Source organism: Melozone crissalis, unplaced genomic scaffold, assembly GCF_028551555.1.
Source record: "Melozone crissalis strain CALT ecotype California unplaced genomic scaffold, PUWL_Pcris_2 ptg000361l_1, whole genome shotgun sequence".
Classification (NCBI taxonomy): domain Eukaryota; kingdom Metazoa; phylum Chordata; class Aves; order Passeriformes; family Passerellidae; genus Melozone; species Melozone crissalis.
In genome coordinates, this window is record NW_026536104.1 from 120,532 (window position 1) to 192,620 (window position 72,089).

The 72,089-nt window shown below is 43.8% G+C and overlaps 2 protein-coding genes and 1 pseudogene across 2 annotated transcripts; 2 read left to right on the forward strand and 1 right to left on the reverse strand.

Annotated features, from left to right (window-relative positions):
• The first annotated feature begins 10,985 nt into the window (after nucleotides 1-10,985).
• On the forward strand, nucleotides 10,986-12,141 carry LOC128949969 (bifunctional heparan sulfate N-deacetylase/N-sulfotransferase 3-like). Its single transcript, XM_054294860.1, has one exon. It carries the CDS (start codon nucleotides 11,128-11,130, stop codon nucleotides 12,139-12,141), a length of 1,014 nt encoding a protein of 337 aa, XP_054150835.1. The 5' UTR covers nucleotides 10,986-11,127.
• Nucleotides 12,142-21,145: 9,004 nt separating this feature from the next.
• Nucleotides 21,146-36,413, reverse strand: LOC128949970 (leucine-rich repeat LGI family member 4-like). The gene is made up of 7 exons (XM_054294861.1): nucleotides 36,310-36,413; nucleotides 33,713-33,861; nucleotides 29,889-30,004; nucleotides 29,694-29,741; nucleotides 26,924-27,424; nucleotides 22,167-22,192; nucleotides 21,146-21,149 (listed from the first exon to the last, which is right to left on the reverse strand). The coding sequence occupies exons 1-7, from the start codon at nucleotides 36,411-36,413 to the stop codon at nucleotides 21,146-21,148; spliced, it is 948 nt and encodes a 315-aa protein (XP_054150836.1).
• Nucleotides 36,414-37,136: 723 nt separating this feature from the next.
• On the forward strand, nucleotides 37,137-46,796 carry LOC128949971 (general transcription factor IIH subunit 2-like; annotated as a pseudogene).
• Nucleotides 46,797-72,089: the final 25,293 nt, after the last annotated feature.

Below are 72,089 nucleotides of genomic sequence, written 5' to 3' on the forward strand. Positions count from 1 at the left end.
GAGCTGCACACCAAAACACAACAAAAAATCTTAAAACCTAAGGTATCAGAATTTTAGCAATGTTTCCTTCATAATTGTGGCCATTATTAGAATTTACTTCAAAGAAGTCTGACATACTATGTCCTATTGCTTTAATATAAGCTCTGTATTAGAAAATATGTTTTTCTCTGTGTTACATGGCATTTGCAGCAGCAAAAGCAGTTGCATAACATTGTAAAAGCACAAAGAGGTACAGCACGTATGCCACTGTGGGCAAAGTGAAAGGATTTTTGACCTACACTCGGACAATCTAAAGAAAAATTACTATGATAAAAGACCTTGGGAAATCTGAACCAGCAATGAACAATGAGTAGAGAACAAAATGCCTGCACAACAGTCTAATGGGGAAACCTCTCAAACTTTCTCTGGGGAATTGGAACCCTTGGGTGTGGGTAATGTTTCTCTGCAATGCTTGTACACTGATGTGTGCAGCATGGGGAACAAACCAGAATCAGAAGTCAGTGTGCAGCTGCAGGGCTGTGACCTTGCTGGGATTGAGAGGATATGGTGGCAGGGCTGACAGGACTGGAGTGCTGCAGCTCTGTAGGAAGGGTGGTACAGGAAGGCAACGAGGCAGGGCTGCCCTCCTTGTGATGGGGAGCAGCAGGAATGCACGGAGTTCTGCTTTGGGATGGCTCAGGAGTCACAAGAGACATGAAGGGGGAAGATTAGTGGGCAGACCAATACAGTCTGCTCTTTTAGTTGGTATCTGCTACAGACCCACGATCAGAAAACAAAAGTAGATGGGGTCTTCCTCTAACAACTGGAAGAAGCCTCACATTCACAGACACTGGGGAAAGTCTCACAGGGGGCGCTTAAACCACATGATGCCTGCAGCTGGTAGAAGTAGAGAGGGATTTTTAGAAAAATGCAGAAAAACGTTTTCATATTTGATGCATATTTAGAAAAATTCCTTACCTTTTGTATTGTTAATCTGTTTCCACTTGGCTGAGTTACTAGAGTTTTATAAATATCATTTTTTCAAGCAAGTATTTTTTTTATAGAAAGTGCTTTTTACAAATTATCACTTGAAGTTTTATCGGTACTGTACGCACGCAATTAGCTGAAACTGAATAGAACCTTCGATGATCTGATTCAAAGAATGAAAAGTAGGGAGTGTCCCTAGATTTTCAAATAAATCTATTAATTTTGCTTTTATCTGGAATTATTTCAGCTAGATTTATGATTCCACTTGCAGATATAACGACCTGAAATTACTAGTAAAGAAGATTTCCCTGTAATCTTAAGAGTCAGCTGCAATTTCATTTCTTTTTTTTTTTTCTGCTGCCTAAACAGAATAAACAAAAGCCTGTCTTTGGTCCTCCCTCCTCAGAAGGTAACGTAATTTGCCATCTCTGGAAAAGGAAAAAGTGTCACTGAAAGCATCTGCCAGAGCTGCCCAGGGCCTCTTGCAAAGCCTGGAAGCTCTTTGCTCTCCCTATGGCAGGCATCTGTCTCCAGTTCAAGGCAACATTCTGCCCCTCCACTGCAGTCTAGGTGCCTGCAGAGAGCAGGGGAGGGACGCGGCAGGGACTCCTTCCCAACTCAGAGCAGAGTCACAGGGCAGAAAGAGCTGAGGATGTGGAAGTAAATGAACATTTAGTATGTGCTTAATTGCACAGTTCTCACAAAATCTCAGAAAAAGATCCTTTGAGAGCCTTGTTGTCTTTTTCCTTGCACATGTATTCCTGCACCCCAATTGCTAGCAACTCATGTCCTGGGAAAGAATACTATTTTGCAAGTGACTTCTTAGCTGTTAAAAGAAAATAGTAGAACAGATGATGCTGTTTCACCCCAGCAGTGAACAAACTGGTAACACAGGTCAATTTAATTTCACTGCAAGTAATAGTATGATTTAGCCATTTTTTTTTGTTATGAAACCCTGTATGTCAGCTTGAACTTAATTTTCATGATTGAAGTGTAGTTTTTGAAATGCTTTTGTAAAAGTGTTCTGTTCTTCACTGAGATGCTCAAGTCTACCAATCAGTGAAATTTGAAGCACTTGATAAAATTGCAAAGCTCCTGTTAGTCTAGTATAGGCTGTTAGTAGTATAGGCTCCTTTTTGATGGCCAACTTGATCTTCCAATCACTTCAGAGTATGAAGTCCTCAGTGAAGAACTGAGCTTGAACATTCTACATTAGAAGTAGTTGTACTTTTTGGCCAACATACTCTTAGGGTTAGATTAAAATTTAGTGTTAAACTATGATTTTAAGAAGCTTATCACTAATGAAAGCCAGCTAAGACTTGGACACATAAAAGGCTTTATAAAGGAGATTTGTAATTCCCAAATTCACATGAAAAATAATCACGTTAGTTTAAAAAGTTATGCTATTGCATTCATTAATAATTCATTTATTGTTAAAAGTTAAACTTTACACACAATGGCTAGTGAAAATTCACTGTCAGTACTTTAGCTAAGAGTGCCTTTAAAAGAAAAGTCCTGGGATAAGGTTACTTAGGTGGTAGAACCCAAGTAACCTAATCTGTCAGTCTCAGAAGAGGAAGTTTTGGATGAATGGATCAAGCACAGGACAGTTTTGAGACACCATTGGTTCAATTTTGGCTGAAACTTAGAAGAAGGTTCTGACTATCAGCACAATCAGGCTTTGAAACAATTTTCAACAAGAAGAATGGGAACAAGCAATCTAATGACATTCAGATACTACTGGGATGGCTACACAAAACAACTGTAAGATACCACTGCCTGCGGTGGCCTGGAACAGATGTCTTCCTGTTCTCTGTTTTCTGTATAGTTTTACTGCCCCTCCTTAGAGGGCAGTAAAATTCTTTTACTAGGAATTTACATTGATGTAAAGCAAATCCAAGCAAAATTTTCATTTGCTGCTCAGCAAAGAGCTGAATGAAATATCACAATCTATATATTTGTGATATAGTGAAAACAATTTAATACCTCTTTTGCATTAGCCTCCATGAAAAGATCAACTGCAAGCAGACACAATTAACACCAGCAAAAAGGGATAAGGTCTCGCTATGTAAAAAGAATAGCAAAGGTTACATAGTGCTGAAATAACATAGATGTTCTCAGATCATCCATGCTAATAAACTTAATTCATCTTAGGGGACTTAACTGATTAAAATAGACTCAGAGGGCTTAGTGGTCTTTGAAAAATTATGGAGGATAGATGAAATGCTGGAGGACTGAAAAAGAGCAAATGGATTGCTGTTTTTAAAAAAGGGAAAACTTACAGTTTGGTCTGCTTTATTTCACTCTCTCTCTGATAAATCCAACACTGTTCAAAAATAAAATGGAGGTGTATTATCACATTGGCAGATGTCACACACTTGGTGAGACTGTAAATATCTTGAGGAGTGGGATTAAAATTCAGTTAGGTCTCACATAGATTGAATGGTGGTCTGGGGAAGAAAAATGACTTTGCAGTAGGGACAGGGGAAAGTGTTACACACAGGCAGATATACCCAACTGCACAAGTATGGAAGGGGATCAATTAATTACACAGTAATTATTCAGAGAAAGATCTCAGGGCTAAAGTGGAAAGTGATGAGTCAGGAGTGAATATGACAACAACCTTACACTGTGAAAAAGGCAAGTGAGAGAACTGGCATATATGAACAACAGTACAAGTGACAAGACAGCAAGCACATAAATAAAAGAGGATAAATAAATATATTTATATAAATAAAACTTGTACTGTTTTGTAGTCTAGAAGACAGTAAAATTTGGGGTATTTAGTGTGTCATGAGAATAAAAGGGAGTAAAAGAGGAGAAAGTAAATAACAGTATTCCTGAATTAAGAGCTGTAAATTCTCCTGATGTTTGGAAAAGCAACATTCAGGTGGCTGTAGCTTTTTTCCTTTAAGTTTTTGCCTTGAGTTAGTCACAGAGAGGAAGGTTTGGACAGACAAGCGTCAGTGATGGAGTTAATCCGATGTATTGAACTGTCAGCCATTAGGTGAGCTAACAATCACTGGGCAATTGTGAGGTAAATTAGCTAGATCAAGAGGGCACTTGTAAAATTTATTCATTTTATTTCCCATTTGTGAAAGCTAATGCAGTTCACACAGGGAATCGTAACTCCTTCACCTGTAGTAAGGGAGCAGTTCCATCTTCAGAGCGAGGGAAGCAGGGTGTCAGTGGGACTAACTGTGTTTAACATAGGGTTAGAAAATTCAATAAAGAAAAGCAGCGAGGCTGCAAACACATTAACTGGCATTCTCTCAAGATTTTAACCCTACATTGTCTTGACAAAATGTAATTGACCTCACGGAATTTCCACCCCTGTGTGCTACCTTTAGAGCGGCTCAGAAATCGGCCATACCTGAAGCTGCACCGACAGCGAGAGATTTGGCGGGAGGGTGTAAGTTAAACTTCGCCTCAGCGCGACTGCAGGAGGGGCTTCCTAAATTGGTTTTGGAGGAGAAAAAAGAATTTTTTTTTTTTTTTTACTCATACTTTATTTAAGACAGGGACTAAGAATCCCACAAGTGAGGCGGCGGCGGCCCCCGTGTGGGAGGGGGGCGCCGCAGGTGCCGTGAGGGGCGGGCGCCTTGGGCCGCTGCGTGCGGGCGCAGCCTGAGGGCGCGGGGCCGCAGCCGCCCCCGGCCCGGCCGAGCCCCGGAGGAGGGCGGGCGATGTGGGAGGCGGCGCGGCGGCGAAGCCGCTCAGCTCCGCGCCCGCCGGCTCCGTGCCCCCGGCAAAGTTGTGCCCGAGCCGCCCGCAGGCTCCCGCTCCAATGCAGGCACCGCCCGGGCCGGGAGCGCGGCGGGACGGGGCGGCTGCCGCCACAGCCTCCCGCTGCCGAGGCGGCGTTTGCGGGGTTGTTCTGTGGGCTTTCTTGGGGTTTGGGTTTGTTTTTCTTGTTTCCCGGCGCACTGAGCATCTGCCTGGCGCGGTCCCCGCAGCAGCCCTTCAGGGGCTGGGCTTTTCCCGTTCGCTCTCCTCGCGGAGCTGTTCAGCGGGATGCTGTTGCCCTCTAGTGTCTGCGGGAATTGGTTATGGCTCTGTTGGGGCACAAAATTAGTCAGCCTAGTGCAGTAATTATTCATAACTTAGGGTGGTTGTAGCTGCTTGGATTCCCCAAATCCTGTCAGAAATTCATGTGTGCTGCTGCTCGGTTCAGCTGTCATGTGCAGCCCTCGGGAAATGGCAGAAAACTTGTATATTACTCAATTCGATGCCTGATACGCTGGATAATTGCTTCAGGTTTTGGTGTGGTGGGGTTTTCTCTTCCTAATGGAATGGCAAGTGAAAGAAAGAGGGTTTCTCTCACTGTCAGCATCCCCAGTCAGGTGTCATGGAAGAAATGGTTCTGAACTCTGCCTTATTATTAACTCTTTACACTTGGCAGTTGTGGGAGAAGGGAGAGGGGAAGTAATGGTATGGTCATGGACCAGACGGTGTGCTGGACATTTATCTCAGAGACCTTGAGCAAATCATTTACTCTTTAGATAGTGATGTTTTTGCAATTGCTGAAAAGTAACAGCGTTTATCTCAGAAAAATTGTGTGATGTCAAGAGCTTTAAGATATTTCTATACAAAGTGTTGTATGAAGGCAGAGTAATTTGAAGACTAAACTAAACTTTTGTGTTCTGTTGAAGTCTTTACAACCTTCTTTTAAACTATTTTAAACGTTGTATATTTAATATTTATAAATATTTTTCCTTGACAAACTGTAATGCTTGAATCCCTATCCTGTAAGGGTCTCTAGTACTGCATTAAGCAATGCAGCATGGAGCTTAGGATACCACAGGTACAGTAGAAACTACAAACTGCTTACCTGAAGGACTTGAAAAAGAATTTCTATCCATCAGAATTGCTGTGCTGCCTGAACCGTTCCCTTTTTTTCTAACAGCTGTGAGGGAGTGTAAACCTTTCAATAATCACACATTCCAGGGTTTGTTATGTGATACTAAAGGGTTTCAAAGGCTTCCCTTGACAGCTCATGTCTCATATCACCTTTTTACGAGTTGAAAATCTTTTTGATATGCAGTTGTAAGGTCTCATTCTCAGCCTGGATTTACTCATTTGAGCTGTTAATGCTTGAATATTTTAGTCAGTGGAGTAATGTTGTAAGTAGGGGTACTCAGAGGTTATTTTGGTGTTTTCATAACTGATTTAAAAGTCTGAGCCTTGCTCTTTACCCCAGGTTTGGTTGTGTTCGGTTGTGCTTTGCTGCTTCCTACCATATCCTTTGTATATCCAAAGATTTCCGATTTAGTAACACTAAAATGATTTCAGAATATTTCCTGTGAAGTTGTATTTCATAGTGAGTGGCCAGAGCAGACCTTTATGTTTAGAGCAGTTACGCAGCATTCTAATCAGTAGAGATTTAAATGTCTGTAGTAATATGCTAAACAATATGCCTCCTTTTTTTCTGCTCTTTGTTTAAAGCATTTAAAACTCATTTTCCATGTAATGCATCCCCAGCATGTCACCAGCACTGTGGTAGTGTCCAGGCTGGTAAAGAACAGAATGGGAATATAGTGATGGGGATTATTAGAAGAAAGTTATTAAAAATATGTCTCTAGATAAATGTAGTATACCTCAATAATACTGATGACTACTCAGTCCAGAACTTTTTAGTAGTTCTTGATGAAAAGGGTTTTTGTTACCCTTTAAGAGTATGTTTTTTACCTTTAAGTATGACCCAACTTTATTGTTTCTAATCAAGGGTCGCAGTAAACAGTTGCCCTAGCACAGGCCTGAGGTAAGACTAAACCAGTGTTTTCTTACTGGGCTTTGATAAATTTGATCTGATAAATTGAGAACAATTTCTTGCTTATTTATGGGTATTTTAGTTGAGCCCATTGTTTTAATCTTGATATTAGGACAGCAGAAAAAAGTTGCTTGTCATTTTAAAAATTGTGTTGATACTCATGATTCAACTTTATCAGACATTTTTTAAGATTGTGTGCAGTTTTATGTGCCTGTGCAGTTTCTGGATTGAGAACCTCTGTGAAGAATTTAGTAGGCTGCATTTCCAACCTGCATTGTCTTGTGGAAGAGTTTCCATGAGGGTTATCAGGGGGAAATGATTTACAGAAGCCAAGAGTTTGGTCATTTATGCTTAGCAGTGAAACAACAAACTAAAGAAAGCTGCAAGTGGTAGGAACTCGCTTATGGTGTCCTTTGGGTCTTTGGGGTTCCTCACAGTATTTGTTCTATCATCAGTGCTACTTTGGTAGTGAATTTAAAAACCCTGAAACCGCAAACAGAACAAGTTATAAACCCCCCAAACCAATCCAAATTGAAGATCCCTATTCAAATGCATCTGTTTCATGCTGGCTGCCTGCAGATGCCTGTAATTGTGACTGCCCAGCAGTATGTTCGGAATGGTAAATCTGCTGCTTAACAAGGTGATATTTCTTTCCTGTACCAGCGAGATTTTCACATGAGCAGGTTCTGGGCTGCAGAAACCATTTCTGCAGCAGATGACAAGAGCATTGAGCCTTTCTGTCTGTGTTCATAACAAAATGCAAAACTTGCTTCCATGACTCAGCTTTCTCTCAGCAAGATCTTCTCCATAGAGAGTCTGTAAGTTAAAAACCAAATTCTGAATATTCAAAGATGCTAATTTTCACCTTAAGAGATCATTTTGATACCTCCTGCTTTGAGCAGTAGAGGTAAAAGGTCCTGGTCTGAATTTTAACACAGTGGCATGAAAATGTAAAATAGGAGATGAAATGCAGGTTCTTCTAAAGAAATAAAGTTCTAGATAGAAAAACAAACAGGCAAATTTTATTGCTTCAAACCATGGCAAAATACCACACAAGTTATTTTATAGGTAAAATTTATTGCAACATCAGCATTACAGAACTTTGGATTTATTTAAATCTGATTCCTGTTTTCAGGTGATTTGAAGTGGTTTGGGGTACAGGTGGGACCATATTCCTCTGTCACTGAATTCCACATGACTGTAGAAATCAAAAAGAGCTGAGACTGCTGATGCAGGCAGCTCTATCTATGGTCAGCTCTATCTATGGGTGTTTTTCATTGAAACAATGCTAACAAGCTTGAACACTTGTGAAGACTTTCTAGACTCTGTTTTTTTTTTTTTTAATTTAAGCCTTTTTCTTATACTTAGATATTTTTTATTGATGTTGATGTTATCATGACTTCTCCTTTCTTTGGTAAATATTGCATTCTTTGGTCATGAAAGGAAGACTCCTCAAGCACTCCTCTTCTGAAATGCTGCTTCTCACAGCTTACTCACTGTAGGTGCATTGAGAATTGCACTTTTTGTCTGGTTGTACTGTAGGAAATGAGAGCAAGCAGGGAGCATCTTCCCTGAAGCCACTTCTAGAGATGTGGTAAAGGTCACTGTCATGATCTCCATAGGTCCCCCAGTGTGTGGTGTGGTGAATCCCAAGGATGTCACTGTCAAGGGGGTGCGTTGTGAGTTGTTTTAGCATGCTGCTGTAATACAGCACTAGAGTATCCAGCAAGGATTATTGCTCAGGGGAAAATGCTGCTGTCCCTCGAGGAAAGCAACTGTACCTGGTCAAGACTTTGAGACTGTTGATATTGCAAAATGCATGTTCTCTTTGACATTTTTGTTTTCTTCTTTCTGTGTTCTTTGGAACTCCTGCCATGCAAACCAGTCCTTAAGCAAGTGAAAATTACCTAAGCCTCAAGCTGATACTAGAGAGTGTGAGAGTGTGCATTTAAACCTCGTTCCTTGCTCTGTTGCATCCCAATTGCTGCCTGCCTTCAGCAGGGAGTGTGCCAAGTCTGGCTGTGTCCTGTGCCTCAGAGAATTCCTCACTCCTCACAGTCGAACCTCACATCTGTCTTGGCAGGTCCAGCCACTCCTCCTTACAGCTGCACTCTGTAGCCCCAGGGGGCACCTGCAATTAGGAGCCAGGATACAATGACAGGGCTTTTCTTGAAGAAAACACGGGTGTCTGGGCTGGCTCCAGATTTTCCTCTCTAAGGAATGGCATTAGGAACCGTGTCCTTGCTGCAAATGTTTCTTGGGTTGCAACCCTTGTGAAATATCCTGTTCAAACAGCTCTGTCTCATCAGCCCTTCCTTGCTATGAGCTTAGGTCAGTGTCAATTCTCATTTTTTCTGTACATAGACCAGCCAGATCTGTGGTTATCAAAGAGAAATAGGTGTGTGTACAGCTTTTCTACAGAATGCAGTCAGTGTTAAGTTTAGGCACTAAAATTATGTGTTTCTTGGCGTTCAGGCAGCTGAATTGGAAATGCGAAATGAAGAGAACCCTTCGTGTGTGTAATGAAAAATCATCTGTCTGGAAACCTCTCTCTGGTGTTAACTCATTCAGGATAAAGCTTCTCTTTGTCACCTGACTTGTTACCATGTTAAATAGCTCTGTTATGCCATCCAGACTGATATTCGTGAAGCTAGTGTGGCAAGGATTGGACGTTGCAGTTATTAAGAATGTTGAGTTCTTCTGAAGGTTCCTTCATATCGTTACTTGCTCTTTATACATAAGATAAAACCCAGGAAGTTGGAGTTATGTTATTTTGGTCTAACACTAATTAGTGAGCCTGGGTGAAAGGCAGGTCTCCTGCCCAAAAGCTTTGAGCAGGACTTTGTGCTGCTGCAGGGAAGGTTCAAGGCTGAATTTAAGGCTTCCCAGAAGAGGAGGGGTTGATAAACAGTTATCTGTGAGTAGAAGGTGAGGAGACTAAAATCCATCTAAAGCAGAATCTATCCAGACAGAAGGAATCTTGCTCTGAATCTTAACTATGAATGAGACAGCTCTCGGCACTTGCTGGTCATGCTGAATTTTGCAGTTTTGATGAATAGAATGACTTGGAGTTTTTCTCCCTTCATCTGATTTTTCTCGTTTATTATTACTTTATGCTCATCATGACACTAGGAAGATCTGTCTTCAGGGTTTAATTAAATTTCTGGACGTTACATGGGTATTGTTAAGTATATAACTTTTTTTAGCCTTTTTGAAAATCTGGAGTGAAAGACCAATTTGCTTACAATGTAGGATTAAAAAAAAACCCAACCAGGAATGGAAGGATTAACCTCTCAGTATGGAAATGACCACATCAATGCCACACTTTATCCTAATCCCATTTCCAAACGGGCCTGGGTGCAAACTACACTGAAGTTACAGTGGCATGTTCTAGATCTTGACACACTAAATATTTTTCAAAATCTGCTTTGAATCTTTGTTTATGACTTATGATCATTATTTTATGCTTGTCACACCAGCCAGTTGTTTTACTAGGGAGTTTTGACAGCAGTTGTACTGCTGGTTTGAAAAATTGCTCTTTCCTTAAGTACAAGATAGAACATAAGTATATCCTTAGGTGATCTGCATGTTAGGTTCAACTTTTGATTTATTAATTTCTCTTCTCAAATGTAAGAGCTTGATTGTTTTATGGGTTTTTTTAATACAAAGAAATGCTTCTAACAGCTTACAAATCCACAGTCCAGAAAAATGCTTTGTTTTCCTCTAATGTTGCAGGAAGCAAGTTTTGCTTAAAAAAATTCCTCTAATAGATGTAATACAGAGTGTATCAGTACATGTTTGTACAGCAGTTAAGATGTGCATGTTCTTGCTTCTTTGAAAAACTAATACAAGATAGAATTTGTTGAATCATGTTGCCCCAGCTTTTTACAGGTTATAAATTTTCTTCAGTACTTTGGTTGTTAGCAGTTGTCTACTTGGAGTTAACTTTTATCTTTAGGTTAAAAGAATTTCTAAAACACTGTAAATACTTTCCTTTTATGTCTTGCTTTTCAGTGCCTCTGCCTGCTTTATTTGATCCTCTGAGTTGAGGAACCTGTGAGATTTAGAGACCTTCAAATGCACATGGCAAGTAGTGGGAGCAGAAAAAAATGTTATTGCAAAATGTTGAGCCATTGGTCTCCAAACCTCTGGCTGGCAGTGATTTCTTTGCTCCCCATTAGTTTAAGCAGGTGATTCTTCACAAGGTGGTGTCTCATTTAAATCTCTGATTTTCTTTTCTTCTAGACTGTACCTTCAGTAAAGCTCTGTGGAAGATAGATGTGTGTGCTGCAATGGTGACATAAATATTTCAGAGGACTGGAACAAGTTGTTGGGAATCTGTGTTTGTTTTTCATGCTGCTGTTGAGAGCTGTCTAAGGCAAGTAAACACCATGAGTTTTATCCTGAAACTTCACAGACATTTTCAAAGAACAGTAATTTTGCTGGCCACTTTTTGTATGGTGAGCATAGTTATTTCTGCCTACTACTCGTATAATGGCTACAAACAGGAAAATGAACTCCCTGAAACCTCTTCAGAAGTGGAATGTGGTGATGCTCAACTGTTGCCTTACAAGCTGATGGAGGCGAAGACCACGAGGCCTGTTGATCCCCTGAGGACAGATCTTGTAGTGCTGGTGTTTGTGGAAAGCCAGTACTCAGCATTAGGCCAAGATATCGTAACCATTCTGGAATCTAGCAGGTTTCAGTTTCACACTGAGGTTGCATCTGGGAAAGGTGACCTCCCAGTGCTTATAGACAAGAACAAAGGCAAGTACGCTCTCATAGTGTATGAGAATATCCTTAAGTACGTGAACATGGACTCGTGGAACAGAGGCCTTCTAGATAAGTACTGCATAGAGTATGGTGTGGGTGTGATCGCATTTCACAAAGGCAGTGAGAACAGCTTGCAGAGCTTTCAGTGGAAGGGTTTTCCTTTCCATGTCCACAGCAATCTGGGTATTAAGGACTGTTGCATTAACCCTCATTCCCCACTGCTCCATGTGACTAAACCTTCTAAGCTTGAGAAGAGGCCCTTGCTTGGAAATGACTGGGCTGTTTTCCAGATTAATCACACAACTTATCAACCAGTGATATTTGCAAAAGTAAAGACGCCAGAAAACCTTTCTCTACCTGCTGCTCTCTATGCCACAGTAATTCATGACTTGGGGCTCCACGATGGGATTCAACGAGTCCTTTTCGGCAATAACTTGAATTTTTGGCTGCACAAGCTGATTTTCATAGATGCCATCTCTTTCCTCTCTGGAAAGAAGCTCACACTGTCCTTGGATAGGTACATTCTGGTTGACATAGACGATATCTTCGTTGGCAAGGATGGAACAAGGATGAACACCAACGATGTGCAGGTAAAGTATGTGCACAAAATAATGGTCATTACAGCAACGTGATTTTTTTAATCTGAAAGTGGGTAGTTGTTCATACTTGGAACTTCAGGGCTCCACCCTGGAGCTGTTCATATTTAATGCACGTGTTGAGAGTTTTACAAGCAGGAGGTAAATGCAGTCAGCAACAATAAATGTCAGCATAAACTTTGAAGAGTGGACAGGGTTACTGGCTGTTTGAAATAGTTTGGGATGTCAGGAGTTGCTTGCAGCATTTCACCTCTTCATCTCTGTTTTATGGCACTTGCTTGCAAGGAGGGTTTGTGTTATTCATGGTCTTAAATGCTCATTCTGTCACTAAATGACTTGACAATTTCCATTTTTATGTTTAGAGTTGTGCATTCCTGAAGGTCCTTTTCCACTCTCTTGTGCTGTTCAAGTGAGGTGATAGTTGTTGGTCAGTAGCGCTAACATCTTAACATTATTTCTTCCTGTAAGTATTTCTGCTGTGCTTTTTGGGGGGAGTGTTGTCCCAAATCAGGTAGTAGGTGGTCGCCTTTCTTAACTTGGTCTAGAAGCCAATAATCTGTATCATAGTGATTGTTGCCCTATTTGTGCTAAAAATAAGGGAGAATGTTTTCTTAGAACTTGGTTAGTGGAATGAGGAACTGCAAGAAGGAAAGACGAGGACAGCACCGCGTGCAGTGGGTTATTTTTGTTTCATTTTTAACCATGTTTTTGGGTTTTTTCAGTGTTACTATACATGTCAAGCTACAGCAGCTCTGCATACAGTGCTTCCTTAAACAAAAGGCTCGACCCTGCAGTTCAACTTTTAATTTGCTTTAAAATTGCGGCATACGCTCTTTTCCGAAACATCCTCTGTACATGCAATTGTAAATGAGATTTGCCTCCTTGTTGAGTTGGTGCTTTCCTTAGGCAAACAAATCAGGTGGGAGAGAACAGAAATCAAGGTGAAGCTTCCTAAATGGTTTTCCTGTGGAGAGTACAATGGCAGCGTTTGAATTAGATAAGGGAGCATGCTTGGAGAGTCTGCTAAATGCAAACTCAGGTTGCAGGAAAAGGGTCAGATCTGACAAACATCTCTGGCAGAGCGTGTGTTGTTCTCCAGCAGCACCACTTTCTGGTAACAAAGTGAGTGAAACAAAGCCTGAATAAATCCATCACTGTGTTGTGCAGCAGCAGTCGGAGACAGGATGTTTTGTATTGTTTCTCTTTGTAAGTGACACCTTAGGGTTGTCATTTTAAAATAAGTTAGGGTATTAAATTGCCAGAGTTATATACCAGAAACAGGAGACTATTGAGACAAATTTGATTACAGCAGGTACAGAAGGATAAACCATATTGTTTGGGAAAATAATTTGCAGTATGTCAGAAAGCAATCTTGCCAAAATAAAACTGTCAAGTTAAATAGAAGTTATATCAAAGTGGAAATAACTTTTAAGTAGGATAATTTCTTTTATACAGGACTGTGTTCTGAAACAATGGAACCTAAAAAAAGCGTTCCCTTCGGATTCTTCATCTACTTGTAGTTAAAATGTTGTATTAAACATGTTGTTAGGGCTGTCAGATGCAATGCATCTTCATTACTATTAATATCAAAGGAGTTATCCTTGGTGGCACAATGACGTGTGGAAGGAATGAAACAAAATCAATTTGCAGTAGTTGGAAATACATGATTGTAAAGTGTATTTGCAGATAAATGACATCTCATTAAACAGGAGTTTTACTGAGTTTTGCTGCAGTGACTGTGATGGAGAATTGGGTGCTACTAGTGTGAAAAGAGGTTCTAAATGTAGACTTTGTATCCTTTCAGTACTCGAGATTTGCTCATTTCCACCAAGCTTACATTTTAACTACTGGCACTACAGAATTAAGGAGGATTGTCTTTTGTGATTTAATTTTGTTTGACATATCTCCTTGATAATATTTTCTGGGTATACTCAACAGCTGCTAGGGCTGTGAGCTGGGGGAGAGTCAGGTGAGTGTTTCTACCAGTATTCTATTAATGCTAATCAATCTGAAACTTCAGGAGTCTCCCAAGAGCCACAAGACCTCTAGGGTTGGTTCTGGCTGCTCTGTGGATAGGATGGAGTTCAGAAACTGGATGGTTAATGCAGAACCAGTAGCAAAACTCAGGTGGTCATCTGCTCTAAACCCCCTGCTCAAGCTGGGCCATGGCCAGGTGCCTTTTGAGTGCACCTGGAGAGAGGTGAGATCTCTCTCCAAGGAGAGAGATCCTGACTGCATGTAAGATCATGGTTTCAAAGGAATTTCTTCTTTAGATAACTAAAATAGATTTCCAGAGTGGCCAGGATAATTAATATGTGAGGGCTTAACCCATTAAAGCTTAACTCCTCTCTCCTTTAAACTATGTGAATTGGAGTTAAGTACATAAAAAAATTACTATTATAAGGTTTAGTGGTAATATTTTAGCAGTGTTATATATTGAGCTCATAAGAAGTCAGATTAAAAGCAGGCTTTCCAAAATGAGTGTCTTCTGTACCTCTAAAGAGGAGGCAAAGTGGTGCTACTTCAGCCGGAGTACCTGTAGTGTCAGGAACACAAGTGTAAAGAGTCCTTCTGAAAATGTTTTACAAACTTCGTTTATCCACCTAAATTCTGTTGTAAATGCTTTGTTTTGTTAAACAGCAGATTAAGTTTATTCTAGTTTCACCACAGCTTCTTCAATTACAAACAAAACAAGGAGGACCCCAACAACTTGAAACAGTGGTTGAGATTCTTTGAATAAGTACCTGTGAGAGACTTGCCAGTCTGTGTGTAACAGCTGGGCTGATGGAACACAGTTCTTCGATGTGAGATAAGGAGTAGCTGTCACTGTGCATCAACAATTACCATCCATCCTTATATTTATGTACTTTATCTTCCTCTGGTAAAATAGAGATAATGGAAGAGAATGTTTCCATGGTCTAATTGCCTCCCACTTTGAAAATAAGCTTGGTAATAATCAACTCAACATTCATTTTTCAGTGGTTTTTTCTCTCCTATTGTCTGTCTGGCAGGAGGGACCATTAGGCTGTGACAATGTTGTATTTTATTTTCCTTGTTTCTTTTAGAAAGACTTAAGAGCATGTGCCATGCAAATAATTCATTTAAATGGACATACAGAGAGAAATCTATCTAGATATCCACAGAATAAGTTTATCTTAATAGACCGTGATTGTCCTGGCTGACAGTCTACTAATTTAATATCTTCTTTTGTTAGAGTTACTCTTGGTGAAATTTTTATTACTGTAAAGCATTGAGATTTTTCAAGGGAGAAGCAGATGATGAAAGAGGGGAAATTAAATGTGGGTTTTTCTCCTGATGACAGTTAATCTGTGCTGGTGATCTAGGCCATGCACCTTTCCACCTTTCCCTTCAGTTCCCCAGTATGTGCACTTGCTGGAGTTCCTTGAAAGTTAATCACGTTTTTCAAATGAAAAATTAGAACACTACCAAATTATTTTGTCCTAATAATTAGCTGTTTGAGCTCCTCTTGACTGCCTGGTCCTTTGTGTGCTTTTCAAAAGAAACTGAATTGAAGTCAGGATGGGGATCTCTTCAGGTAAGCCTAACCTTTTTCTCTACCTGTAGTTATTCTTTATAATTGCCAAGGAAAAATCTTCATATTAACCATATCCATTATTGGAAGGGGCTGATAGATCCTTATGTATCATTCTGGTTTGGGAGTGCCTGGGCGGTGCATCTGTTGGTGTACGTGTGCATGGCAGTGGGCAGTACAAGGCTCAGGCTGCAGTCTCCCAGCACTAGCACTGGAGAAAAGAGCTGTGATAAACGTTGTTCTGCTAATGGAGAGGGTGCAGCCAAAAGGAATCAGTTCCTAGCCCTTCAGTCTCCATCCAGTCTCTCATCTCGCCTGCATGTTGAGGTTTATAAGGCAGACTCCTCTAATGGAGCTACTCCTGTAAATTCCCACAGTAGACATAAACACAGAAAAACAGCTGATCTTCAGGGAGGCCCTGGTTAAGTGAATTGCACCTTAAAAGTATGTGGCCTTGTTCATAAATTGTTTCCAGAGTGCCTGCCATCAAATATAAACATTTGTATTTGGTTGGATCAGTCCTCTTCCATTTTCCATAGCCAGTGCTGTCGCTTCTTTGTTGCTTTCTTAGTCACATTGGTGGCCTAACCTTTTGTTTCATATAGTTCTGTTTAATAACAGATTTCCCCACTAAGAGCTAATTGTATATTCCCTGTATTAAATTCATCCACATTACTCACCACTGCTTAAATTATTGCAGTTTTTTAAAACCCATTAAGTATCTTTTCACCCTCTGCAGCATGCATGGAAAGGAACCAGAACTTCCCAAGGCAAAGCAGACCACTTGGCTGTAAATTTTAAAAGTGCAGTCATTCGGCTGTTCAGCTTTTTGTGCACAAGAATGACCTAAATATTTTCCTTGGAACAGAATTTTCTCTATATATTGTGTTAAGGCAGAAGGACTAAAAGGTTCAGGCAGAAAGCTTGAATTGTCAAGACAAAGGATGGTCCCTGTCACAGGAGGAAGTCTAACTCTCTAAGTTGATTGCTTCTTTATCTGTAGGATCACGTAGAAGGTTATCAGAAAGAAATGACAGATGTGTCATCACATGTGTCAGCTGCAGAACCACTGAGCCATAAATCTTTGCTTCGGGGACGTTAAAAAATCTTTTTAATCACATCTTTAAATTACATGAGACATTAATGATGATGAACTTCTGTTGTGCTAAATCATTCTGGGTTCCCAGTTGGTTAGCTGTAATACCTGTATACCATTGTGGAATGTGTCTGCTGTGTGTGTGCATACCTTCTTCCTTAATTTGACCTGAAGCTCCTAAGCTGTTTCTTACTCACTTGTTGGAAATAGCAGGTAAAAAGTGCATTCAGTTCTTCAGAAGTGCCAAGGAGAAGGAAAATGACTGACTGGGATATCTCTGTGGCTGTCTGATGCCCTAGCGAGACTGGTTTACTTGAGCATATTGTGTCAGCTGTAGTAGTGTGGAATATTGCACACTGTGAGACAGTAGAGAGATAGAATTAAAAAAAAAGTTCTAAAAATTGTCTTACATATTTTATGGGCTGCTACCAGCATATAGTACATTCTACCAGTCAGTCTCCATAACATCTAACTTCTAAAAGCAGTTTGGTTTATGTGCCAGCCTCTGTGAATTTTAGTCTAGTAAGATGAACACAACTGCTGCTCAATAGAGCCCAGCTCTTTCTGTTAAAATCATACTGATGTTTGAAGTTGAAAGCATGATAAAAATCCTCTCCCAAAGCAAGAGGACTGCAGAGGGGTCACAGGGATGCAGGTGTGCTGGTTCTGCTCTGACTGTGACACTTCTACGGCTGCCAGAGCAATGCTGGTAATTCCTCGTGCACCTCTTCCTCCTGTTCTGCACCTGTGTGAGCTGGACACCTCCAAATCCATGGAATAAGCTTGGTGCTGAGTTTAATTTAGCAGTTTACCCATGGTAAAAATCATGCATGCAGTTTTGGGATTGCAGCCCTCATTCCTGTAAATTCGGTGGTTTCCATTAGTTCTGCTTTTGATGAAATTCTTGTTTGTTTCATCAGGTATTTTGTGTTTGGTTTTCTTTGAAAAATGAATTTCTGTATTTTTTCCCCTCTGTTTAGTTTTGCAGTACTGGAGTAACTGAATCTGATGGAGTTTTTTTGTTTGGTTTGGTTTTTAATTGTAATGCTCTGACGCTGTACATGAAAACCTAAAAATGTTTAATGCAGACCTGAGTCTTGAGACAGCAATATGTCAAGGATTGCACCATCTCCTGCTGTTATAAATTCAGTGGCAGGTAGCTAAGAGAAGAAAAATGAATTTGAGTTGCAGTTTTTTATTGTCAGAGAGACTGCAGAAAGTGTTTCTTGGCATAGTAAATCCCATGAGGTCTTTGAGGGCAAAGAGGCTGATTTGCTTCAAGCTCTTGTACCCCAGCACCTGATCTGACTATTAGTTATACACTCCTTGGTTTCTTCAGGATAGAACCAAAGGAAATCGTGGCTTCTGTAGATCTGCTGGTGCTTTACCAAGTAAGATGGTGTGCAGTGTGGGTTCAGTCATTTGCATCTTTCCAGAAAATCAGAGTAATTTGTTTTGATTTCTAAATTCCCCATATTTCTCTGTGGTGGTGAGCACTTTGCTATCCATAGGCTTAATGTGACAATGGTGTTTTCCTGTTCTCAATGGAGTTTTCAGATTCAAGAGCTCTTTTAAATGAAACTTAAGGAATGACACTCACCTGAGATCAAGTGATCTAACTGAATACTTGGTAATGCTGTTTCTGGTTTTTCCCTTGACTTGCTATATTATGTAGAGATATATTTACTCTTGAGCATAAGGCTTCCTGTGCAAAGAAATCCATAAGAAAAGCTTTTGTCCACCCAGTGTGCCAGCCTGCACTGAGGTAATTCTTGCTTCACAGCCACACGGTTAGCAAAGTCTGTCTTCCTCTGTGTACTGAAAAATACACACTTTAGGAATGCAGGTGAGTATTTTCATGGGCATGTGAAAAATATAAAAATGCAGGTGATTCTGCAGACTTTGAGTGTTGTCAGCATAACGTAAACTCTGCAGTGGTTGGGTTGATCCATCTGGCCATGGAAACACGAGCTGCTGTCCTGTCAGTCCCTCTCTTTCCTTGGATTGTGAGTTCTGTTGGTCAGAGGCTCTTCTTGTTCAGCGAGCACCTCAATAATACAAACAATAATAATGCATTACAGCTTCCTGCAGAGCTGCCCTGATTCAGCAGCAGTGTACGAGTGGCTGCTGCAAGATTTATTCTGGGCTTTTTCAGTGACAAGTTAGCCATCCGCTTCCTGCTGCTAACAGAACAGAATAAAACTTTCACGGCCAACAAATAAAAACCAAACTGCAGACAGATCTAGAAATCAAAGCCATTAACTGTAAAACATGATAGCAAAAGTGAGCCTTCCTCCCTCCTGCTCTTCAGTCACATCAGGGGGCGCAGTCTGGCGAGGAGACAGAAACGAGAGTGGAAGTCCTAATCCAGTGGGACTCCTAATTCATTTGTTTCCTTCACAGTACAGCAGCATGGGAAGTGGCCTTGCTTCTCCTGTTCAGCCTGGAAGGGCAGTGCAATGACATGACTGATTCTAGGTGACCATGCTTACAAAACCACGTGAAGGAAAAGCAGTTGGTTGGCAGTTTATGTGTAGCCCCTCATGGAATAACAATTCCCTATCTATTTCCAATTCCAGTTTATTTTCTGTGCACAGACCATAAAAACCTTACGACCAATTTTTAGAAGTAGTTACTCTTTAGGAGATTCCTTCTTTCACTTTGCAGTTCTGGAGATGAATTACTGTTGCTCCTTAAAGTGTAGCTTCATATCTGAGATAAGTAATAAATTAAATTTAAAACCACTTTATATTGCAGAAATTATACTGCAATCCATTTGAAAATAGAAACAGTGGTGAGGAGAAATAAAAAAGCCTGTGACTGTGCAGAAGAATACTCCTCAAATCCATTCCAACACAGGTCAGTAAATCCACATGACAAAGGCTCTCCAGAGGAGACAGGTTTGATTTGGTTTAGAAATACTGGTTGCATTTTTGTGGAACTGATAAGCCACAGCTCTTCCTGAAGTTCCCGTTATTTGCCTTTTAGTGTTAGCTATCCTAGGAATAAGCCAGGTGTCTCTTCTCCATTTTAAAGTGGACTTGGACTAAAGATACCTCTGAGTTGTCTTCAATAGAGTGCTAATGGCACTCAAAAGGAGGCTGAAAATCAATTCTGCATTTCTGTAAAAAATGTTATTTTATGCTGCAAGATGTTCCTCTTATCCCTTGTCCTTTCCCACTGCCATTGTTAAAGGTAACAGAAATGTTGAAAATGGTAATCCTGAGACTCTCCTAAAACAAGATGAACACTAAAATGTATCTAAGTTTGTAATGTAAGCTGAATTTAAGTTCAAACAGACTATGAAAAATATTTTACATCAGTAGTGAAGTACTTCATCTTACTGACTGAGGAGATTGCTAGCAAGATTGTGCTCAGTTCTTCACTACTAGATTAGAAATATTTGGAGAGTGCTTAGAGACCAGAATAGTCAGGAAACATCTGAGGAAAAAAATGAAAAAATAAAGGCTAAAGAATGCAGTAAGTAATGATGACCAAAGCAGAAAGCAATAGGCTGCAGATGTCTGCAGGGTACAAACAGTGAGGATGGATAAAAATATTTAATGTAAGGCACAGAGATATTTAAGTGTAGGCTGAATAGCCAATAAAAGCAGCAGAACAGAGGCTAATATCCAAAAGGAAGTTGAAGGATTATGTAAGTCTTTAAAAATTAGATTTGGAAAAAGAGTATGAAATATGCTATTGCAAGGAATATAATATTGGCAGGGATTTGTATTAAGATATGTTCTCAATCTCGTGCAGTAAATCAAATGCAGTGCTCAGTTGGATTCCTGTGTGTTGGTTTGAGGCTGCAAGTGTAGACTTTGCCAGCTGGGATTTTTATCTAGGCATATCTAGCCTTTGTAATCTTGTTTTTTAAGAATGCAAGCACTCATGAAAGCAGGTAAGGTGTGCATTAACACTTCTAACAAAATCATCCCCCCCTTTTTTCACAGAAGTCTTGGGATTTTCTGCAGTTACATCCTTTAGACTTGCTGCTATGTGGAAGCCAATAAAATTGTCAAAGTTCTTATTAACTTGAAATAAGTTTTTATGTTATTTCTGTGTTGGCTGCATATAGTCAGGGAAGTATGGTTTGAGAAAAGAGATGTGTTTGTTATTTTGTGGAAACTTTCTTTTGGTATTTTTTTTTCATACCAATGCTGATGTAGCTGGGGAATTTCATTCAACAGCTTTAGAACCACTCATAAAGAGAAGGAGAAAACCATAAATTGTGACCCTTGACTGGTGAGCAAGCTGAACATTGAATTCCCATCTGTATCTTACCTGGCACTTCAGACAGAGTGAGATAATGAAAATTTTTTTGTTAAAGATAGTTTTTTTCTGTCAGTAAAGATGAAACAGAAAAAGAGCTTTTGGTTTTTCTTAGCTCATCTGAAACATAGGGACAGAGGTAGATAGCTGTTTTTATTCACAAAGAGTATTAGAAGCAGAGGAATCTTTTTGGCTCTATTAGGAAAAAAAAGGTTGGGTTGGAGCCCTCCCAATGCATCACCTGGATGTGGGTGGGGTCATGAGATCAGTGGTGGGACCATGGGGTGGTTGGTGGGACCATGGGGTGGTTGGATTGGATTGGATTGGTTTGGGTTGGGTTGGAGCCCTCCCAGCGCATCACCTGGGCACCAGGGGGGACCATGAGATGGCGGTGGGGTCATGGGGTGGGTGGTGGAACAATGGGATGGGTGGTGGGACCATGGGATGGCTGGTGGAACGATGGGATGGGTGGTGGGACAATGGGGTCATGAGACCAGTGGTGGGACCATGGGGTGGGTTCATTGGGTTGGGTTGGGTTGGGTCAGGTTGGGTTGGAATGCCCCCAGGGCATCACCTGGACATGGTAGAGTCAGTGGTGGGACCATGGGATGGATGATGGGTCATGGGATGGTGGTGGGACCATGGCATGGTTGGGTTGGGTTAGGTTGGGTTGAGTTGAGTTGGGTTGGTTGGGTTTGGTTGGGTTGGAGCCCTCCCAGCGCATCGCCTGGGTGTGGTGGGGGGGTCATGAGATGGTGGTGGGGTCATGAGATGGTGGTGGGGTCAGGGGATCAGTGGTGGGGTCAGGGGATCAGTGGTGGGGTCAGGGGATGGGTGGTGGGACCATGGCATGGGTGGTGAAATCATGGGATGATGGTGGGACCATGGGATGGGATGAGTTGGGTTGGGTTGCGTTGGGTTGGGTTGGGTTGGCGCCCTCCCAGCGCATCACCTGTGCACGAGGACGGACCATGAGATGGTGATGGGACCATGGGGTGGATGGTGGGACCATGAGATGGTGATGGGACCGTGGGGTGGATGGTGGGATCATGGGGTCATGAGATCAGTGGTGGGACCATGGGGTGGATGATGGGTCATGGGATGGTGGTGGGACCATGGCATGGGTTGGGTTGGGACGGGTTGGAGCCCTCCCAGCGCATCACCTGGGCACCAGGGGGGTGTGGGGTCATGAGATGGTGGTGGGACCATGGGGTCAGTGGTGGGACCGTGGGGTCAGTGATGGGGTCATGGGATGGTGGTAGGACCATGGTTGGGTTGAGTTGGGTTGTCTTGGGTTGGAGCCTTCCCAGCGCCATCGCCTGGACATGGGGTTGGGTCAGCAGTTGGACCATGGAGTAGGTGCTGGGACCATGACATGGTTGGGTTGGCATGGGATGGGGTGGGTTGGGATGGGTTGGGTTGGTTGGGTTGATTTGGGGTGGGTTTTGGGGTCAGTGGTGGGACCATGGGGTGGGTGCTGGGACCATGGGGCGGTGGTGGGATCATGGGATGTCTGATGGGACCACGGGATGGGTGGTGGGACCATGGGGTCCGCAGTGGGACCATGGGATGGGTGATGATGGGACCATGGGATGGGTGGTGGGACCATGGGGTGGTGGTGGGACCATGGGATGGGTGATGGGATCATGGGGTCCGCAGTGGGACCATGGGATGGGTGGTGGGACCATGGGGTGGTGGTGGGACCATGGGATGGGTGATGGGATCATGGGGTCCGCAGTGGGACCATGGGATGGGTGGTGGGACCATGGGATGGGTGCTGGGACCATGGGATGGGTGGTGGGACCATGGGGTGGTGATGGGACCATGGGGTGGTGGTGGGACCATGGGATGGGTGATGATGGGACCATGGGATGGGTGGTGGGACCATGGGGTGGTGGTGGGACCATGGGATGGGTGATGGGATCATGGGGTCCGCAGTGGGACCATGGGGTGTTTGGGTTGGGTTGGAGCCCTCCCAGCACCATCACCCACCTGCACATGGGGTCAGGGGGTCAGAGGTGGCTCATGTGACCCCAGTTGGCCCCCGTGGCCATGTGGTGACCATCATGACCATGGTGGTCCCACATGAGCCTGGTGACCCCCCTTGACCACATGATCTTAATGGAACCCCATGACCGCATGACCTTGATGGAACTCCATGACCATGATGGCACCCCAAAATCCCATAACCATGATGGACTCCCATAACCACATGACCCTGCTGACCTTCCATGACCACATGGCCTTGATGGACGCCCATAACCACATAACCCTGATGGACCCCCATAACCACATAACCCTGATGGACCCCCATAGCCACATGATCCTGCTGACCCACAATGATCTTGATGGACCCCCATAACCACATGACCTTGATGAACCCCATAACTCCATGACCCTGCTGACCCACCATGACCCTGATGGACCTCCATAACCCCATGACCCTGGTGGACCCCCATAACCACATGACCCCATAACCCTGATGGAACCCCATAACCACATGGCCTTTATGGAACCCCATAACCTCATGACTCCATGACCTTGATGGAACCCCATAACCTCATAACCTTGATGTACCTCCATAACCCCATAACCCTGATGGACCCCCATAACCACATGACCCTGTTAGACCTCCATAACCCCATGACCATGATGGACCCCCATAACCCCATGACCCTGATGGAACCCCATGACCCCATGACTTTGATGGAACCCCATAACCCCTTGAGCCTGATGGACCCCCATAACCACATAACCATGATGGAACCGCATAACCCCATGACCCTGATGGAACCCCATAACTCCATGACCATGATGGAACTCCATAACCCCATGACCCTGATGGAACCCCATAACTCCATGACCATGATGGAACTCCATAACCCCATGACCCTGATGGAACCCCATAACCACATGACCATGATGGAACTCCATAACCCCATGACCCTGATGGAACCCCATAACTCCATGACCATGATGGAACTCCATAACCCCATGACCCTGATGGAACCCCATAACTCCATGACCATGATGGAACTCCATAACCCCATGACCCTGATGGAACCCCATAACTCCATGACCATGATGGAACTCCATAACCCCATGACCCTGATGGAACCCCATAACTCCATGACCCTGGTGGACCCCCATAACCACATGACCCCATAACCCTGATGGAACCCCATAACCACATGGCCTTTATGGAACCCCATAACCTCATGACTCCATGACCTTGATAGAACCCCATAACCACATGACCTCATGACCATAATAGACCCCATAACCACATGACCCCATGACCCTGATGGACCCCCATAACCCCATAACCATAACCATGATGGACCTCCATAACCCCATGACCCTCATGGAACTCCATAACTCCATGACCCTGCTGACCCAACATGACCTTGATGGACCTCCATAACCCCATGACCCTGATGGATCTCCATAACAGCATGACCTTGATGGACCCCAAGGACCTTGATGGACCCCCATGACCCTGATGGAACCCCATAACCCCATAGCCTTGATGGACCCCCATAACCCCATGACCTTGATGGACCCCCATAACCACATGGCCTTGATGGAACCCATAACCCCATGACCGTGGTTACCCCCCATGGTCTTGATGGACCTCCATAACTACATGGCCTCATGACCGTGACGGAACTCCATGATCCCATGATCCTGATGGACCCCATAATCCCATAACCTTGATGGAACCCCATAACCCCATAACCATGATGGAACCCCATAACCTCATGACCTCATGAACTTGATGGAATACCATACCCTCATGACTCCATGACCTTGATCGACCTCCATAACCACATCACCCCATGACCCTGATGGACGCCCATAACCTCATGACCCTGATGGACCCCCATAACCCCATGACCCTGATGGAACCCCATAACCACATAACCATGATGGACCCTCATAACCCCATAACGATGATGGAACCCCATAACTCCATGACCATGATGGAACTCCATAACCCCATGACCCTGATGGAACCCCATAACTCCATGACCATGATGGAACTCCATAACCCCATGACCCTGATGGAGCCCCATAACTCCATGACCATGATGGAACTCCATAACCCCATGACCCTGATGGAACCCCATAACTCCATGACCATGATGGAACTCCATAACCCCATGACCCTGATGGAACCCCATAACTCCATGACCATGATGGAACTCCATAACCCCATGACCCTGATGGAACCCCATAACTCCATGACCATGATGGAACTCCATAACCCCATGACCCTGATGACCTAACATGACCTTGATGGACCTCCATGACCCTGATGGACCCCCATAACCACATGGCCCCATAACCCTGATGGAACCCCACGAACCCATGACCGTGATGGACCTCCATAACCCCATGATCCCATAACCTTGATGGACCCCCATAACCACATGACCCTGATGGACCCCGTAACTCCATGACCCTGGTTACCCCCCATGACCACATGACCTTGATGGATCTCCATGGACCCATGACCTTGATAGAACCCCATAACCACATGACCTCATGACCATAATGGACCCCATAACCACATGACCCCATGACCCTGATGGACCCCCATAACCCCATAACCATAACCATGATGGACCTCCATAACCCCATGACCCTCATGGAACTCCATAACTCCATGACCCTGCTGACCCAACATGACCTTGATGGACCTCCATAACCCCATGACCCTGATGGATCTCCATAACAGCATGACCTTGATGGACCCCAAGGACCTTGATGGACCCCCATGACCCTGATGGAACCCCATAACCCCATAGCCTTGATGGACCCCCATAACCCCATGACCTTGATGGACCCCCATAACCACATGGCCTTGATGGAACCCATAACCCCATGACCGTGGTTACCCCCCATGGTCTTGATGGACCTCCATAACTACATGGCCTCATGACCGTGACGGAACTCCATGATCCCATGATCCTGATGGACCCCATAATCCCATAACCTTGATGGAACCCCATAACCCCATAACCATGATGGAACCCCATAACCTTATGACCTCATGAACTTGATGGAATACCATACCCTCATGACTCCATGACCTTGATCGACCTCCATAACCACATCACCCCATGACCCTGATGGACGCCCATAACCTCATGACCCTGATGGACCCCCATAACCCCATGACCCTGATGGAACCCCATAACCACATAACCATGATGGACCCTCATAACCCCATAACGATGATGGACCCCCATAACTCCATGACCCTGCTGACCTAACATGACCTTGATGGACCTCCATAACAGCATGACCTTGATGGACCCCAAGGACCTTGATGGATCCCCACGACCCTGATGGAGCCCCATAACCACATGACCATGATGGACCCCATAACTCCATGGCCTTGATGGAACCCCATAACCCCATGACTCCATTACCTTGATCGACCTCCACCACCACATAACCCCATGACCCTGATGGAACCCCATAACCCCATGACCTTGATCAGCCCCCATAACCACATCACTCCATGACCCTGATGGACCCCCATAACCACATGACCATGATGGACCTCCATAACCCCATGATCCTGCTGACCCACCATGACCTTGATGGACCCCCATGACTCTGATGGACCCCCATGAGCCTGATGGACCCCCATAACCCCATGACCTTGATCAGCCCCCATAACCACATCACTCCATGACCTTGATGGACCCCCATAACCTCATAACCGTGATGGACGCCATGACCCTGATGGAACTCCATAACCCCATAACCATGATGGACCCCCATAACCCCATGACCCTGATGGAACCCCATAACCCCGATGGACCCCCACAACCTCAATGAACCCCCAAACCACCACCTCCACCACCCACCCCGTTCCTCACCTCGGCGTCCCCCAGGAACCGGGCGAGACACGGGAACACGCCGCCCTCCACGCCGAAGCGCTCGGCCGCGTAGACGTCGGGCGCGTGCGGGACGTCCGCGTGCGGCGCGAAGCCGCCGGCGCCCCGCAGGAACGCCCGGGGCCTCCTGGCGGCGCCGCGGGCCACCCGCGCCGCGCGGCCGCCCAGCTCCAGGAACTCCAGGCGCGTGTCGCGCCGCCACGGCCGCGGCGCCTGCGCCGGGTAGAAGGCTCCGGAAGCCCGGCGGAACACGGCGGAGACGCCGCCCTTGGAGCCGTCGGCCACGCCCAGGTAGAGGCAGCCGCCCAGGCGGGCGGAGGTGACGGCATGGGGACGGCGCAGGCGGCCCTGGCCCAGGGACTGGCGGCGCACGAAGGAGGAGCCCGAGCGGCGCCGCACCCAGGAGCCGCCGCGCGGCTGGGCCACCACCAGGAGCGGCGTGTCGGCCACCACCACGGGGTGGCAGGACGCCGGGGACGAGCCCGGAGGGGACAGCGGGGACGTTGGAGATGTTGGAGATGTTGCAGACCTTGGAACCCTGGGGACATTGGAGATGTTGGGCACATTGGAGATGTTGGGCTGATGCGGACCTTGTGAAGTTTGGGGACCTTGGAGATGTTGGGGACCTTAGAGACCTTGGGGATATTGGACATGTTGGGGTGATGGGGACATTGGGGACATTGGAGATGTTGGAGATCTTGGGACCTTGGAGACATTGGAGACGTTGGGGACCTTTGGAACCCTGGAGACACTGGGGGCACTGGGGATATTGGGGAGCTTGGGGACATTGGAGACGTTGGGGACCTTTGGGACCTTGGGGACATTGGAGATGTTGGGGTGATGGGGCCTTGGGGACCTTGGGGACAGTAGGGACCTTGGAGAGCTTGGGGACATTGGGGACCTTGGGGACTTGGGGACCTTGGAGGCACTGGAGAGGTTGAGGACCTTTGAGACCTTGGGGACATTGGGGGCACTGAGGACCTTGGGGACACTGGGGACATTGGAGACCTTGGGACATTGGGGACCTTGGGGACTTTGGGAATATGGAGGTTGTTGGGCACATTGGGGACATTGGAGATGTTGGGGTGATGGCGACCTTGGGGACATCGGAGATGTTGGGGTGATGGCGACCTTGGGGACATTGGAGATGTTTGGACATTGGAGATGTTGGGGTGATGGGGACCTTGGGGACCCTGGAGATGTTGGGGTGATGGCGACCTTGGGGACATTGGAGATGTTTGGACATTGGAGATGTTGGGGTGATGGGGACCTTGGGGACATTGGAGATGTTGGGGTGATGGGACACTGGGGACATTGGAGATGTTGGGGTGATGGGGACCTTGGGGAGATCGGAGATGTTGGGGTGATGGGACACTGGGGACATTGGAGATGTTGGGGTGATGGGGACCTTGGGGACATTGGAGATGTTGGGGTGATGGCGACCTTGGGGACATTGGAGATGTTTGGACATTGGAGATGTTTGGACATTGGAGATGTTGGGGTGATGGGGACCTTGGGGACATTGGAGATGTTTGGACATTGGAGATGTTGGGGTGATGGGGACCTTGGGGACCCTGGAGATGTTGGGGTGATGGGGACCTTGGGGACATTGGAGATGTTGGGGTGATGGGACACTGGGGACATTGGAGATGTTGGGGACCCTGGAGATGTTGGGGTGATGGGACACTGGGGACATTGGAGATGTTGGGGACCCTGGAGATGTTGGGGTGATGGGACACTGGGGACATTGGAGATGTTGGGGACACCGGTGACCTCGGGGCCCTTGCTGTCCCTCAGCCCGGTTCCCACCATTCCTTCCCTGCTGCTTTTCCCCATTTCCCAGCACTTTTCCCCATTTCCCCCCATTTTTAAATTATTTTTCTCCATTCCTCTCCCTTTCCCCCCATTTTTTCAATTTTCCTTTGGTCTTTTTCCCATTTCCCCCTTTCTTTTCCATTTCTCTCCCATTTTCCCCCTGGTTTTCCCCATTTTTCCCCCAATTTTTTCCCATTTTCCCCATTTTCCCCCATTTCTCTCACTGTTATAATGATGAGCACCCAGAACCTCCCCCTCATTTTTCCCTCATTCTCCCCCATTTTTCTTTGTTTTTCCCAATTTTTCTCTGGTTTTTTCCCCATTTTCCCCCAGTTTTAAATTTTTTTCATTTTTTCCCAATTTCCCCATTTTTTTCCCCGATTTCTCTCACCGTTGACCACGCTCTGTGCCCGGAACTTCCCCTTCATTTTCCCTTTATTTTTCCCCATTTTACCCCATTTTTTACCATTTTTTCCCCATTTTTTCCCAATTTTTTCCTTTGCTTTACCCCATTTTTTCCCCGTTTTTTTCCCAATTTTTGCCATTTCTTCACCATTTTTTCCATTTTTTCCCAATTTCCCCGTTTTTCCCCCCAATTTCTCTCACCATTGATGACGCTCTGAGCCTGGAACCTGCCCCTCATTTTCCCCCTATTCTCCCTGATTTCCCCCCATTTTTTCCCCGTTTTTTTCCCAATTTTTGCCATTTCTTCACCATTTTTCCCATTTTTCCCAATTTCCCCGTTTTTCCCCCTAATTTCTCTCACCGTTCACCACGCTCTGTGCCCAGAACCTCCCCCTCATTTCTCCCTCATTTTCCCTTTGCTTTCCCCCGTTTTCCTCCCGTTTTTTCTCATTTTGTCCCCATTTTTTCCCCAATTTTCATTTTTTAACCGTTTTTCCCAATTTCCCCATTTTTTTCCCCAATTTCTCCCACCATTGACCACGCTCTGAGCCCGGAACCTCCCCCTCATTTTTCCTTTGTTCTCCCCATTATTTCTCCATTTTTTCCCCATTTTTTTGTTGATTTTTTCCCCGTTTTTTCCCCAAATTCCCCGTTTTCCCCATTTTTCCCAATTTCCCGGTTTTTCCCCCCATTTCTCTCACCGTTGACGACGCTCTGTGCCCGGAACTGCCCCCGAGCTGGCGCCGAGCTCCGGCTGCGCCACGAACACCCAGGGGTGGCCCCCGAGGGACGCGGGGGCGGCGCCCAGGGACGAGAACGGCAGCGTCTGGAACGGACGCAGCTCTGGGGGAAAAAACGGGAAATTTGGGTAAAAATGGGAAAATTTGGGGAAATTTGGGATTCTTGGGAGACCGGAACGGCCGCAGCCCTGGGGGCAGAAAATGGGGACAAAAATGGGGAAATTTGGTTAAAAATGGGGAAATTTGGAGTTTTTCACACCAAAATCTGGTTAAAAAGGGGAAAATTTGGGATTCCTGAGAGGCTGGAACGGCCGCAGCTCTGGGGACACAAAATGGGGACAGAAAGTGGGAAACAAAAATTGGAAAATTTGGAGTTTTTCACACCAAAAAATGGTTAAAAATGGGAAAATTTGGGGAAATTTTGGATTCCTTAGAGACTGGAACGGCCGCAGTTCTGGGGACACAACATGGGGGAAAAAAATGGGAAAATTTGGGGAAATTTGGGGAAATTTTGGATTTTTGAGAAGCTGGAACAGTCACAGCTCTGGGGACAGAAAATGGGGAGAAAAATGGGAAAATCTGGTTAAAAATGGGAAAATTTGGGGAAATTTGGGATTCTTGAGAGGCTGGAACGGTCGCTGCTCTGGGGACACAAAATGGGGACAAAAATCAGAAAATTTGGTTTAAAATGGGGAAAAAACGGGAAATTTGGTCAAAAATGGGAAAGTTTGGGTAAAAATGGGGAAATTTGGGGAAATTTGGGATTCTTGAGAGACTGGAACAGTCGCAGCTCTGGGGACACAAAATGGGGACATTGGGGACATTGGGGACACGGAGGCAGCGCCGAGGGACGAGAACGGCAAAGTCTGGAATGGACGCAGTTCTGGGGGAAAAACCACAAAATTTGGGTAAAAATGGGGAAATCTGGGGAAATTTGGGATTCTTGAGAGACTGGAACGGCCGCAGCTCTGGGGACACAAAATGGGGACATTGGGGACACCTTGGGGACATTGGGGACACAGCCAGGGACACAGGGACAGCTTGGGGACACCGGGGACATCACTGGGGACATTGGGGACAGCCTAGGGACACTCGCAGGGACAAGGGGACACAGCCAGGGACAGCTTGGGGACAGCCCCAGGGACACAGGGACAGTTTGGGGACATTGGGGACAGCCCCAGGGACACAGGGACACAGGTGCAGCTTGGGGACATTGGGGACAGCTTGGGGACAGCCCCAGGGACACAAGGACACAGCCAGGGACAGCTTGGGGACATTGCTGGGGACAACCCGGGGACATGGGGACAGTTTGGGGACATTGGGGACATTGCCAGGGACAGCCCCAGGGACACAGGGACATTGGGGACATTGGAGACATTGCCAGGGACACAGGGACACCCTCAGGGACACTGGGCACAGTTCTAGGGACAGACCCAGGGACACCTTGGGGACATTGGGGACACAGCCAGGGACAGCTTGGGGACACTGGGGACACAGCCAGAGACACAGGGACAGCTTGGGGACATTGCTGGGGACAGAGGAATGGACACAGGGACATTGGGGACAGCTTGGGGACAGCCCAGGGACAGCTTGGGGACACTGAGGACACATGCAGGGACACACTGGGGACAGACCCAGGGACAGCTTGGGGACATTGGGGACAGTTCTAGGGACAGACCCAGGAACAGCTTGGGGACATTGGGGACACAGCCAGGGACACTCCCAGGGACACGGGGACACAGCCAGAGACAGCTTGGGGACACTGGGGACAGGGGGATGGACCCAAGGACACAGAGACAGCTTGGGGACATTGGGGACATTGGGGACAGCTTAGCGACACCACCAGGGACACGGGGACAAAGCCAGGGACAACTTGGGGACAGCTTGGGGACATCACTGGGGACACGGGGACAGCTTGGGGACAGCCCCAGAGACATTGGGGGCACAGCCAGGGACAGCTTGGGGACATTGCCAGAGACACAGGGACACCCCCAGGGACACTGGGGACAGTTGTAGGGACAGACCCAGGGACACCTTGGGGACATTGGGGACAGCCTTGGGGACGTTGGGGACACACCCAGGGACACGAGGACACAGCCAGGGACACCCAAGGGACAGAAGGACACAGTCAGAGACAGCTTGGGGACATTGAGGACACAGCCAGGGACAGCTTGGGGACATTGGGGACACCTTGGGGACATTGGGGACACATGCAGGGACAGTCCCAGAGACACGGGGACAGACCCAGGGAGAGCTTGGGGACATTGGGGACACAGCCAGGGACACCCCAGGGACACGGGGACACAGCCAGGGACAGCCCGGGGACACAGAGACAGCTTGGGGACATCGCCGGGGACACGGGGACAGCCCCAGGGAGAGCCCCAGGGACACTGGGGACAGGCTGGGGACATTGCTGGGGACATTGGGGACAGCTTGGGGACATTGGGGACACAGCCAGGGACAGCTTGGGGACATCGCCGGGGACACGGGGACAGCCCCAGGGAGAGCCCCAGGGACACTGGGGACAGGCTGGGGACATTGCTGGGGACATTGGGGACAGCTTGGGGACATTGGGGACACAGCCAGGGACAACTTGGGGACATCGCCGGGGACACGGGGACAGCCCCAGGGAGAGCCCCAGGGACATTGGGGACAGGCTGGGGACATTGCTGGGGACATTGGGGACACGGGGACAGCTTGGGGACACTCCCAGCACAACCCAGTCCCATTTTTAACCCTTCAATCCCCATTTCCACCCCTCAAATCCCCTTTTTTTGACCTAAAACCACCAAATTTTCTCCCCCCAGTACAAACCAGTACATCCCAGTTGCCTCCCAGTTTGTCCCAGCCCCTCCCAGTACCAACCAGTCCCATTTTAACCCCTAAATCCCCATTTTTAACCCTGAAATTCCCATTTTCAACCCTTAAGTCCCCGGATTTTTTCCCTCCCAGTCCCTCCCAGTTTGTCCCAGTTCCCTCCCAGTATAACCCAGTACAAACCAGTGCAACCAGTCCCATTTCCACCCCTCATATCCCCCCATTTTAACCCTTAAGTCCCCATTTTTAACCCTTAAATCCCTTTTTGACCTAAAACCACCAAATTTTCACCTCCCAGTCCCTCCCAGTTTGTCCCAGTCCCATTTTTAACCCCTAAATCCCCATTTTTAACCCTTAAATCCCCATTTTCCCCCCTAAAATCCCCATTTTTAACCCTAAAACCCCCGGATATTTTCCCTTCAGTCCCCCCCAGTCCGTCCCAGTCCGTCCCAGTATAACCCAGTCCCATTTTCCCCTCTAAAACCCCCGATTTTTAATCCTTAAATCCCCATTATTAACCCCTAAATCCCCAAATTTTTACCTAAAACCTCCAGATTTTCTCCCCCCAGTCCCTTCCAGTTCCTTCCCAGTCCATCCCAGTATAACCCAGTCCCATTTTAACCCTTAAATCCCCATTTTTTTCCAGAAATCCCCGGATTTTTTCCCTTTAGTCCCTCCCAGTCCCTCCCAGTACATCCCAGTCCATCCCAGTATAACCCAGTCCCCTCCCAGTCCCATTTCCACCCCTAAAATTCCAATTTTTAACCCTTAAATCCCCAAATTTTTACCTAAAACCACCAAATTTTCATCCCCCAGTCCCTCTCAGTCCCTCCCAGTTTGTCCCAGTTCATCCCAGTATAACCCAGTCCCATTTTCTCCCTAAAAATCCCCATTTTTAACCCTTAAATCCCCATTTTCCCCCCTAAAATCCCCATTTTTAACCCTAAAACCCCCGGATTTTCTCCCCCAGTCCCTCCCAGTCCATCCCAGTTACCGTGCCTCTGGCACTGGAGCTGCTGGGGGCGGAGCTGCGCCAGGGCCACGCCCAGGTGGGGGAGGGGCGCTCGGCAGCGGCCCCCTGGGGGGGAGGGGCGGGCGCGGCCCCAGGCCAGGAGCCAGCGCAGGGCGTTCCCCCGGAGGTCACTGCGACAGAAATGGCACCAAATGGCACCAAAGTGGCACCAAAGGGGTGCCAGGGGTGCCAGGTGTCGCTAGGTGGCACCAAAGTGGCAAAAAACGGCACTAAAGGGGCCCTAAGTGGCATCAAATGGCACCAAAGTGGCACCAAAGTGTCATTAAATGTCACCAAAGGGTGCCAGGTGGCACTACGTGGCATTAGAGTGGCACTAAGTGGCACCAAAGTGGCACTAAATGGCATTTAAGTGGCAAAAAATGGCACCAAATGACCCCAAAGGGCACCAAAGTGTCGCCAAGGGGTGCCAGGGGGTGCCAGGTGGCACTAAGTGACACTAAAGTGGCAAAAAATGGCACTAAAGGGGCCCTAAGTGGCACCAGGTGGCACCAAATGGCACCAAAGTGGCAAAAAAGTGACAAAAAATGGCACCAAAGTGGCACTAAATGGCACCAGAGTGGCACTAAGTGACAAAAATTGGCCTCAAAGTGACCCTAAATGGCACCAAAATGTCACCAGGTGGTGCCAGGTGGCACCAAAGTGACAAAAGGTGGCCCTGAGTGGCACCAGGTGGCACTAGAGGGACATGAAGTTGCACCAGGTGGCATCAAAGTGACAAAAGGTGGCACTAAAAGGCACCAAATGTCACCAAAGTGGCACCAAAGTGTCGCCAGGGGGCGCCAGGTGTGCCAGGTGTCACTAAATGGCATCAGAGGGGCACTAAGTGGCACCAAAGTGGCACTAAATGGCATTAAAGTGGTAAAAAGTGGCACTAAAGTGGCATCAAAGGGGTGCCAAGGGGTGCCAGGTGGTGCCAGGTGGTGCCAGGTGGCACCAAAGTGGATTAAAGTGGCACCAAGTGGCACTAAATGGCACCAAAGTGGCATCACAGAGACAAAAAATGGCACTAAAGGGACATTGAGTGGCACCAGGTGGCTCCAAATGGCATTAAAGTGGCAAAAATGACACTAGAGTGGCACTAAAGTGGCAAAAAGTGGCACCAAAGTGGCACCAAAGGGTGCCAGGGGGTGCCAGGTGGCACTGAGTGGTGTTAAAGTGGCACCAAATGGCACCAAAGTGGCACCAAAGTGACATTGAATTGGCAAAAAGCGGCACCAAATGGCATCAAATGGCATCAAAGTGACAAAAGGTGGCACTAGAGTGGCACCAGGTGTCACCAAAGTGGCAAAAAATGGCATTAACGTGGCACTAAGTGTCACCAGGTGGTGCCAGGTGGCATCAAAGTGGCCCCAGGTGTCACCACATGGTATTAGAGTGGCACTAAAGGGCACCAAAGTGGCACCAGGTGGCATTAAATGGCACCCGGGGGCACCAAATGACACCAAAGTGACCAAAAATGGCACTGAATGGCATCGAAGCGGCACCAGGTGGCACCGAATGGCACTAGAGTGGCACTAAAGGGACATCAAGTGGCACCAAGTGGCACTAAAATGACAAAAAGTGGCACCAAATGGCACCCGGTGGCACTAAAGGGATAAAAAATGGCTCCAGGTGGCACTAAATGGCACTAGAGTGGCACCCGGTGGCATCAGATGGCACCAAAGTGACAAAAAGTGGCATCCGGTGGCACTACATTGGCACTAATTGGCATTGAATTGGCACTACGGGGACATCAAGTGGCACCAAGGGGCATCAGATGGTTCCAGAGTGGCACTAAGTGGCATTAGAGTGGTAAAAAGTGGCATCAAATGGCACCAAAGTGGCACCAAAGGGTGCCAGGGGGTGCCAGGCGTGCCAGGTGTCACTGCATGGCATCAGAGTGGCACTAAATGGCACCAAAGTGGCAAAAAATGGCATTAAAGGGGTAAAAAGTGGCACCAAAGTGGCACTAAGCAGCGCCAGGTGGCACCAGGTGTCACTAAATGGCACTAGAGTGGCACCAAAGTGGCACTAAATGGCATTAAATTAGCAAAAAGTGGCACTAAATGGCTCCAGAGTGACATCAAATGGCACTAAAGGGACACCAAGTGGCACCAGGTGGCACCAAATGGCACCGAAGTGGCACTAAAGGGACATCAAGTGGCACCAGGTGGCACTACATGGCACTAAGTGGTACTAGATGGCACCAGAGTGGCACTAAATGGCATTAAAGTGGTAAAAAGTGGCACCAGATGGCACCAAAGTGTCACCAGGCGGTGCCAGGTGGCGCTAAGTGGCACCAAAGTGGCAAAAAGTGGCAAAAAATGGCACCAGGTGGCACCAAAGGGACATCGAGTGGCACCAAAGTGGCACCAAAGTGACAAAAGTGGCACCGAAGTGGCAAAAATGGTACTGCACTGGCACTAAAGTGACAAAAATAGGCACTAAATAGCACCAGGTGGCACCCAAGTGGCACTAAGTGGCACCAGGTGGCACTAAAGTGACAAAACTGGCATCAAATGGCACCAAAGTGGCATTTAATTAGCAAAAAGTGGCATTAAATGGCACCAAAGTGGCACCAAAGTGACAAAAATGGCACCAGAGGTGACACCGAGAGGCCCCAAAGTGGCACCGAGGTGGCACCGAGTGACACAAAATGGCGCCTGAGCGCCACCGGGGCCATCGAGCGGCGCTTGGGGACACCGGGGTGGCACCCGAGGAACGGAAAGTGGCACCAGGTGGCACCGAGGGGACAAAAAAGGGACAAAACACTGGCACGGACCCTCCATCCACCCCAGTGTCCCCAAGGTGTCCACAACCCCCCCCAGTGTCCCCAAAGTGTCCCCAAATCCTCCCAATGTCCCCAATGTCCCCAATGTCACCCACAGGTGTCACCCACAGGTGTCTCAGTGTCCCCAGTGTCACCCACAGGTGTCTCAGTGTCCCCAGTGTCCCCAGTGTCACGCACAGGTGTCTCAGTGTCCCCAGTGTCACCCACAGGTGTCACCCACAGGTGTCACCCACAGGTGTCACCCACAGGTGTCTCAGTGTCCCAATGTCCCTCAGGAGCTCTCTGGGCAGAGTCTCCAGGTTGTTGTTGGCCAAACTCTTGCGGGGACACAAACGGGGACAGTGGGGACAGTGAGGGGACATTGGGGACAGTGAGGGGACATTTGGGGACATTGGGGACAGTGAGGGGACATTTGGGGACATTGGGGACAGTGGGGACAGTGAGGGGACATTGGGGACAGTGAGGGGACATTTGGGGACATTGGGGACAGTGGGGACAGTGAGGGGACATTTGGGGACAGTGAGGGGACATTTGGGGACATTGGGGACAGTGGGGACAGTGAGGGGACATTTGGGGACATTGAGGGGATTTAGGGACAGTGAGAGCGTTGGGGACATGTGGGGACACTCACAGGAATTGGAGCCCCCGGAGTCCCCGGAGAGACCCCGGGGAGACGAAACCGAGCTGGGAATCCTCGATGAACCTGGAACCAGTACGGACCAGTACGGACCAGTAGGGACCAGTAGGGACCAGTACGGACCAGTGTGGACCACTGTGGACCAGTGTGGACCAGTAGGGACCAGTAGGGACCAGTACGGACCAGTAGGGACCAGTACGGACCAGTTTGGACGAGTGTGGACCAGTAGGGACCAGTACGGACCAGTAGGGACCAGTACGGACCAGTTTGGACGAGTGGGGACCAGTAGGGACCAGTACGGACCAGTACGGACCAGTGTGGACCAGTACGGACCAGTACGGACCAGTAGGGACCAGTACGGACCAGTAGGGACCAGTGTGGACCAGTACGGACCAGTACGGACCAGTAGGGACCAGTACGGACCAGTAGGGACCAGTGTGGACCAGTACGGACCAGTAGGGACCAGTACGGACCAGTGTGGACCAGTAGGGACCAGTGTGGACCAGTACGGACCAGTACGGACCAGTAGGGACCAGTACGGACCAGTAGGGACCAGTGTGGTCCAGTATAAACCATTATCGACCAGTGTGGACCAAAAAACACCATAAGATCCAATAAAATCCATAGAAAGCAGTATGGACCAGTATAAACCAGTACGGACCAGTACGGACTAGTACGGACCAGTATGGAAACACTGGAATGGAAAGAAAAGGCTCGCTCCCCCTTTTTGTGTTACTCAACTACTTTGTTTTGCTTTTTTAGTTTAGTAGGTGTTTTGCATCTACTTAATGCATGTGTGTAATAAAAGTATAATTAGTTTTTAACTGCCTTAACTTTTCTTTATAGTTATTGGAATATTTTGTTGAAGAGTACTTTGACCAGAATCCTATTAGTCAGGTATGTACGACCGTGCAAGAAACAAATAGCAGAAAACTATTTGAAAAGGTAGTTTTGGTTATAACACTACCAAGTAAACTGTTTTCAATTTATGCATACCTTCCCATCCTTTATTCGTCAGTCTAGTGAATTCTTGTTTCTGCCTGTTTCTACAATTTAAGTTTTAGAAGATTTCTTTTTGTACTTTTTGGCAAAAGTAATGAAAGTATGGGAGTGTTTATAAATTAATGCATCAAGTTGTGCTGCTGTTGTTACACTTGAAGTAAAACTTTTATTATAGCCTTGTATGATTAAACAGTTCTGGTCCATAAAGACGTAAAAAAATACAGTAAAATTCTAAATAAACTCACTGTAAAACTTTCTAAGAAAAGTTTGGTCTTTTTTTTCCCTGTTTCAGATTGGCTTAATTGTAACCAAGAGTAAAAGAGCTGAAAAAATGACAGAACTCTCAGGTAAGGAAGTAGTATTCTTTTCTTAAATTGCAGATGTTATTGTCCTTTTCCTTGGTGTTCTAAGCTGTGCCTGATACAGTGCTGAAAATGAAGTGATGTTATCATAATTAGTTTTGATTTGAAAGATAAATTATTGCAAGTTGTTTGAAACCATAATCTACATTCTGATCTGCTTTGATCCAGAATCGTCGTTGTGTGCTTGTTTGTGATCAAGTTTCAACCAGAATGCAAGTTTGATATGTTCTGGTTTCCCTATAGTTAATTTTCTACCCTGTTTGTTAATTTTGTACGTTACAACATCTGTGGTTTTTGTGAGATCTGATCAGATGTTAAGAAGTCAAGGTTTGTTTGGTTCCTGCCTGCTGTTAGGCCAGTCTCTATGGCTTCAGCAGGTTTCATGGGGGAAATTGGGGGTCAGCCAATCTTTGAACCATGCTTTGAGGATAACAGAGGAAACAAAACTCTCTTTCTGTTTGTGGGAGATGTCACGCTCATGTTGAGTGCTTAATGATACCCAACAGTGATTTTACTCTTTTTGGCTTCTAAACTTTCTAGCATCTGAGTGCCTATGGAGTGAAAGTCTTTTTTACTCTTTTCTGCATTCTGATCAAAATACCAATTTCTAAGGAAAAATACAGACCTGCCTCTGAAACCAGTTCCTGTTGTACAAGTACACTTAATTACATATGCACTTCAAACATTTCTGTTCTTTAACTTGTTGTATCAGTTAAATTGATTTCATTTTTTCACTTACAGGAAACTCAAAAAAGCACGTAACTGCTCTGAAGAAAGCAGTGGATATGAACTGCAGTGGAGAGCCTTCTCTATATAATTCCCTAAATTTGGCCATGCAGACTTTAAAGTTAGTATATACAAGGAGGTTTTTTTGTTTTCTTTGTGATTGTGGCTTTTGAGAGGCAGAGACAGAATTTTTTCTAAGTAGCACCTTGCATCATGCTGACTTGAGTCTTTAAAAGGCAACTCTCCTCTTACAGTACAAATCATTAAGTTAAATACTCCAGTAGTGCAGAAGTTTATCTTCTACCACTAGATGCTTGTATTTAGGGTTGTGTTTCTTACAGAAATGAAATTTGAAAACCAAGTTGATGATGGTATGTAGATATTGTGATGAAAGACACTGCAGTTCTTTATTACTGAAGGGCTGCAGTATGAGAGAGATCATAGTTAGGGGTTAATAATGTAAGAGAACAGGAAAAGAAACAGTATTGTGTCACAATAAACTTGTGAGAGTTTTGGCATACTTCAGAAAGATCAATTTTCAGGTAGGATAGATTCAGAGCACTTTTTTGCAATGTGAGGTATTGAGATGCATCCCAGTTTGTGGAAAACTGAAAAAGAATTACAGCTAAAGATACTGACCGAACAAAGCGGATAATCAGTGTCATGAAAAGCCATTTAAATACTAGCAGGAAGAGAGTTTTCAACAAGTAATTAGAAGTAATGGATTTACACTTAAAAACTGATTAGAGCTTTTTAAGAAGTCAGGAAGATTTACTACAGTGTGCTAGTTTGGAGATTAATTTTACATGTGAGTTTGGCTAAGGTACAAAGGATTCATTACAGGAAATAACCAGGTAACAACTACCCAATTAAATACTGTATTTTAGATATTGGAAAGTTTGGCTTTCAGAAGGGGAAAATCTGGTGCTCTGACAAGGATCTTACCACAGTTTGTAGAGGACTTCGTATCGTGTAATCTTCTGACTTCAGCACACTAAGGTCCTTGGAGATGTGATCATACAAATAGTTTAGTGTGCATAAGTAAATTAACTGTGTACTTTCCTTAGGCACATGCCAGGACATACAAGCAGAGAGGTTTTGGTAGTCCTCAGCAGTCTGACGACATGTGATCCAGCCAACATCTATGATCTAATTAAGGTACAGCACTGAAGTTTCACTACTGCATTGAACATCCAAGCTGCTGGACAAAACACAGGCAGTTGCAGTGTTATCACCAATTAATTTTCATTTAAGACTTAAACGTTTTTACTGTTTCTTGTTCTGCACATGAATTGAGTGTGCTTTTTTTTTCTCTATTTTAATTGTTTAAAAGCAGTAAAGATCAGAGTATCTGTCATCGGCCTAAGTGCTGAAATTCGAGTTTGTACAGTACTTGCCCGAGAAACTGGTGGTATGTATCTAAAGTTCAGTAATTATATTACTAACACAGGTTTAAAATCAAAATCAAGTAATTTGTTATATATTTATTGCTGCATTTTGTAATTTTTAAGGATAAATATTTCCCATTTTGCTGGCAGAAAATTAAAGAGTTGCCCAAATACACAAAATATACAGTAGTAAGTGAAATTACTAGCAGCTGGTAGCTGCAGCTCTAGAGAGAAAAAATACATATATTTGCACACCTTTTGTCCCATATATAAAGCTATGTGGTGTGAAACTTCATCAGTGTAACATGTTAATATCCATTGCTACAGTGGTAACTCTTGCAGTATGGTCACTACAGTTAAATGTTGAAGAAAAAGCTCTGTGTCTCCATATCTAACTTAACGTTCTGTTATTACTAGTTTTAAAACTTGTCATTTAGGGTAGCATTAACAGGGCTGCTTTTTAGGAAGAGGTTTGGATAAATTGTGTTTTCTACCAAAGTTGTTTTCTGTCATTTGGAGTATGTGTTTGTATTTTTTTTTTGGCTCGTAACCTGATAGTAAGGCATCTCTTTGTCTGTGACAGGAACATACCACATTATTTTGGATGAAAGTCATTATAAGGAACTGCTGATGCACCGTGTCAGTCCTCCACCTGCCAGTTCAACTTCTGAGTGCTCCCTTATTCGAATGGGTAGGATATGGATTTGTCAAACTCCTAGCGTGAGATTTTTTCTTTTTCTTTAATTGCCTCTTCTGTGTTAAGGCAATACAAATAGTAAGACATGTAGTAAAGACATTGTGTAATTTTTTTTTGTTTTAACTTTTATTTTGCTAGATTGATGTTATTCCTGCATCGTAGTCAGCTTTTAAGTAAAGCTTATTAAGTAAGACAAATTACTGAACAGAATTTGGAAACAATGAAGTGGAACGATATTGATGGCACAGTAATTGTTATTAATTTAATACTTAGAAATGAAGGGTGAAAAACTATTATTTCTCCCTCTGCTTTTTTCCCTGCAGAAGGCAACTATTACAACTATTAATTGATTTAGGAACCGTGGGTAGTACACATTAGCAACTTCTTGAGTGTTCTTTCAAGAAGTAGATTACCTTTTCTTTTCTTGATCTGTTTCTCAATAAATTTAAGCTTGGAGTTAAACCAGTATAGGAACTGTAATGCTAAAGTAGAGCATTGAGTTCTCACTTTCATCCATCCTTTTCATAGATAAGAATGCATGTATTTTTATGTCTAGGTATAGATAATGAAAAGGTTTACTTCTCGTAGGTAAAGCCTGAGCAGCAGTTGGAAAAACCGACTTCTCACCTCTCATGATCTGTAAAAAATAAAGGATACAAGGAAAGAAAGAAAGATATCAGTCTCCAAAAAGTCCTGTAGTCTCATCTATCATATACTGCACTTAGAAAGTGAATATAGGCTGGATGAATGCGTACAAAAATATTTCCTCCTTAATTAGAAACTATTGTTTAAGTGAACATTTGTATGCTGCTCACTCTGCTTTCCTACCATTTCACATATTTTACTTTTTAACTGTTCTTCTAAAATGGGGTTCCAGTGCACTTCAGTTAACACAAAGTCCATGGCAAAGACATTTTTTCAGCTGACGGGAAGTCAGAGAGGTGTGGGTGTAGGTAGAGACCTTTGGGAAGAATTTGATATAGCAAGAGTGTATCAGTTCTCCTGTAATAACAAATGGGAAAGAGAAAGGCCTGAGTATCTAGAATAAACTTTGAACTTCTTCGTTGAAGTAAGAAATGGACACATTATTGCATGTTTAAAATTTTTACTATGGGATGTGTTTCTCTTCAGGTTTTCCTCAGCATACTATTGCTTCTCTATCTGATCAAGATGCAAAGCCTTCCTTTAGCATGGCGTAAGTAGCATTGATTAGAATTCAATGAACTGGTATGAATCCAATATTAATTAGTCATATTTAGAAAATCTGCTCAGCAGTGAAAGTATTGCAAAATAATCTGAAAAAAGACTAAGCCATGTCTTGTGACTTCTTAGTAGACATTTTATTTCCATTAGTAGCTCCAGTATTAAAAGTATCCTCTGTTAAATATGTGTTTTAAAATTTGCATTCAAGTTTTTTCAAGGTAGTAAATGGTACATAGTTCCGTTACACAGTGATTGGGGCACATAGGTGCTACAGGGTGTTGAGTAATTACTTGCAGCTCGTGATTTAATTACTACTATCATTATAAAAGATAATTGTGAGGGTGGAAGAGTATTATCTGAATAAAGTATTTTTTATGTATTTCTTAACATGACTTTAAAGGGAAGTTTAAAATAGAGGCCTCATTTTATGACTGTACCAGTGCACTTCTCAATGAAAAGAGTCATTGTTTTCCAGGGTGATAGGGGAGTCTGAATTTCAGAATGGAACAACTTCTAACAGCAGTGTGCTATTTGAAAGAATAGTTACCATGTGCATCTTAGAGGCAATAGAATGTTTTGTCTCTAAAAAGAAACAAGCATGCAGTTATTGTTCATATCTTTATTTTTAAAGATTGCCTCCTTTCTATGGAAATGTTTGGTCTTCGGTTCCTGTGAGAAAATGTGGTCACTGATATCTGTCCATATCAATTGTTTTCTGACACTTATACATTAAACTGTTACATGCAATCTAGTGAAACTTTTAAAATTATTTGATGTGAAAACATTATTTGTGCTTATGTAGTAGCATGGTATTATTTCTTAAGTACTGAATTGTTTCTTTCTGCTGTAGGCAATTGGAAAATAACAGTGACCCAGGTCTTACACTGGGTGGATATTTTTGTCCTCAGTGCAGAGCCAAATACTGTGAGCTTGCTGTGGAATGCAAAATCTGTGGTTAGTAGTAAGAAGAGGTGAGCAGATGAATCAAGAGTTCATGGTAAGAGAGTTAAGGGGTAGAAAACTTCAGCTATACTTATTTTGAGTCCTGCATTTCTGTGACCTGGGATGTCAGCTTCATAGAAATGTCTCTCAGGACTGTACCTGTAACAGTAAAGCTGTATCATATTCATTGGTATAAGGAATATACCTAAGGCAAAATAGGGAAGAGAGGTGATGCACATGGGAATGATAACTTCTCAAGAATCCTCACTTAACTTAACACACTCATGTTTCAGAGTTCTCAGTGCAAGGCCATGACAATAGAGTGCTTTGGAGCAGGAGGACAGAAGTACTCTCCTCTCCATGTGTATGTGGGTGGAAGATTTCCAAGTTGAACCCAAGGGCAATCTGCACAGTGACACAAGACAGGCTGTAGAGTTGTAAACGGGGCCCTTTGGTCTTGCAAATGTTAATGTTAATGGACTGTGCAAGCAATGATGCCTCTCTCCATTGCTCCTAGTGAGGGTGGGAGGGAGGATTAGTGTGGTTTATAATATTAGTATTGTGAGGGGGTGCTGTTCTCCTGGCTTCCAGAGGCATATGACTGAAACACGGTAGGTATTACCAGGATGCCTGTATTTGGCAACAGGATGAAATAATTATGGGCTTGGATCACTTTATCCTAGTTTAATTTCAAGTTTTTCTCACCGGCATGAGTTTCATTGCAGCAAGGGGACAGTGTAACTGGAGAAATCCTGTGTATCTGCAGTGGATTCTCCACAGCTGCAGTGATCAGGAGAACAAGTTTGGACATGTACAGTACGAGTGAGTGAGTGAGACATTTGTGCCAGCCCATGCCCCACCTGTTCTCATGGTCTAACCCCAGCTGTCAACTCAGCCCCACACTATCCCACACACTGGTGAGATGGGGAGAGAATCAGAAGAGTAAAAGTGAGATAACTCACAGGTGGCATTAAAGGCAATTGGAAAGTTACGGCAATAGCTATGCACACAAGACAAGCAAAGTAAGTAATTCATTCGCCACTTCCCATCAGTAGAATCTCCAGGAAAGCAGGACTCTGTCATGGGTAACAGTTACTTGAGAAAGTAAATGCCATCGTCCTGAACATTCTCCCCTTTCCACCTTCTCCACCCAGCTTTATAGGCTGAACATGATGCCACATGGTGTGGCATATCCCTTTGTTCTCTTGGTGCAGTGTTGACTGCAATCCTGACTGTATCCCCTCCCAATGCCTTGTGCACCCCCGAGCCTACTCACGGGTGGAGTGAGAAACAGAAAGGGCCTTCTTGATTGTGTGTAAACACTGCTCAGCAGTAAAGGAAACACTCCTGCCTAATCAACCTTATTTCCAGCATAGATCCAAAACACAGCCACATGGTAGTTAGTGTGACAAAAACGAACTGTTTTAAAACCAGCAGACCAGTGTTAGCTGAGATGGGACTGTGGCGTGGTTTTGGCAGTAGTACAGCAAGCTGTAGTAGAGTTTGTAACAGGGCATCATTTTAGCTGGTGGTGTGATACAGCAGAGCCATCATTGCCAAAAGGAGCTTCCTAACTTCACCACTGTGTGTTGTAAATGTATTTCTGAAGGCTGAGTTAAACCTTTTCAGTAGAAATTTTATCGATTTGCTTGTTCTTTGTGTTTGGATTTAAAACTGGATTACAAGTTTAGGTAATGGAACAAGTAATTTTACTTTTTAAAGTTCTTAGAAGCTGTCAACCGCTGAGTAATTAAAAATATTATTTTTCCTTTTTACCTTATTTTATACAGAAAAGCTTTTCAGTAAATCTTCCCTTGTAACAATTTTGGTGTCTGTTTGCAGGTCTTACGTTAGTGTCTGCACCTCACCTGGCTCGGTCTTACCATCACTTGTTTCCTTTAGATGCCTTTCAGGAAGTTCCACTGGAAGAATACAAAGGGGAACGGTATGCAAATCTTACTTGTGATAATGAGTGTGCTTGTAGATTCCATAACTTTTTTGTCACAAAAGTAAGAATAGCTGGCAACAGCTTCTTTACTGCTGGAGATCCTGGGTGTTTGGGTGGTGTGGGGCATCCCTGGCATTAAGAAGTACTTGTAGTTTCCATGATCTGTGAGTTCAGTTGAATAGGTGAAGTAATTGCCAGAAATTGTTACTATGTATGAGATCTTTTTAAAACATTGATTTACACAGTCTTGACTCCTTTTTTTTTTTCAGTTAAAATATAAAATTTTGCTTTTAGGTATTGTCAAGGCTGCCAGGGAGAAATGAAAGATCAAAATGTAAGTATGTTGAAAGGCATTGTAACTTGCATTGAGGGGTGTGAGAAATAGAGATGATCCTTTAGAATTATATTCTAAACACCAGAAGAATACTTATGGAAGTTAATGTCATGGTTAATTAGACTTAGGTGTTAAACAGTCACAATTTATAGACTGCAAAGTCTGTAGAAGCGTGGGAAGTAATTTCCTAGGGAGCTGCATAAAAAAAAGCTTCCCATTTGGAAGCATTTACAGTGACCTGAGCTCAAGCCTGCGAATACATTTGCTGCCAGAAGATTTAATTCAGTTGAGTTTCTGTGATGCTAGCAGTGCAGTCTGTTTACATTATCATGACGATGTAACTGTTGCCCTACTGCAGTGTGATGATGATAAGTTCTGCTAATTTGACTTGGCTTTCTATCCTTCCCACACAGGTGTACATATGCAAAGTGTGTCAGAACGCGTTTCGTGTGGAATGCGGTCTGTTTGTTCATGATTCGCTGCACTGCTGTCCTGGCTGTATTCACGAGCACCCTGCTCCTGTATCTGTATGATCTCATATCTTCTTAAAAATTGCTGTATCTTTGTCATTCTTGCATGAATCTAATTAGTTTATTCAGCCATCGCTCTAACTGATGCACCTCTGAACAAGATGATTACAGAGGGATGAACAGTGGAGTAGGAGCAAATGTTAATTTTTAAATTTTTTTGTTACTTTTAATATTGACTTGAATTATCTGTATCTATTTTTTGTTCTTGTCTAAAGAACTATGGCTTTTTCCAGCGGTTATTATAATAACATGTATATTTGTAAATGTGAAAGTGATAAAACTGCTTTTTATGATAATGTGATGATTCATCTTCATTTCATTACTTCTTCAAAAAGAAGCCCTGAAAATACATTTTACACATCTGTTGTTCCAAACTTTTGGTTTTGGCAGATGGTGGATTTCTGTAGATCTGTCTTGGTTTGAAAAGACAGATGTCTACTTAAGGAAGGCAGGAGCCTCTCTTGAAATGGAAAATGTAAACCCTCTCCCTCTGTATTATTACAATTTTGAAATTAATGACCTCTCAGGCAAAGATATGAGAGTAGGAATAACCTTTATTAGGAAAAATAGAAATAAAAAAAGGAGAAATACAAAAACCACTGACAGAGTCAGAATATGATCTGACACCCAATGGGCCAGCGTGTTGTTAGCAGTCTTGATTGAATGGTGGCTGCAATCCTCCTGCACTGACAGGGGGGATTCTGTTGGAGTAGGTATCCCTGTAGAAGGGTGCAGTTTTCCCCTGATTCCCCCCTCAGTAACTCCCCCACGGAACACGCGGCCATTCCCCTGAACAGCCCCCCCGGAGCTGCACCCGGAGCTCCTGGATGTCGTCGTGCGGGCGGCGCCGCTCCATCTCCAGCAGGTGGATGCGCTCCTCGTGCTCGGCCAGCAGCGCCCTCCGCGAGGCCTCGAGCTCGCGCAGCGCCGCCAGCTGCTCCAGCTGCTCCTGCAGCTGCTGCTGCGTCTGCTGCAGCTGGGCCGGGGGGGGAAAGGAAAAAAACCTGAAAATCCCCTTATTCCCCCTCGCTGCTGAGCCTTCTGCAAAAAACCATCAAAATCCCCAGATCCCACCTTTCTGCTGAGCCTTCTGCAAAAAACCTGAAAATCCCCAATTCCCCCTCGCTTCTGAGCCTTCTGCAAAAAACCCTCAAAATCCCCAATTCCCCCTCGCTTCTGAGCATTCTCAGCTGCTCACTAGAGAAACTCGCAAAAAATCCCGGTTTTCCTCATATTTTACAGGTTTTCTGACATTCCCCAAGGAATTTGAGATTAAAATTCCCATATTTTGAGGCAGTTTCTGAGGGGTTTCACCACAATCCACGCAAAGCCCTCATTTTCCAGCTTTCTTTTGTCACAGATTTCGAGTTGAAACCCAGCAGAAATGATTCAAATTCCCATTGTTTTTCCTCCCACATTTTGAACACCCTGAGAGATTTTGGGTGCAAAATCAGTTGAGTTGTCAAAAATTCCCATTTTTCACAATTTCCCCATATTTTTAGGCACTTTCTGAGAAATTTTGACACCAAAAAATCCAGAACTGACACAAACCCTTCATTTTTCCAACCTTTTCTGGCAGTCCTGGTGGCTTTCAGCCTGGACAGTGACTGTACAGCTCTAAAATCCCAGTTTTTCAATAATTTTGAAGCATCCTGAAGTGTGGGATCTCAGCCTCTCTGAACTGGGGTGCAGGGTGACCGAGACCACCCCTGGGGGGCTCGGGAGTCCTGGAATGTGGCCAGAAATGTCTGGTGGCTGGACTTTGATCCCACATGGGAGATGACATCAGTATGAGGACGGGAGGATTTCACTGGGGTGAACGGTGAAGGGACAAGTTAATTGGAGTGTGAGATACAGGGTTTAAGATTTCTGTACAGGGGGGTCTAAAGAAGTAAGATGGAGGAATTGGGGCGTGCCCTTCTCCTTCTTCTTCTTCCTCTAGGCCTCCATCTTCTGTGGTGATGTTGGCACTTTTGGATTGGTCTTTACTAAAAGTGCACTGGTTAATAAGGGTAGACGGTATTGGAGAAAAATGATAAATATTGTATACGTAACTCCGGGTATAAAGATAGGTGGCCACCCCAGGGGCTCTCAGTGTGTGCCCATGGCTGACTGCTGAGCAGAACTCTGTCAGGCCCAGAGAAAATCTTTTAGATAAGCAATTAATAAACACCGAGACCGAGAACAGATCTGAAGTCCCTTCTCGTCCTTTGGAGCGCGGGCTGCCCAAGGCCACCTCGGGCCTTCCCAGACCATCTAAACAGCCCTAAATCCGACAACGCGGGATCGGCTGCAGTTCGAAACCTCGGTGTTGGGAAGGCCCGGGGCGGCAAACCGCGTCTCTTCAGCAAAGCCCTGCGCGCGTGCTTGAAGCTCCCCGCGCGCTCAAGAGCTGTCGAAGCGCGTGGGCTTCGGCCCCATGGCAGAACATCCCTTACACGCGCATTGAACTGGCTGAGATGGATGAAGCAAAGAAAGGAAATTTGGGTATGAGAGGGGCACCTGGAAAAGATTCCAGCCACGCGATAATCCACGAGATAAGAACTCACGTGCAGAGGCGTAACGCACGTCGTGGTTTCCCTGGTTTTCCTGAGACATGTATGCCGGCGTTTACATTTGCATGAGTTTATCGTGCTGGGGGGAAACTAGCGCAAACGGGAAAGAGCCACGTTACTTTGTCACGACGGGAACGGGCCTTACCCGGATGGATACTCCCCAAGGGACACACAAAGAGATCTCAGAGATAAGACAGGAGTTCGACGAGAAAAGGAATATCTTAGAGAAGACTAGAAAGAAAGCAGAAACACGAGCGTCCGGCCCGACTTTCCTTTCCGCTTTTTCAGGGAAAAGCTATTCCAATACCCAACATCAACTCAGCGCCTTCGTGCCTCCTCTTTCCTTGTGCGGCCACATCCCTTGACATCTCGTTTCAATGCCGAGCTGAGCGACCAATTCCGTTTCCTTGGGCCGGGGGTGGAAGGGACGGCAGGGACAGTGTTACGGATATGAACGAGGCCAGACTTTCTCCAGAGAAAGAGGTTCTCGTTTATTAAAATAGCTACAAGGAACGGAGTGCCCAGGATAAGCCCAGGCACCCACACAGCGAGCCAAAAACGAAAACAGTGCGCTCACCCCAAGTGCACTGGGTTCTCCCAAACAACAAGTACCCCAAAAGAAGAAGAACCCCGACCCAACCGAACTCCCCACACTTACAGCCCCCCCCGGGTCCAGGATTGGTGCATTTTGGATCCTCATGGTGATTGGTCCATTTCCAGGCTTCTCATTGGTCTTTACCGCCGTTCATTCTGGACCAATCGTTTCTGCAGGGCTTCGAATGATTGGTCAGATGTCTCATCCAATCTCTCTTGGGCCTCGCCTTGCCCCCTCAGAGCCCGGTTTCACCAAACCCTGCACCCTTCTAGCACATTCTAATGAGCCCTTCCCCTTTAACATAATACAAATAATAGAACATCATAATTACAATATCATTGAACTATATCCTATTTTAAATTAACTTAACTTTTACCTATAACAACAGGACGGGCACGGCGGGGAGGAAAGCGAATTTTCCTGGCCACGCCGCTCGGTCTCCGCTCCCTCAGCTCTGCAACTGCAAAATCTGAGTTCTTTATGTCATTCTTTGTTGACTCACTGTTTGCAGTGGAGACACAAATTAGGGCAGTTATGGAAGGAGCTCTGAAAGTCTGCAAAGTTTTTCAATAACCTCTCATAACCTCTGTCACTTTCACTGATGTTACCACCAAAATATCATGGGCCGATTTCTAGATGGGAAGGAAGGGAAGAAGTGATGGGTCTGTGGTGTTGGCCTGTTTTACCTGTGCCATGTTTGTGGATCAGGAGGACATGGCCAAGGCCTTTGCCATCCTCATCATCCTGGCATCCTTGCTGTAGGGATAATGCACAGCCTCTGTTACACATTTCTCCTTCCTGCTTGGGGCCTGTTTTGGGTAGCCTGTGTGTGTCCCGCTCCTCATGTATCTTTGCATCCCTGTTGATTTATGGAACAGGCCTTCGGTGCCTTCTGGCATCATCGTGAGCACAGCTGTGGGAAAGGTTTCTGTGGGGCCTGGTCCACCTGCTGCTGCAATAGTCATCAGTTCCTTGCACTCCAGCAGATTTCCTGGGGTGTTACTGCGCCCTGGGGGGGGGGTCACTGCTGGTGAGAGAGACGATGAATCTTGTTTCTTGATCAGAAGGCTGGATTTATTGATATATGATATAAAATACATTATGACTATACTAAATAGAATAAAGAGAGAAGTTTGCAGATGCTGCTAAGCTAAGAATAGAAAAGAAAGAATCTAAAACAAAGTTGTGTCCAGGGACTCAGTCCCCTAGCTTGCACTGGTGATTGGCCCTTAATTATAAACATAGAAAATGAGCCAATCAAGAAACCCCTGTTACATTCCACAGCATCTGATAATAATTGTTTACCTTGTCTTCTGAGGCCTCTGGCCTCCCAGAAAATGCAGAAATCTGAAAGAAAGGATTTCTGTGAAAAAATGTCTGCGACACTGGGGAGCTGGAGGATTTGTCCCAGAGGTGAGCAGCCTTGTTCCCTGGTTTGAATTCCCATGGTTAAATGACATTCTAAATCTCTGTTATATCTTCACCTTGTAAGTTGTCTGTTTTAAAGCTTTCTTAGAAAACTCATTCAATTTTAAAATCTTATTTACACCTCTAGTTCACCTTGTCTTCCTATACAGGTCTTTTCAAAACTGGTAACTTCAATAATTTGTTGTGTCTCTGTTTTTGCTGAACTTGTGATTTCCAAATTGAATTGGTACAAGGTTTATTTGCTGCTGCTGTTTTAGTTTTCCGCAATGGAAGATAAAACACACAGCAAGACAGGATTTTTCAGGCTTTTTTTCTGACTAAAATAATAAGCCAGCTCCAATTGCTCCTAACCAAAAGCTGGTGATGCATTTCATATTAGCCCTTCTGGGCAGAAGTGATCCACCCTGCGTGCTTGCAGACTGCCTAGCACCTCTGGGTCCTGCACACAAATTCTGATGGATATTGGGATTTTTCATTGCAAGATTCTTACCTTGCCTGAGGTAATCTCTTTTGTTAAGCAAGAAGGGACATTTAGAGTTGTCACTGTGCACAAGAGGTTTCTCACTTCTCTAACAAAAATAAACTTGCAGTTCTGATGGCTTAGATACACAGTCTTCCATATTGACCTAGAGCTCCAAGAAGTGATAGGGGTTTATTTCTTAATAGTTTCAGTCAGTCCTGCTTCCCAGCTACTAGTTATGCTACTTGTTTTTATCTATTTAGGGCCTGATTCTGATCTGTGGTTACTAACACTGTTTTCTTAAACAAATGGAATATTCATTGAGCTACTGTTCAAAGAAGGTGAGAAGGAAGGGAAGATCACTCTGTTAACTAGTTTGAAAAGTTAAAACTAAAACTGACCTTTATTTTGCTAGTTCAATATTTATTAGTCTTTTGTAAACATTATGTGTGGGCAGCTCAGTCTCACCTAATTCAAATGAGATTGTTTGATTGAGATTTACTGATGAGCAGATCTGAATGCTGATTTTAAGTATTCTGGCACTGAAACTATTTCCTATGGTGTAATGGTAACCATAAATGTTAGCCCCATAGGTTAATAATATTATACCACGATCGCTTTACAACCACAACTATTTTTTTAAAATTCATTCCTTCTATTCAGGAGTTTGTATTGTATATAAATTGTATATATATTGTATATATATTGTATATATATTGTATATAAAACAATCTGTCCTCTTAATTTGATATGGTTCCTGGTTTCCCAATGTTTTGATAAAGTTGCAAAATGTTGTTCAAGAATTACGGCTGTCCACATGACCTCTGTTTCATACTGAATAGCTTGATTTGAGTGATGTTGCTCTGAATAGCTTTCAGACTTTCCTAGACCCAGAGTTTAGCTAATATTGCCATAAGTAAGAGTATCATATGAACATAATTAGGTGTATCAAACTCCAGATGAGTTGTGTGAAACAAAAAGGTGTATCAGATGATTTCTGAACTTGAGGAATTTAAGCATCCCAGACATAGTAAAGAGAATGAAAGAATGGCAATTGAGTTTAGCCAGATTTCTAAAACACTTCTGTCTCCCTTGGGTCAGTCTGCTTTGGATCCCTTCATCGCATTCTGTAGGAAAGAAGTAATTTTGTGCCTGTATCCATTTAATGGCAGGTACCATGGAGTCCACGTCCTTGATTAGAGCTTCTGTGTGGTATTTCTGTGCATATAAGAAATACCTCACACAAAGCATGGACAGGATTTGTTTAGAATAGTGTAAAACTGGCAGCAGCACCTCTTTGCTGGCACTGATGTAATACTATGTAATGGTTTTCGCAAACACACCTTCTGATAGCTGTTTTAAATGATTTTCGCAGACAACTCAAAAATCTGCAAGATGAATACTTTAGCATTTACCAATCAGGGCTTTAGCCTTCCACTCAGTAGAGTGGTGTGGGATTTCAGTTTTTTCTGGATGCATTCCAGTGGTAGTGATTTCCTCTGTGGGGTTTATATAGTCCTTGTAGTAAGGTAAATGCTGAGTTGCCAAAAGCATACTCTTTTCAAAACAGGAATACAGCTCATCCAGCATAAGGCAAGATTCAGCAAATTCCTGCCTGGTATAAACTTTCTACATGGAGAAAATTCCTTCATGCAGGAATTTTCATGCTTTTTCCATAAGAATCTGTTGTACAAAGTATAATATTTTTTTTATTGAGTGGGTGAAATAGGGGCATGGCTATTTCAGAAAACTTCATAATTCAAAGATCTGAATTGCCACAGGTTAATCATATATGATAAAAGAATATTTCCCATTGTCTTATTCCAACTGTAAAATGTAAGCAGCTTAAAAAGAAGCAACAGCACATGGAACTCTCTAGAAGTCAAGACAGATTCAGCAAATCCGACAGTAGGACTGGAGAAATGAAATATGTTTCTAAAACATATTTTTCTGATGGTGAGAGATTGTCAGAAAGTGGGGAGACGTGGCTAAGAGTAAAATGACAGAAAAAGAGAGGAGGAAAGAAGGAGACTGAGAGATTGTCTTTGAAACATCTCACATTTCACTTTGCAGGGCACGCACACATCCCTTTTCCCGATCTTGTTTGCACTAGATGGACTCTGAAGCAGAGAAGACTTCCTAAAAAAGGAAGCAGTGGCTTCCCCCTTACACACAGGCTGCAGCCTATAGGATCTAAGGGGCTGAGTGATCTCTGCACCTCTCTGGCTTGCACACCTTCCCCTGAAGAGCTGGCCCATGCTCCAGGCCCAGGGCTTGTGCTGGTAGGGAGCTGGAGGGCACTGGGGGACTCAGGGCTCCAGCCGTCTCCACTGGCTGCAAACTTTTAAAGGACTTGTTCTTTTCCCACACAGTTTTTATTGCTGCTGTCGTACATGGAACGAGTATCAAAGGCTTTAGATGCCTTTAAAATGCAACTCAAATACTGTACAAAAAAGTCTGGTACAGTCATGGATTAGAATTTCAATCCATTTCAATAGACAAGACTCCAGGCAATTACCAATTCGGTTTCAATACAAAGCAAATGGATGCTGAGACATTTAGAGGCAGTGAAGGAAAGCAATACCATGCTGCCATGGGGTCATGTAGAAATAAAACTGTTTGCCTCTGTCTTAAGAAATGTTGACAGATTTCAACACCCCTAGGGAAGGAGTGGTAGACGATGGATAGAACAGAAAGAAACTTGTCTTAAGCAATAAGTTGGAGCCCACCAAAACGTGGTTGCCTAGTGATGGTGCTTTGTGAGATCCGACAAAATTATGCTGGGAACTTCAGAAGTGAATTGATGTAGTCTCCAAAGAGAGGAGGTTTTCAGTTGCAGGCAGCTTTTTACAATGTGTCTGTCTGTGACTGGACTAGTGTTCAGAGATGGAGGGCCAACATCATAGCATCAGATACTCATCCAAACCCAGACAGCACATGAAGATGTGAATAACTTTTTTAAAAAGTTGATCTGCTTTTCTACAGAAGGTTGTTTTGACACTCATGTTTTTGATGGATCCCTGGTTCCTAGCATTTGTTGTACTCCTTTACCTGTACAATTTCTTCTGTCCTTTCATTGCCACAGCTGTACTTGTTGGCACTGGTTTTTATTTAGAAAGTGGGAAAATGGAAGGGTCCATGGCTCAACCCGCTCCTTCTGTTCCTTTACTCCCCCACGTGGAAGCAGAGACAAAATTAAATTGCAGAGCATGAGAATTGCTGAAGAGCAAAGTGCTAAGGCAAGATTATAATTGATACAGAACAAAGTTGCCATATGGTGGAGTGATGTTATGCCAAATATTTTTGCAGCCTTTCTAAAAGTGGGAGCATAACTTTGCAAACAACTAGGAAATGCCTACAAATTGCCTGATGTGAATTGCTTTTCTTCATTTAGCAATTTTTTTTAGGAGAACAGAATGGTTTTGCTCAATTTTAGCAGTTAATTTGATATAATGCAATTGATGTAAATCATGTAGTTAGCTTGATTTATGTAATTTGTACCAGCAAAAAATTGTTTATAAACCAGGCCCAAAGTGTCTTTCTTAACACGAAAAGTACTTTTCTGACAACTGCTGCTGTGAAGTAGAATACATATTGCCAGGCAAACAACATTTCAATTGTATTTTTGATTTCTTTATGGTTGGGGTAGAGAAAAGACTTGAATTATTAATTACAGAACTGTGACATTTTGTGGTAATTTCTTAGCAGATTTGGGAATTTCATTTTCAGAAAAAAAAAAAGCTATTATGTTCAAAAGACATTTGGAGAAATAGAATGTTGTTTTCTCACTAATGTATTTCCAGTAAACATGGAGATTTAATGATTTTCAGAGATCTATAATTGTATGCTGACAGTTCCTCCACTGAGGGAAGACCACTTGACTGAGGAACAATTGTCCCACATGTGGATGATTCAGAATTCCTTTTGCAAGAGATTTTGTGGCTTCTGTGGGCATTTATTACAGCATTTTAAAATCATGTCTTAAGACAGTGACATTCACTGGATAGTTCTTCTGTCTCAGGATTCTCTTGCAGTGAATCTGTAGCAATTTCTGTGGGATCAATGGCATTACACTGGTACAAAACTGCTGTAAGAGGAAAACCAGATTAGATGCATGAAGTTATTTTCACAGTATGCCTCTCTATTGTCATCAGCAAAGGCACAATAATTAATATATTTAATAGTTTTAAGTATTTGAAAAAGAATGGCTGCTTTTCTTCGTACGGAATGCTTTGAATAACACATCTAGCAAGTGCTAGTTTAAGAATCTCTGAAAACCAGCGTATGAACAAACAGCTTAGGGTTTCTGCTCTCTACTGCATGTATATAGGTCTTCTGAGGGGCTCCAATAGCAACAACATGCAGTATGCTCCCAGTCACACCTCTCCTTTCCATATGCACAGAGCTGCCATATGTTTCTTCAGTTTCTCTGTCAGCTTTGCTCTTCTTGTTCCTGTTAAATGCAGAGCCTGGAAGCTAGATGTGATTTGCCTCTGGAGCAGGACAGAAGTAGTAAATGTGACTCTCTGGGAGGGAAACTCATTATGTGAAAAGGCTGCCCAGTGGCACAAATCAGCCCCCATGGAGTTTGGGAGGAGTGTTTCACACCCTTGAATCTCTGCCAACACTGGTTAAACTGAGAGTCAGTTATAAGCTTGTTGCATACATGCTCGTCCTAAAGAAATGTTTTGGGTTTTTTTACCCCAAGATTACTGTGTCCTTTCCCACTGAATAGACCAAATCCCATTCCACTATCCGGACAAATTGAGTAATTTGGTTTCTTGCATTCTTGAGACGCTGTCTTCTTGCTGTGCTGCCTCAGCGCCTTTCTCTGGGGAGCTGTCACAAAACTCCAGCTAATGCAAGTTAGGAAAGCAAAGTTACTGTCAGGGCTAGTTCCTAGGGTTGTTACTGTCCCCAAATTCTGACTCCATCCAAAATCCTGATGATGCAGTTCATTTGGCTCAGGGCAAACACACACTTTGTTTTGCATAACACAGACATGATTACATTTTCCATTTGGTAAAGTCATAGAGTAGCTCCAAGTCTGCTAAAAATAGAGACATGATTCAAGTTGCAAACAAGATGGAAGGGTTTCAGATGGCTCCATTACACACAGAGCAAGCATAGTGAAATTAATAGGAAAAAGCTGGTTTGGGGACAAGGGCTGCACTCCCTTTTTCGAAGTAAATGCATAGTCGTGAGGCTGTGCAAATCAAGAGTTCCACTGTTGCAAGTAGAAAGAGTCTGATTTACTTAAAATGCAGGCTGTTGCAGGCTTTACCCTCCTGAAAAGAAACAATTTTTCCTAACTCACTGACCCATTTGTTTATCTGCTGAGTTGCCAAAAATGCATTTACAACAGATGTTTGCATGCATAGTGTGTCTATCTACTGCATGCTTTTGCATCTTTTCTTAGGGGAGATTGAGGCTATTTTAATTGCTAGTTTTCCACTCTCTGTCCCATTACCCATAGCAGCCTCACTGACCTCCGCAAAAAGAAATGTACAATTTAATTGCAGTTATCACTCTTTAAGCTAGGAGCATGTGAATAGGGTGTTCTTCTTGTCTTTTGGTGCAAGGGTCCAATATGCCAAGTAGTATTTAATGGATAAATAGGAACTGCATCTGTCAGGCCAGGATATCAAAGCCTTTTAAAATAATGCCAACATTAGTTTTACAGGGAGGGAAAGACATCACTGTTTGTTCAAAACTGCAAAACAAGGCCTGAAGAAGAATTGTGAGTGGCAAGTCCCAGGCTCATTAAAAAAGAAGAGATGCTCCTTAAAAGACACTCCTGGTTTGCATGTTCAGGTGCTAGGGCAGTAGACTCTTTGCTCTCTGAAATTCCAAATCCCATTTGGGGATCTGTCTGGGCTATTTGTGTGAGTAAGTCATTCTGAGTCTCACACCTCTAAAATGAGGATATTAGCCATGTCCTAGTCTAGAGGTCTGAGTGGTTAAAATCAGGTAGGAAAAGAGAGGAGGTGTCTACATCTTGTTATGGACATGAGGCTAGAATACGGGTTTGGTGGCGTGTTTGCACTAGAAAAAACACAGAATCACATAATTATTTGGGTAAGAAGGTGCTTTAAATATCATCTTATTTCAACCCCTTTGCTGTGGGCAGGGACATCTCCAGCTAAATCAGGTTGCTCAAAACCCCAGCAAACCTGATCTTGAACACTTCCAGGGATGGAGCATCCATAACTTCTCTAGGCATGGTTTCAGTGCACTGCTAGGCATTCTCTTTCATTGTCTCACCCTCATGATGAACGATTGCTTTTCAGTCTAAATTTATGCTCAATTTAAAGCCATCACTGCTTGTCTGACTGCTACATGTCCTTGTAAAAAGTCCCTCTCCAGATCTCTTGTAGGCCTTCTGTAGGTACTGGAAGGTGCTCCCTTGGAACATTCTCTTCTCCATGCTGAAATGCAGTCTACTTTCTGCATAAAGCTTGGAAGTTTTAAAATGAACTGGACAGAGATCTGGAATTTTCAGGATGAGAGGACATAGCCTCAAGTTGTACCAGGGGAGGTTCAGGTAGACATCAGAAGGAATTTCTTGATGGGAAGGGTTGTTAGACAATGGCATGATGTGCTCAGGGACATGGTAGACACCCACCACCCCTGGAGCTGTTCAAGAAAAGACTGGATGTGGCACTTGGTCTGGTTGTGTGCCATGGTCTGGTTGGCATGGTGGTGATTGATCAAAGGTTGGACTAGATGGTCTCAGAGGTCTGTTCCGAACTTAATGATTCTGCGATTTTCCAGAGACTGAGAAGAAGGTTCCCTCCTCCTCTCACTGTCTCCAGTGTGCTGGTCTGCCTTGCTTTATCTCCCCTTAGGAGCTGCGGATCCTGGTGAGGGAAATGATCCACTTAAAGTAAAATGAATCTTAGGTAAAGAGTAGCTTGTAAAATAGCATATTCATATAGATGTAATCATTGCATTCTATGATTAACAGTGAACATTATACTTTCTGCATAATAAATATTTTAAAATCAGGTATCTATTTCTATAGTATCAAACATTTGAGTTTTCAGAAAGATGAAATCCTGGGCTAAGATTTTATTACATCAAAATAATATTCATAGATGCTGCTGTTCATAAGCATTCAAGTATAATCAGTGTGCTTTTATAGATGTTATGTATGTTAATTTCTTCACTCTGTTCACAGTAGTTTTGGTGTTGAAAGAAAACAATAAGAAAAGCAAAAATGTAAATATTCCAATTTAGGTATCGGTTATTTTTTTCCTCACTGATGCACATGAATAAAAACTATATTAACAAAATAAGGAAAAAAAAAAAAGCCTGAAAACATAGAACAATATTCTGCAGCACACACAAGGTTTCCATTGGAACTTTAATGAGGTTTATTGGTTTCTGATTTGTGCCAAAGCTCAGGTTATGACCAACCCTGACTCCTTGCTGTTCCTGTGGCCCAGCAGTGCCTCACTCTGCCTGTGTAGTTATCCATTTTTTTCTGTCCTACTCATTCTCAGGTGGCAACCTGGCTCCTGGGAGCCTCTGATCTACCTGGGCTACAATGCCTTGTTCTTTCAGTCTCACCTGCACAGGGGGTCTCCTGAGCGTGGCTGACACAGCAGACACCACCAGACACCCCAACACACTTGTAAAAGACAGGCTGGTGTCAAACTAATCAGTTTGCTCAGGGGCTGGACCTAGGTGTACGTTGGTGGAGCACAAGGACACCAGCTGGGGAGTGCTAGTGTGGGGAGTCACACCAGTTTGAAACTGGACTTAAATGGATGCCAAAAGTTTGGTTTGCAGGGCTGCATTTCTTCATTGGCAAAAAACCTGCAGGAAAGTACAGTCTGTCTGCTCTGCTACCACAGAGCCTTTGCCTTACTGTGTGCTGCCTTTGGAGTTTGAATTGTTTGTTGACTTACAGGGATATAGCAAAATCCAGATTAAAACAAACACCAAGTGTTGCTCCGTTTGATCTTGTCATTTCCTGTTGCGAGCAGTAGATAATGATGGAATAATTTGTTACTGTGTTCGAACTCTGCAGTATTGAGAATTCTCCTAATCTAGTTTAGCCCATAGTTCGTTCATGGGAAAAGAACAAGAAATTTTCCAATGATTCTCTCATTTCTCTTTTAAAGAATGTTGAACCTGGTTCTGTGCTTGAAAGCAATTAGTATTGAGACTGCTAGGAATAAATTGCTGATACCCTCGAATCCTCTTAATTGCTATGCTGATCAATGACACGCCTGCTTAATTGGGATGATTGTCAGGCAATTAATCCTGTGCAATGCAGTTCAATTACTCTAAACAATATATTAATGGCTTACCTCTGTTTAAATGACACATCTCCTGTTGTCTTCTGCTGCTGTAAGCTTCTCACAAGAGCTATAGAGAGAAAGATGGAAGCTTGAGAGGAGACATGTCCTACTTATGCACCCCCTTGCTTTCTTGCTGTTCTTCTCCCACTTCTATATCACTCAACTTTATCCCAAATATTTAATACAAAATTATTATGTGTACTTCAAACACAATTCACAAACTACAGTGAAGTATTTTTCCTCATCCCTGATACCCAGAAGAACCACTTAATTAGTTGTTTTCTGTTTACACTGGGTTCTTTGTGCTAACCAGGGTGTGCTGTTACATGTAGCTTCTCGCTTTGTTTTCTAATGGTATAAAAATGTGTAATTGGACAAGCCAAGGTCTTAACTATTAGAAAAGAATACTAATCAAGTATATTAATGTTCTCCTGTTATTAGGGGAGCTCATTTAAAAAATGTCAGTGTCTTAATGATGAAAGAGAAAGTTGTCTAAAAAAAAAAGTAAAAGTGCATTTCATTTTAATTAGCTCTAATTAGAACATTAATAGATTTTAAGGACTAAAGGAGTCATTGTGATCTTTAGGGCTAGCTCCACAGGACACAGTGACATTAAAGAAACCAGATGCAGCCTCTGATGGTGCATCAGTGTGCACGCAGCAGATATCTGCTGCTTCCTGGTCATCTAGACCCATTCTTCTGTCAAGAGGGAGGATGTGACTTTCACCTCTTAAGTAAGATATCCAAACCAATTTAAATTGACTGTGTTCTAAAGATACCTAAGCTAAAAAGAGCCATAGACTAAAAAGAGGATTGAGAATGACTAGGTCAATATGGTGGATAGCAAGCCATAGAATAGATTAATCCTACTGTGTGTCATATATCTCACAAATAAGGAAATAAGGAGTGAGCCTTCAAGCCACTGCCATAGCCTGAAGGTGCCTGAAGTTACATACAGAGTATTTTGTCCCTGAGAACTCCCCGTGCTGCTGTTCTCTCTAGTGTAAGTGGCCAGGGCTGCTTTTGTCTGACCAAACATTTTCATACTGACACAGTGGAAACATTCGGTGAAGGAAAGCCCCCTGACTGTGCAGGTGCCATGCCTGCTGCTGCAGGTCCTTTGATGGAGGACTTGGTGATGTGGGAGTGCATGCTGGTAGCTCCTCTGCTTGGGATTATATGGCTCACATTTCTTCAGGTAAGAGGCAGCTCCTTGGCTTTTACTTTATACCTAAACCCTGTGCTCCTAAACCTCTTGTTGGTACCCACACTGTAGGTTTGCTGACTTCCCCCTGACACAGGCTGGTACACCCAGGTCCTTCACAGAATGACACAATAGTTTGGGTTGGAAGGGACTTTTCAACTCATCCAAATCACCTGCAATGGCTAGGGACATCTTCAACTACTTCGGGTTGTTCAGAATCCTGCCCAGCCTGACCTTGAATGTTTCCAGGGATGAGGCATCCACTATACCTCTGGGAAAATTCTTCCCTGTATCGAGTCCACCCAGAGGCAGAAATGGCCATTATCTTTTTAACTCACTGGAGGGAGAAAGGGAGCTATTTTCCATACAAATATATAATGATCAGGAGCAATTTAGTACTTTTTTTTCAGTAGGAAAAACAAAGTCACCTGCTGTCCCAGTCTGGGTTCATTCAAACCTCAGTGCCCTGCATATAAAAAGACTTAAATTGAGGCTGCTGTAGGTGAAAATTCATCCCTGATTTTCTTATTCTCTACTGTTACAAATCCTGAAGCACACAGTAGTTGTGTTTGTGTGAGAGAGGAAAGGTACCCTTAGTGTTTCCCCTGCCATCCCTCCAGCTCAGCAGGGAAACCTCTCTCTGGTTCTCACCTTTCTCATGAGTTCATAGGAAGGACAGTGTCAGTGTCACATCCTTTTTCACAATGCTGCCCAGTTGCTTGCTCTAAAAGTATGATAAGGGTATGGATTATTTTGGATTGCCTCTTTGAAGGGTTGTCCTGGTGTCAGCCAGGACAGGGTTGATTTTTACAAGGAGGGGGCATGGCTGGGACCTGGAGATTATTCTATATCACCTCATGTCATTGCTGGGGATGGGGGAAGGGCCTTCTTCTGGGTCACTGTAGCATGGCAGAGGAAGGGGTTGGGTATTTGGCCTCTTTATTTCACCCTCTTCATTAGTATTCTTGCTGCAACTGTTTGTCTTATGTCACTGCTGTTTCCAGTAAATTGTTCTTATCTCAGCCTGTGATCCTCAACTTTTGTGCCTCCAGTTCTCCTGTCCATCCTGCTGAGGGAGAGGAGAGGGAGTAAGCAGCAAATGGTTTGGAGACTAAACTGGAGAGCACCATTCCTAAATCATTACATGTGTGTATTTCTTCACATGAAGAAAGATTCCATACATAAATCTGGTGTTTGGATTCAGCCTGGCAAAAGGAAGGGACATCAGGTTTAGGTTTGGAAGATCCTCATAGGAAGTCTTCATGTCTCTGGGTTTTTTTTGTGGCCTCATCCTCAGTTTAACACTCCATCATGATTCTTGATAAACTTATAGCTAAATTATCTGTGCCACATTTCCAGGTTTCACTTACCTAACTCTGTCTTTTCTGAACAGCAAGGAATTTGATATAACCCAATTTGACTCAATTAAATTCTGCTTTTAGAAATCTTTATCCTGCCTATTTGCTGATGTGCGATGTGAAGTATGTAAAACAATGGTAGAGTGACTATTTAGCTTTGCTTTGTTAGGTCACAGATCACATAGCTTACATCTTCAGCTTTACAGTAACAGATAATAGCTCTGGTGTATATTGTTAAAAAATACAGTTTAAAAAATGTAAATAGAAAAAAATGGGTTGATTCTTTATTAGGGATGTTCATTTCTGTGCATCCCTTTCATAAACATTTTATATACGTATTTGTTTCTGCTTATCCTCTTACTGATGCATTTCTGTGTAATTTGTGATGAACAGGCAAATGCATTGTTTTCACAGCACTTACATGTGTAAAATAAGATTTGTTTTTTTGCTATAGATTAAACCTCTGGAGAATTGTAAAGACAGACTTCAAGATTTCTACCTTTGCTACACAGCTTTGCAGCCCCCAGTCTTATTATTGTCTTTATATGTATAATCACTACCTCAGGGACAAGCTTCCTTCCAACTAAGAGAGTGTAGTTGCTGAATCTGTATTTTTAAAGAAATCTTTCTTTTCCTGACAGTTACTCCAGAGTAACTGGAGAGAAAAGAACAAGAAAGAGAAAAGGACCAGTGTTTTCTCAGATGTTGATTTGGTGACAAGGGCAGGAGACGGAGGAGGTTAGAGTATTTATGTGTTCTTTTAGGGGAACAGCGGAGAAAAGGGAATAGTGAGAGGTAAAAGGAATAAAAAAAACACCCCAAAAGACCAGAAGGATATTGTGTGGATGTGTAGAAGGTAAGACAAAAGGAACAGGGATGAAATTGCTGTGACACCTTCAGGGAAGTTGACAGTGGGAGCCAGTATTGATTGGCCACTGCTGGGGCAGAAGGGCACTGAGACAAACTTCCATGCCATAGAGGGATGGGGTGGTCAGCTACCAAGATTTTTGGTTCAGCTTTGGTTCTCTATGATGTTGCTGTCACAAAAGCCCATTTCTTTTGCTTGAAGTGCTTCTCTGTATGCACAGCACTAGGCTGCGTGGGCTGGCCCTGAGCAGTGAGTGTGAGCCACCAGGGCTGGAATTTATGTGCAACAGGAGATGGTCCTAGCAGGGAAGACAAGTGAGGATGTGTGGGGAGGAGGAATGGGGGCCTGTGGGCTCCCTGCATATGTGTGTGTGTATGCTTTGTATCTACCCAGCGCACAGGGAGGGCAATCTCCAGCCCTGTCTTTCAAAATTCTTCTCTCTGAGGAATGGGACAGTGCTTCAAGCAGACTTTTGGTGGCTGTCTTCATGAATAATGCTAATTGCATCATAATACAAAAAGTTTAAAACTTTAGCTTTTTTACAGTAGGAAATGGATGAACAGTGCATCAGAAACATCTGTCAGGTTATAGAATAAAGGCTTAATTAGCATTTTTGTGTGGTGCAGAATAATTCATGCTGGGACATCAAAATTTTTCTTCTCAAATGCACAGGAAAAACACATTTTTTGGTCTTGTTATTCTCAGGCTGGAGGGAAGGAGAAAACAGAGTTGTACCATGCTAGCACCAGTGAAAGTCTGCAGGGTGCAATGCAGTAGTATGTGCATCTTCAAAGTGCTTTAGAAACAGGAACTAACACATTGATGTTGCAGTCAGATTCTGTGGCTAAGGGTAATGCTGCAGTCTTATCCAGAGTTCAAGGGTGTGATTTACAAAAGCACTTAAATGACTTTGTAGCACAAATTCAATTCAGTGACACTTAGGATTCTGTTGCCTAAACCCTGTCTTGAGTTGGCGCTGAAATAAAGATAGCAGAAAAAGAAAAAGAAGAGAGAAAGACCTCTCTGAATGATCTGTACTCTGGAAAATCTGTCTCACTGTCACATTGCAAATTCCATGTGGTTTTGTTATTACAGAATTGCATGTATGGCTATAGAGAAAGTAGCTGCCTATTGAGTCTGGGAAATGAAGTGTATTGCCAAAGACAATAGTTGGAAGGAGCAGCTATCAGTAGGAGGAGGATCTTGAGCAATTCAGAACAGAAGTCAGTGTAGGTATTTATTCTCCTAGTCTGCTTTTAGCTCCTTCAGCTGTCTCTGACTCAGTGTGCTGAAGCTGACTGACTGCCTCCTTTCATTGACTAGGCAGGGAACTCCAGTCCTTCACTTTGATCTCTTGAATCATTCCTAAGCTAGATACCTAACATGGGCATGCATATATGATGAGAAAACCTGCCAGAATGTATACTTTTACCTGCAAGGCTATGTTACAAAATTGGAAGAAATAGATGGAAATCCCTAAATGAAGGTTGGATACTTGAAAAAAACCCAACTCTTCCAGAAACCATTAGCTTTATGAAAGAATCCTTGTGTTAAATACTATGGCTCATGCCTTGTGAATATTAGAGTCGTATTAGAAGGACAAAATGTTCCCTTTGGCCTTAAAATGAATACAAAAATAATTTTAAGTTCCTCTCGGGTCCCTTATACTCCTTATGTTACATGCTGGCCTATAGGGTTTAAGGAACAGAATGCAACAGATTCATGCTGTGTCTTGTCTCCACTGTGGCAGAGAAGTTTAAAAAAATATAGATAATCAAGAATTTATTAACCCCTTGGTCTCAGTTTTATTTTCCCTCCCCTTTATGTACTGTAGACACATACAACATTTTAATTGAATCAATTATAAGTATGATGGGCTAGTTAATAGGATTTATATGCTTTGTATATCCTTCATAAATTCTGAAGCGCCATAATGCATTGGTGTTATAGATAAACTATATGAAGAAGCTGGTAAATTGAATAATAGGAAGAATAATAGGAAAACAGTAATTGAAAAACCTATAAACTCCATTAATGTGCGCCCTTCCTTTATTAATTTGTAATAATAATGTAGTGGCTAAATCAGTCAAAGATATTACAATAGCTGACTTAAAATGTTCTCTTCTAAAGAGATTTTTTTGCAATTTTATTCTAATTCCCCATACTGAGTGAATTAAGGATGGAGTCAGTTAGATATTGTTCTGTGTTACACCCAACTGATTTTGAGTGGAGCCATATTAGTGTAATTGGTAGCAGAATTTGGCCCTGAACTCTCAATTCCCATGCGAGGAAGGAGAGGGGAGAGACCCTCCCCAGATTTGCCCGTAGTTTTTTAATTTGAGACTTGCGCAGAAGGAAAGCCTGAGCCCAAGTACCTCTGTACCCACGGCAGCATCCATAATGCATAAGCTGTTAAGTGCTGTGAAGAGTGCTCTGCTTGTTGGATAGCTGCAGAATAACATGGCTAACAGATGTTGTGCTTCTAAAGCAGTTGAACTCCTGAGTGTGTTTTTCTCTTCTGATCTGCAGCGCACTGTGGCTCCCTCGCTGGTGCATACACAAGGCAGACAGATTAGCGTTAATTAGAGATAGGCTTTGCTCATTTTTCCTTGCCAGTTTCAGTTTTTTGGGAAAGAAAACATTTCTCTCCTTTGCAATTTAAAATAAAGGCATTTTAGAGTATATGTGGAGGGGGAGGGGGATTAGGCATTACTCAGTGATGCTTAAATTGGCTGGTCCAGGTCTGGGAGTCAGCTGTCAAAGTCCCAAAGTGGATGAAGGCTGGTGGGGAGGATGGGGAGGGCAGGGCCAGGCTTGGTGCTGACTTCAGCACAGGAGTCCCAGGAGGGGAGCCACAAGAGCCAAGGAGACGTGCCATTTTGCAGCACGGCTTCCTGAGGAGAAGCATTAGCTGATTATTCCTTCTAGGACATTGCTGAGCTTTATTAAAGCATTTTGCATTGCTGCTTATAGTGAGAAAGGAAAGGGAGCTCTCTCCACCTTCTGACCCCCCTCCCTCCAGCACCAATGCAAGGGAGGATTTATTGCTTCATTAGCAGCATGATCACGCTTCACAATGAGTATTAAAGTATTGGCTTACTGAGTTATTTAGGGAATGAGTCTCCCCCCAGCTATTCCTCTCTCCCACTGCCACTGCACCCCCATTATTTCATGTGTTTTTGCCATTTACCCATCATGATCAAAATATCACTGTTTCCCTTTCAGTAGTGATAGGACACTGGCAATAGAACAAATATTTTTGGGTTGACAGTATGTTGCAGAATTGTAATGTGGGCTGGGTAAATTGAAATCAAAGCAAAACCAGATTCCACTCATTCTTCAGATTCCCAGGCAGACTGAGACATCTTTTGCCGTTCATCAATCTTTTAGCATGGGCTTAGTGATCATTCCCAGACAAAGGGGTGTAAGTTCCCAGATGGTGAAGGCTGTACTGACTGCTTCAGTTGTACTTGTTTGTTTGGCATTTTTTTCCCATCTCCACAACTCTCCAGTTGTGAGAATATGGCAGGGCCTCTGCAGTGCCTGCATTTACCTACCCCCCTTTTTAATGACCCCTATGATGTGGTATTTAATCAAATCTCATAATTCACTCTATCTAGTGTCCTCCTGAATATATCAGTGACAGAAAAGAATGTCAGCTTTTGCAAAACAGTTATTGTGGTAGGCTGGTGAATGTTGCCTTCTTCTCTCATTAATTTCAATTATGTTCTGTTAGGTTTCCACAACAGCTGTCCAGCAGTGAGGCTCTGTAGGCCACCATGCCTTGGCGCTTTAAATTGTGGTTATGTTTAGGAAAGTGAATTCTTATTCAGCCTGTCGGTTGCCTGTGTGCTTTGAGTCATATTTGCTTACTTTACTGACACAAACACATTGTTTATTACCACTACAGTCACAGTGCCAATATACCTCCAAGCTGCAGGATGACCTGTAATCTGCTCTGTCTCATGTAGCCTCAACAACATTGTCAGCAATGCTTTAATTGTAGACGATATTTTGGCCCTGGTGCTTGGAACAGATGCAGCTTGGCCTCCATCCACAAAAAAAAAATTGTAACAGTGTGGTTTTTTCTTTATCTGTAAGGAGGCAATTCACTACTTGGTACTTGTTGGTTTTGTCACAAGTGATCAGCCTTTGATAACTACCAGAGCTGCAGTCAGAGAAGAGAGGGTTCAAGTCACTTTGGTGAACCTCAGGGCTGTTCAGCAGATGCATATGCTCGCTCTCTGAAGCCTCTTCAGAGGCAGCGTCCTTGTCGGACTTGCTGCATTTGTATGAACCAAATATTCTGAGCTGCCTACCTGTTTTCCCGGTTTGGTTTTCTTTTTCCCTTGGACTTGTAAGACTGCTGTGCACGCCGAATTTTACTATCAAAGGGTACGATGCTTGTTTTGGCTCTGTAGTTGATACTTCTTCTGGTTGTGTAGTAGCGAATGGATTTATTTTTAACTTTCAGCCAGGCTAATTTGACAGCGCTATTTCAGTTTAACAAATTAACACTTTAATTTGTCATTGCTACCATCCCTTAGAGGGATGGTATGCCTCCAGGTAAGAGGCTCCAGGTAAGAGGCTCCAGGTAAGAGGCTCTTTGGGCAGTATCAAACTTTATTATCCCCAAGAGCTCGGATAGGAAAAGCAAGAAATAGCAGTGCTGTTCTCGGTGAAGGATTTTGATTTTCCTTCCTAAGCATTCAGCAGGAGGTCCGACTCTGGATTTGTCTCTTAGTTAACACCTATGTTAACCCCATTCAGAAAACTATCCTTGATTCTCCAGAAAGAAAACGATATCATCAGATCAGTTTTTTTCATTAATATGAAACTACTGTCATTTTGTAAAGTTCAGCAAAAACTGTGATCCAGTAATGTACTTCTATAGACAGACAAATTTATGTTCTCCTTTTTCTTACTTCCTTTTAAGTAGCCTTAAGAGTATAGATTAATTAATTTTTTAATATAGAAACAATCCATAGTAATAATTTGATTCTTGCAATTTTTGTGCCCTTTCCCCAGTCGTTCCCTGATCACTATAATGTAAGTTCATTTGCTTCTATCAGTTACATCTTTTTTGCTTGTACTGTCAGATTAATTCAGAAATATTTCCATTGTAGGAGGTATTTAAACCTTCTTTCTTTAGATCCATACCAGATAATCAGGGCAATTTGATTAAAATGGAAGGCTGACTTTTGATTCATGTTTCTTTTTTTTATGATGAGGGAAGAAAGTTCAGGTCATCTTTCAACCACACATAATACTAGTCAAAAAACAATATGATAATCCTGACTCCAGTGGTCTTCATCTCAGCAGGAACTTAATTCTCTTTATCTACGTGTAATTCCTATTTAAAATATGAATTAAAACAATGCAATTTAAAAAATTACAACTGTTCACACAAAATGCAGAGACAATTACGCTGAAGAATCTGTAGAGACATAAATATTCTGCCAGTGCAGCAGAAATAAAATGTGTCCATAATTCCCTTTAAGAAAAGAGAATGAAAAGTGATACAGCAAAATGGGCAGAGGACAAAGCACTATTTTGATGTGAGATTTTTGGAAGGTACTTAAAAATTCTAGTTGGGTGATCAGCATAGCAGCCAAGAATTTTTTGTCCTGAAAAATGTAGATTAAGGCATGGTCAAAGGTAGATTGCTTATTTCTAAGCACTTGGGAGGCAGAGCTGGACAGCACTGCAGGCAGTTCTGCATGCAGAAATGGTCAAAAGACAAACAAAAGACTTGCTTCAGTAGCTTTCTTACTGTCCCTGGAACTGGGATGTTTTTTTCTCAAACTGGATGGAAGCTTTTGGGTTTTACATTTTTATGAAACTGAAGTTGTTTTAAGGGACAATCAGTTCCTGCAGGTAATAACTTAATTATTCCTTTAATTTCTTCAACACGTCAAGAAAGGAACTAATTGATGCCTGAAAATATGACTGACTTCTGCCTCTGAATTTCTGTGCATTTCAAAAATAACTTCTTTTTAAATTAATTTTTGTTGTGCATGATTCTAGATAACCAAGACTTATGGAATACAAGTCAGTTTTTCAGAATTATGTTTATATATTCACTTTAGTTACAGTACAGTTCAGAAGAGGACTGCTGGGATGATGTTTCTCTTTGGTTTCTGTTTGGGTTAGATCTGCTGGCTTACCAGTATAAGTTGAATGTCTGCCTTCCCAGAAAGGGCCAGAAGACCTTTGGGGTTGTTGGATTGCAGTAGCAGATGCAGTCAGATGAAGGGACATTTTCCTAATTCCCATCTATGGACAGAAGAGAATGGCCAAAGCAGTGTGGCCAAGAGGGCAAGGGAGGGGATTCTGCCCCTCTACTCCACTCTCCTGAGACTCCACCTGGAGCACTGCATCCAGCTCTGGGGCTCCCAGCATGAGAAGAATGTGGACCTGCTGAGGCAAGTCAGAGGAGGCCTGCCAAGGTGATCAGAGGGCTGGAGCATCTCTCCTAAGAGGATAGAGATGAGGTTGTCCAGCCTGGAGAAGAGGAAGCTTTGGAGACACCTTAGAAAACCTTTCTGCACCTTAAGGGGCCTGGAGAGAGACTTTTTACAAGGGCATGCATTTATAGGCTGAGGGGAAATGGCTTTAAACTGAAAAAGGGTAGGTTTAGATTAGATATTAGGAAGAAATTCTTTACTGTGAAGGTGGTGAGGCTTGAAACAGGCTGCCCAGAGAAGCTGTGGATGTCCCATCCATGGAAGTGCTCAAGGTCAGGTTGGACAGGGCTTTGAACAACCTGGGCTAGTGGACAGTGTCCCTGACAGGAGGGTTGAACCAGGTGATATTTAAGGTCCCTTCAAACTCAAACCATGCTACAAAGCTATGATCTTACGACACTGGAGTAGTTACCTGATAAATAGGATTTCTTGTATTTCCCATTTTCAGGATTTTGGAGGAATATTTTGTTGCTTTAAGAGTGACTGACCGTGCGTTGCCAGTGCGGCATGGCACGTGTTTGTGCCTGCTCATGTTCAGGAAAGCAGTTAAGCGCATTCCTAAATTAAAATATGTGAGTAAAGTTAAGTATGTGCTTCACTGCTTTATAAAAAGTTATGGCTGTCTCAATCTTGGCCAGTGAAGACTAATTTTCTGACATCTGGGCAAGCTACAAAGGCCTGTCCAGCTGGGAGTTGCCATCTCTCGTTTCTGCTGTGATTCAGACGTGTCTGCAAGAGGTCAATGTGGCTGAGGGACTGCAGATTGCAGATTTTCTAGTGATGCCTGCATTTTCTCCATTACACCTGGCACAAACAATCAAATAAATGCAAACCAGAGAAGCAAAATAAATCAGACAGAAGCCTCAGAGGTAAATGAAGAACCTTTGTTTTCCATTTAAAACGGCTGGAAGCAGTAGTCTGTATGCCAGACCTTGGATCTCTTGAAAATGACTTATTCTCAGCATAATTTGCCACCTACATTAGACTGAATGAAAATCCATCAGCAAAAAGCTTCCAGATAGAGACTCTGCAACACTTGGATTTAGTTCCAAATTTCAAAGGTCATTTAGAAAATCCAGGTCAGGATACAGAGCTGAATTTCAAATGTCCCTGAAGTTCATGTTTGTTCAGACCTAAGCCTAAAGATCTGGACCGACATGATAATGCAGATTTAAAACCTGAGCTTGTAGGTTTATGCGGAATCATTTATACAAACCCTTGGTTACTTTTTTTCTCTATGGTATTATTTACCACACACAAGGGCATGTAAAATAACTACTTAATAATTATGAACTGCTAAAACCCTTCATTATGCATTGAAAATGTGTGAGTGCAAATTCTCTAAACGATGTGGAAGTTGGACTGTTGGGAACATTCAGCTTGTACATTACCAGAGTGTAGGCTACTCTCTAGTACATTTGTCTGATATACAAGACAATTTCATCTCAGCTTGGATGAGATACAGAAGTGTAGGCTCTGTGGAATATGAAGCGGGCTTGGTGGAGCAGAGGGAAATTCATGTTATGTTCAATGTGCCTAGTAAATAATGAGATATTAAATTATAATGTGTTCCAGGAGTTTTCAACTGTATTTTCTCTTTAATCATTTCATTACTCAGAGTCCTTTGTTTCTGACTTGTGTCTTTCATTAGTTTTTTAGTACTTGAGTGTGTGTGTGGGGAGCTCTGGGTCCCTGTGGCACCTTTGCTGTATTGATCCCTCAAGCAAGGAGATTTGTCCATAGCAGAATCACTTTTTTTGTTTCCTGAGCTACAGATTTCTGCTATGGGCATGGGCTCTTGGGCAAGCCCATGAAGACAGGCTTCACCCACAGCAGCCACCATGTGTAGCCAAAGCTCCCTTGGACCCTGTCCCACTTCCGTGGCCCTGCACTCTGAGCGGGCCGATGTGAGGCCTTTTCCAGAGACACTGGCAGCAGAAGTGACCTGGTGTGAGTGCAGGGCTGGGAGCAATGGAAAGGGCTCTTGTAGCCTCATGTGAGCAAGCAATGACCTGCTCACTGTTCCTGTCCCTTGGCATCGCTGCCTGAGCATTGGATCAGCAAAGCAGGATCGGTGCCTTCAAACAGATGGGCCTGGGCACAGTCTGAGCCAAGGGAAGCAAATATGTGAACCACATGTGGATGTTAAGGGCAGGATTCCCATTCAATGTTCTCAGCATTGTAGCAGGTATTAGGGTCCAAGCATTTAAACAGTAGAAGTGACTTGAGCTTATTAAAAATGCATGCTGGATAATTAGATTCCTCAAAGTGAGAAGGGGAAGGAAGTTTCTGCAGGTGTGCTCACCAAGCAGCAGAGGATTTGGGGATGTGCACTCTGGTTTGTACCAGTGAGTCAAAGAAGCCCTGGTATGTGAATTTGTGACCAAATTTGCCACAGGAATGCAAATAGGCATCTAATGCATGGCCTTAGTGAGATTCAATAGCAGATTTTTCAGGTATTCCCCTTTAATTACCAGGTGCTAAAGTGTCTATTACAGGAAAGCAAAAAAAGTGCCTTTATTATGTTTCCATAAACAAGGTCCTGATTTCTTGGA

What these genes read in the sequence shown, in the direction of transcription:
- LOC128949969 (XM_054294860.1), top strand. Translation starts at nt 11,128, where the DNA reads ATGAGTTTTATCCTGAAACTTCACAGACATTTTCAAAGAACAGTAATT.
- LOC128949970 (XM_054294861.1), bottom strand. Translation starts at nt 36,413, where the DNA reads ATGGCCCCGGTGGCGCTCAGGCGCCATTTTGTGTCACTCGGTGCCACC. An exon ending in GGGCTCAGAGCGTGGTCAAT is followed by an intron (nt 27,425 to 29,693) that starts GGTGGGAGAAAT and finishes CTGTCCCCTCCG; the next exon opens with GGCTCGTCCCCGGCGTCCTG. An exon ending in GGTTCCTGGGGGACGCCGAG is followed by an intron (nt 22,193 to 26,923) that starts GTGAGGAACGGG and finishes CCTGGTGCCCAG; the next exon opens with GTGATGCGCTGGGAGGGCTC.